Below are 60,948 nucleotides of genomic sequence, written 5' to 3'. Positions count from 1 at the left end.
ATAAACACTGTGGATTCCCAGTTTTATTCAGTATCTTTATAGCCTCAGCTTCTGAGTTAGTCCTAGCAATAGGCAAGACACTCAATACTTCTTTAACAATAATGAATTATCCAGTACACGGATGAGAACGATTTCAGAAAACAAATTTGACATGTATCAACAGTCAATGAACGAATTCCACGTATTTTCTACCGACTCATTGGCTGAATCAAATTACCATTCATTTTTGTTCAAACATGTAATGTATTATTCCTCTATGCCAACAGATTAGAAACATTTTCCATAAAGAAAATGTTTAGGGGGGGCCTACAAAATGACACCCAGGAAAATGAAACATTTAACTCGGGCTTCCAGGATTTGTCCTTTGAGCATGGCTCTCTCCTCTATCCTTCCACACTCTTATAACGAAGCTGAGACTCTAGCCTGCCTGGCATCTCCGTCCACGCCTGGAGCAGCCCACATTCCCCTCTGTCCTTCCACACTGTTACAAAAAGCCCCACACTCCGACAAGGGGAAACAGCGTGCAAGCTGGGCGTCTGCTGGTCTCCGCAGCAAGAGTCTGGTCCGGTGCAGAGCTCAGCGCACAGAGAACGCGCGAGGCTGTGCACGTTGCAGCCGTGCCGTATGTTCTGCGCACGCGCAGGCGGCCAAGCCTGCCCCCGGGCCTTCTGGGGGCTGCGCCTGCGCGGCTCGTTCCGGCCCGGGAGTGGTGAGAAGCAGCGGTTTAGGGTGCCGAGGTGCTGCCGCAGTGCGGTCGGTTTTCCTGGTTGGGTGCGGGATGCTGCTTCTGGCGTTGGGCGGCCCGTGGGCGGCCGGACTGCGGCTCGGCGGGAAGAGGACAGCGCCGTGGGCCTCCACCGCGCTCCGAGGCCCCAGGGCGGCCGTCTCGAGGGCGGCCTCCTGCAGAGGCTCCTCAGGGCGCGTCGGGGGCACGGGGCTGTCGGCTGCCGCGCCTGTTCTGCGTCGGGTGCGAGCCCAGGTCGGCGGTCAGAGGGCTTCCGGACCCGTGTGAGGGCGTGGGGTGGAAGTAGCATCCGGCCTGGGGAGCCCGGCTTCCCCGCAGCTTCTGCCCGGGGCCTCCTGTACGGAAAGCGCCCAGTGCGAGGCTGGCGGGAGTAGTATGTTTGGGCCTTGGGAACAGGCCAGTGCATCCCGGGGTTCACAGCACCCGCGGATCTAAGTGTATTTTGGAAGGCGATTATTTTCTGGGCGGTTCCAGTCATTTTACAGATGGTTGCAAATCCCGCGAGGACTCAGCTTATTGCCTTCTCTGTCCTTGAGCGCAAGCTTGTAAGAAGAGCTAATCTTCAAGGAAGTTAGATGCGCCATGTGGAGATGAAACTGAAAAAACTCGGAGAACCTCTTTGAGTTCTATTTTTTATTAGGTGGCCCTATTTTTAGGAGTTACTTTGCTCCCTGGGTAAAAAACGGGATAAAGACGTTAATCCTTCTTATTTTAATCTGAATAAATTGTCTCCTAATCCTACCCTGTAAAATATTAGGATTAGCAAACATGCTGAAACTTGGAAAGCCAGTGCGGGAATTGAAATCTAATTAAATTTCAGTCTAAAGGAATTAGGCATGCCTTTTACATCTTCAAGAGGGTGTGTAGTGAAAGTCATTTTCAGAGGTTCTGGAAACACTGTTCCTGTGAAATTTGATGTAAGAGTTCACGTGGAAAATTTTTCCTTATAGAGAACAAGGAATGAATAAAAAGTTTGGGGAAAGAATATATATATATATATATATATATATATATATATATATATATATATATATCTGTGCTATAAATATTTTAGAAGTATTAAAAACTACCTGGGCTTTATAAATACTGAATCTGCAGTGTTTTGCTTAAATAAAGTGATTTTTTTTAAGTGATTAAAAAAAAGCATGCATTTAAATCTTTGCAGTTGAGTGAGAGTCACATGCAATAGAAGAAACTACTCCACTAACTTTTTACTTGTTTAAGGTCACGCTTTATTTAACAAGCTTCTAGCTGGCATGCAAACCTAGGTCTTCAAACTCCCAATTCAGTGTCGACTTGTGAGTGGGATTAAGGAAAGCCTTTCTGTTAACAGTTTGAGTTCTTCAACTCTGTAGATTATTTGGAAGAATTCCTTAAATCACCCTATATGAGAAGTTCTCTTTATAATATTTTTCAAAATAAACTTAAAAAAATTTAAAAGTTGGTCTAAAATGCAATTTATTATGCACTCACATCATGGTCTCTCTTTGAATAGATACCTGTTTGTTGGGAAAGAGGTGTTCGATATTCACATACACAGCTTGACAAATCAGAAGATGGAAGGCTGATTTATACTGGGAATTTGGCCCGAACAGTATTTGGTGGGTAATCATGAATGAGGGTGCTTCCTTTTTTCCCCCTTTTGATTATAAAAAAGGTTCTTGGCATATGATACTTAACTATTTTTATTGTTGTTTAGTTGCTAAGTCCTATCTGACTCTGTTAAGACCCCATGGACTGTTGCCCTCCTGGCTCTGCTGCCCATGGGATTTCACAGGCAAGAATACTGGAGTGGGTTGCCAGTGGTTCAGGGGATCTTCTTGACTCAGGGATCAAACCCACGTCTCTTGCATCTCCTGCATTGGCAGGCAGATTCTTTACCCCTGAGCCACCACTTCATAATTGGAAGACAAAAGGAAAGATTATAAGATTTAATAAAGGACTTGGAGGTTGAGACCTTTGCATTTTTAGGAAATTTACATTTTTATTTATCTATTCATTTGTTTATTTGGCTGCCTCAGGATCTTTGTTTTGTCACGTGGGATCTTTTCTTGCATCTGGTCTCAGTAGTTGCAGCAGGCCCCCTACAATTGCATCTGCTATCCCCTTAGTTGCCCCCCTAGCATGTGGGATTGTAGTTCCCCACTGAGGATTGAACCTGAATCTCCTACATTGCAGGGTGGATTCTTAACCACTGGACCACCTAGAAAGTCCCTTTAGATTTTTAAAAGGTTTTTGAAGACTCTTATGACTTTGTGGTCTTACTACTGAGCACTAAAGATTCATCCTTTGGTCACCTCTCAGGATGTTTAGCAACAAAACGTGTATATTTATATAATGTTTGAATATTCAGAGAAGCAAATATGGATGAATACTTAGGAGTAATTATTTGGGGTAGGTAGATATTTATAGAGTAATTATGATTCAAAGATACATTAAGTCTACGTTTTTTAGGTCTTAGAATTTTCAGCAAATGTATTTACTTAGTGACTTTTGCACGCGGTAGGTAGGGAGTTATAATGGAGTAGGAAAAGACAGTGTATTAAATAACTACAAATTTAAAGTTGTTTTGTCTCCTTAGGTCATAATTCAGTATGTAGTATGGAATAATTTAGAAAAGAAAGAATGTAGGTATGTGGTTTGTTCAAGTTTCTGAGGTTGTATTTCATTTCAATAATCCTTATATAAAAAAGTATAACCTGAAATATTTGGAGGATTACCTTACAGCCCAACTGGCCACAAGATTTCAGTGCCCCATCGGCATGTGTGTTTTTGATCATGTTGATGTTACTTGATTGTCTGAAATTTAGTCTGAAAATCTGTAAACTCTCAAGCATGTGTGACATTAAAATAGAGTATATTTAAAATACAACTTTAGCTAATATAAAACTTTTTGGGAATAAGGACTGATTATAGTACTGTTGAGAGGAGTTCTAAAGTTCTTAGAATAAGCAGTGTTGGATGGTAGAAATTTCTTCAGAAGTCACAACATGAGTAGGTCGTTGAGCCTGTGTCACATCTCTCGATTGAACCTCGGATACCTGGATTGATGCCCTTGAGATGTGTCAGCTGTGACCCCCATGATATCCTTCTTTATGAACACAGACACCATTCCTTCAAATGAAGGGAAGGTTTATCCATTTATTTCATGTCCCCACTTGACTCAGTTCTGAACTGAAGAGATTATAAATAGGAATGAATTTTAGTGTGCGTGCTTGTGTGCTAAGTCGATTCAGGCATGTCCGACTCTTTGTGACCCTATGGACTGTAACCTGCCAGGCTTCTCTGTCCATGGAATTCTCCAGGTAAGAATACTAGAAGGGGCTGCCATGCCCTTCTTCAGGGTATCTTCCCGATCCAGGGATCAAACCCACATCTCTTAGGTCTCCTACATTGGCAGGCAGGATCTTTATTACAAGCACCACCTAGGAAGCCTCCTAATTTTATAGTATGGTTACAATATAATATTTGTGGAACAGCAAAATTTTGCATGGTATTCAAAGTTCTAGAATTGTAGCAGAATTTGATGTTTGAGTTCCTTCAATATTATAATAGAAAGTCATTCTATGTGTGTATCAGGAATTAATAATTTTTCTGTGTAAAAACTGAGTGAGAGGCATTAACATAGCGATACCTTTCCTGGAGATTCTTTAAACTACCAAATTGGATCCTAGTGTAAAGACATTTGAGGGGACTTTTATTTGGCAGTTCTTGTTAATTCAGCAACAGAAATTACTGATGTCACAGTATTCTCATTTTAAGACGAGTAGACTTTGAACATGAAGAGGTGTGAAAGGACATCCTAGGCGCGGAAGTTGTATGAGCAAAGGCATCAGGATGGGAAAATCCAGAATATGTTTAGAAAATAGCAATTACTTCAACCTGAGCGACTGATGCTTGGCTTCCCTGATGGCTTAGTAGGTAAAGAATTTGCCTGCAATGCAGAAGATGTGGGTTTGATCCCTGGATCAGGAAAACCCCCTGGAGAAGGAAGTGGCAACCTACTCCAGTATTCTTGCTTGGAGAATCTCATGGACAGAGAAGCCTGGTGGACTACAGTTCATGAGGTCGGAAGAGTTAGACACAACTTAGCAACTAAACCACAACCACCACCAGGCATGTTTGTGTGTGCTAGTTTCCTAGGGCTCTTAAAATTCATTTTCACACACTCGGTGGCTTAAAACGGCAAAAATTTACTCTCACAGTTTTGAAGGCTAGAAGTCTGAAATCACAGTGTCGGCATGTGCATGCTCTCTCTGAAGGCGCTAGGGAAGAACTCTTCTTTGTCTCTTCCAGCTTCTGATGGCTCGCAGCCATCCTTTGTGTTCCTTGGCTTGTAAGTGCATAACTTCAGTCTCTGCCTGCTACTTCACAAGGCCTTCTCTGTGTCTCTGCTTGTCTTGTTCTGTCCTTTTAAGGACACTCTCATTTGATGTAGGGTCCACCCTAATCCAGGATGGATTATCTCAACTTCTAATTATCTTCAAAGACCCTGTCTCCAAATAAGGTCACATTCTGAGGTTCTGGGTGGATGTGAATTTTGAGGGGACACAGTTCATACTACTATAGTGTGAAAAGAGTAATGAGAAAACAAGAGGTGGTTTTTCTGCAGTAGACAGCTTGGTCCCCATTAAATCCCATGTGTACCAATGTCATGACAACTACCTGTGAGAAGTTATTTTTAAACTGGTGCAAACAAGAAGCCTTCAACCAGCAGTGATGTATGAGAGTGACTGCTCTGTTACAGCCTCATCAACATGTATGGTGTCAGATTTTTTGGTTTTTGCCAGTTTGGGGGAAAAACTATCTCACTGTGGTTTTAATTGCATGTTTCTTATGATTGAAGTTTAGTATCATTTCGTCTATTGAAATCTTCCCTGGTGGCTTAGATGGGAAAGAATCTGCCTGCAGTGCAGGAGACCCAGATTCGATCCCTGGGTTGGGAAGATCCCCTAGAGAAGGGCATGGCAACCCACTCCAGTATTGCCTGGAGAATTCCATGGACAGAGGAGCCTGGTGGGCTACAGTCCGTTGGGTCGCAAAGAGTCAGACATGAATGAGCATCAACTAAAACACACACACACACAATCTGTTTAAAGGCCATGTGCATTCATGTGCATTTTTTGTTTCATTGAACTGTCGGCTTATATTTCTTACTCATTTCTTTATTGGGTTGTTGATCTTTTTCTTCTCATATACTGGCAACCTTTTATATCTTGGGTATGTTAATCCTTTGTGATATAAGTTCCCAGTATTTTTCTCATTCATCTCTTTATTTTGTTTATGGTATTTATGTCTGTGTACTAAAAATGATCAGATTTATCACCTTTCTCCTTGATTGCCTCTGTATTTTAAGTCATAATTAGAAAAGTTTTTCTGTTCTCAGATTATAAGGCCTTCACAAGGCTTCTTATAGCTTTCTTATTTTGTATACCAAGGTCTCTGGATTATTTGGAATTTTCCGAGTATATAATATGAGGGCTCAATTGAATTTTATCTTTTTCTGTGTGGCTATCCAGTTGCCCCAGCACCACTAGTTTTATTTATTTATTTTTTTTACCACTAGTTTTAAATTGTATCTTTACACTAAAGTTCCATACGCAGTGAGGTTTCTAGATTTTCTGCTTTTGTTCCATTGATCTGTTCATGCACTGAGCCTATACAACACTATTTTAATGTTTTAGTAGCTTAACTCTCCCTCTCTTTTTTGCTTCCTTTGTTTTTCCAAATTAACTTTATAATCAGCTCATCTATGATCTCAGCTTGTCCATTTTCCAAACAGATGGTGTTCAATCATGTTAAAATTATACATTCAAACTAAGAAAATTTACATTTTAAGTTATTTATTTACTGTGGTAAAGTAGACATAATGTAAAAGTTACCATTTTGACCATTTTTAAATATGTAGTTCAGAAGTCAGTGATTTTTAAAAAAATTTTTCTAAGTAAAAATATGTCACTATTTTAACTTGAGTGTTTTTCCTTGATAAGGAAGTTGATTACCTCTCCCACACGTTTCTTAACCACCAGTGGGGATTTTTTGTTTTTAAATTTGCTGTTTTAATGTTGGGCACTTAACCTGATAAAGTTAGGCCCGTATTTGAACATTTTGCTTTAGATCTGGGGAAGTACTTGTTACCAGGGCATTTTATTTGATTATCTGCTGACTGAGTTAAGTTTTATAGTATTCATAAAGATTTTTGAGTAATATTAAATCTTTTATTGGGTAGTGCATTGTAATGGCCAACAGCCTCCACCCTAGAGTCAGATTGCCTAGGTTGAAATCCCAACACCACTATTTGGTGGGGCTTCCCTAGTGGCTCAGACAGTAAAGAGTCTGCCTGCAGTACTGGGTCAGGAAGATCCCCTGGAAAAGGGAATGGCTATCCACTCCAGTGTTTTTCCCTGGAGAATTCCACAGAGAAGCCTGGTGGGCTATAGTCAGTCCATGGGGTCGCAAAGAGTTGGACATGACTGAAGTGACTTTACATTTTCACACAACTATTTGGTAGTTATGTGACATTGAGTAAGTGCTTGATATTTTCTCATCTTTTAAATGGGAGTGATGATGATGATAATTATACATCTATCTCATAGGACTTTTTTTGTAGATTTCATGAATAAAATATGCAGAGTGCTTAAAATAAAGCCTGGAGTATAATAAGCACTATATAGGTGTTTTGGTTTTGTTGTTTTGGTGATGATATGGTAGGAAGAAAGAATTAATTGGATGATATTAATCCTCTCCTATTTTCTTTTTCTTTTTTTTTCCCCTATTTTCTTTTTTTAGGTGTGAAGTGTTTTTCTTACTCTACAAGTCTGATCAGCCTTGCGTTTCTACCATACATTTTTGCACAAAATAATGTTATATTTGGAAGTCTGCCTTTGCAAATCTTATTTTATGGCACCATAGGAAGCTTTACAGTGATCACTCCAGCACTGCTTCACTTTCTTACAAAAGGCTATGTCATTCGCTTGTACCATGAGGCCAGAACAGACACTTACAAAGCCATTACTTACAGTGTTGTACTTTCGGAAAAAAGTACAGTATTTCACCAGAATGATGTGAAGATTCCAAACAGCACGCATGTGTTTACTACGTTTTATGCTAAAACAAAATCATTGTTAGTTAATCCAGCACTCTTTCCAAACCCTGAAGACTATGACCATTTAATGGGTTATGACAAACCATTCACTTTTGATCCGGAAGAAGCCAGTGAAAAGAAACAGCTTAAAGAAGAGAAATAAGTCTGCTTTTTGTCAAGCCACATGGCATGTGGGATTTTAGTTCTGCTACCAGGGATCGAACCGACGCCCCCTGCATTGGAAGGGTGAAGTCTTAACCACTGGACTGCTGGAAAAGTCCTGAATTTGTTATTTTTATGTTTGTGCTTAAATGTGATTTGTGTTCCAATGTATAATAATTGCCTTTATGTTTGATTTTGTTAGTGATTGTTAAATAGTTTAAGTTGTATCAGACAGAACTTTTAATTTTCAGAGACTTGTGTTCCTTTATAATAAAAAAAGTTATGTTTGAAAGCAAAACTTGTAACATTCTACCATTTTGTTTAAAAGGGTGTGAAAATACATGTATATGCTGATGTATGCATGATTAATTTTATATAATAAATGATTTCTTCTCACCTGGGGATTGGATATCAAAAGCATATGGGAGAGTTATTTTTCCTTTGTGTGTGAACTTTTCTAAAGATATAGATACTACCTTTTCCCACAATAGAAACTAAAAATTCACACGTTATAGAAAGCAAGTGTTAATCTGCTTCCTTTGGCTCTGAATATAGGTTTTTTCCTATCTTCTGTGACGTGGCTGCCCATATTAAAGATCATGTACAATAGAATGTGGTTAGCTTGAAGGCAGATGGTAACCTGAGGAGTTTGTCTTTAGTGGCTCTGCTTGTCTCTCCACGTGCACGCTCCTTTGGTACACTCTACCACACACAGGGAAAGTCCTATCCACTTTGGTACGATCATATCCATACAGATGGATAGTACCTTTCATAAAACAGCAGTCTTCATGTGATTTGACCACCTGATGCGAAGAACTGACTCATTTGAAAAGACCCTGATGCTGGGAAAGATTGAGGGCAGAAGGGGACGACAGAGGATGAGATGGTTGGATGGCATCACCAACTCAAGTATTGGCATTTTAAGATTTTTACCTCTAATTGTAGAAAGAAAGTTGGTTCTTGTGAAGGATTTTCAGCCTGGAACAAATGGCCTCAAATTGTTAATTAGATTGGTAGATGCTGATTATGTGCCTAGAATGCACTGGGTACTGGGCGAGTTGCCAGAGTCACAGTTAAGAACACCCAGTCTATAAAGCTGTGTAATAGCCATCTCCTGCCATGATGGTTAATCTAATCTTTATGGCTTGCCTGTGTATGAGAGGGAGGTGAACACCGAATCTACAGAGCTGCCCAAAGGCCTCCTATCACCTGCTACAATAGTAAGTCTAATTTTTATGACTTCTATGTGAGGGAAGTACATGGAGAAGCAGTAGGAGCATCACTAGTTCTTGGGAAGATCAAGTATCAAGGTGCTAGAAGGTTATAGGAGACTGCTTAAGGTAGATAAGTGTTCTTTCTGAGATTTAGAGCCTGCCCTCTGCCAGGATCAACCAGCCTGTGGTCCTAGTAGAGGGCAGGCTGTATTCTCAGAGATGAACAGGCTGCCTCCACCTCTGTCCTCAGCTTGGACTTCTCTGCCTGCCTGCTCTTCTGTCTTGTTACTTAGGTATACACGTGTTGCTGTCTTAAAAATTAATGTGGTTTATATCTTTCTATAAAAAGGTATTCCATAATCAAATACTCATTGTCAAACATTAGATACATAGAAGAAAACAGCACTGTTAACATTTTAAACGTTTCTTTCGAGGGTCACTTTTCTCATAATTTGTTTTGAGTACATCATACCTGTTTCTTTAAATGTCCTGTATACATGCCGTCATTTTGTCTCCTGTGTAGTGGAGTGAAAAAACCTATTTTTGTTAGTATCAGAATAATTCCTCAGAGGACAGTGTGGTTGCTTAAAAGACTGCATGAGAAAGATGTCTTCTCAAGGGCATGATCTGGAGTGAGGCCAAGATGAGAAAAAGATCAGCATGCATAGGATACCATGATGATTCATCAGTGAATTAAGTCTGCAGAAGCAACTCAGGCCAAGATAAGGGGAAAATACATGCGCATCCCTCCATGCCATTTCACTACCCTCTCCCCCGGCAGAGTAATCCTGGAAAGATTGAGACCCTAATGAATCTCCCACAATCTATGGGAAGGATATTGAGTAAGGTTTATTTGAGTCTCAGAAGACAGGGTGGTTCTGGGTTACATCAGATAGCATATCCTTGACAGTAAGATGTAATCCTTTCCCTCAGTTTATTAATAATTACATCACACTGAAAGACAATAGCAAAAGTAGCAAATTGGTCATTAGGTATGAATGACTCATTTGTTAAAATTGTATTAGAATTTTTTCAGAAAAAGGATGGTTATTCAGATTCAGCAATTACCAATTTGTGGTCAGTATTGTTTCCTCTAGACCTCCTGCCCTCTACTTTTATTTGAGAGCAAGTTGCAGACATCATAGTATTTCTTTCTTAAATATTTAATTTTGTAATTCTACAAGTGAGAGTGAAAGTGTTGGTCACTCAGTCATGTCCGACTCTTTGTGACCCCATGGGCTATAGCTCACCAGGCTCCTCTGTCCATGGGATTGCCCAGGCAAGAATAGTGGAGTGAGTTGCCATTTAATTCTCCAGGGCATCTTCCTGACCAGGAACTGAACCCGAGTCTCCTGCATTGTAGGCAGATTATTTACTGTCTGAGCCAGTAGGTAAGCCCCTTATCCACAAAATAAGGACTTAAATAGCAATACCATTATACCTAAGCTGTCCCTGATCCCAAAGTTATCAAATATCCAGTCTACCAATTTCCAATTGTTTCATAATTTCCCCCCTCTGTTTGGATTAAGATTTAAGTAAAGTTCTCACCTTATTTACACCTACTTTTGAAATGTCTTTTAAGACTCCTAATCTGTGGGCCCTTCTATTTCTTTCACTTTGTTTTTAGGCTGTGCCATGCAGCTTGCGGGATCTTAGCTCCTCAAAAAAGAGTCAAACCTGACCGCCAGCAATGGAAGTGAGGAATCCTGACCACTGGACCAGTAGGGAATTTCCTCTTTTTTTTCTTCCTCTTGCACATCATCTGTTGAAAAAACTGAGTTTTTTGTCCTATACATGTTTTCACAGTCTAGATTTTCTGATTATATTCTCAAGGTGTAGTTAATATTTCTCTGTCTACTGTATTTGCTATAAATTGGTAGTTGGACTTGAGTCTTCATCAGACTGAGGTTTGATTAGTTTGGACAAGACTGATTCATAGCTGATGTTTATATTAATTATCTATTGTTGTATAACAAATTGCCCCTAAAACGTAGTGGTTTAAAACAACAAACGTTTATAACTGCACAGTGTCTGTTGGTTGGGTGTTTGGGAATGACTCAGCTGAGTGGGTATGGCTCAGGTTCTCTCATGGGGTTGCAGTGAAGATATCAGCTAATGCTCCTGTCATCTGAAGGAACTGCTTCCAAGGTGGCTCACACATGTGACTGACACCTTTTTTTTTGTAGTTTGTTGCTTAGTCCTGTCCGGCTCTTTGCGACCCCGTGAAGATCAGCACGCCAGGTTTCCCTGTCCTTCACTGTCTCCTGGAGTTTGCTCAAACTCATGTACAGAGTCGATAATTCCATCCAGCCATCTCATCCTCTGTCGCCCTTCTTGTCCTACCCTCAGTCTTTCCTAGCATTAGGGTCTTTTCCAATGAGTCAGGTCTTTGCATCAGGCGGCCAAAGTATTGGAGCTTCAGCTTCCCCATCAGCCCTTCCGATGAATATTTAGGGTTGATTTCCTTTAGGATTGACTAGTTGGATCTCCTTGTTGTCCAAGGGACTCTCAAGAGTTTTCTCTAGCACTACAATTCAAAAGCATCAATTCTTTGGTGCTCAGCCTTCTTTATGGTTCAACTCTCACATCTATGTGTGGTGCTGGCCTTTTGGGAGGAGGCCTTCGTTTCCTACTGCATGGATCTGTCTTTAGAGCTACTGTTTGCCCCAGAGCAATTGATCCAGGAGAACAAGGTAGAGGCTTTTATGATCTATTCTGGAAGTTGCACTTTATCATTGTGCAATATTTTCTTAGTTACACAGTCACCCTTATTCATTGTTGGAGGGGACTACACAAGAATTTGCATACCAAGAAGTAAGGATAATTGCGAGCTGTCTTAGAGATAGGTTACCACCCTGTTCATCCATTGAGAGGTATATGATGTCTTCTTATCTCTCTTTGTGATGTTAACAACCTCTGATGTTGTGTTGCCTAAGTTCACTAATTCATTAGATATTGCAAAATGGTTCTATTCTATCATTCCTTTTTCATATACAGTTCTAATATTTCTAAAAGAGAAAACAGCATGAGAAGGCAAGGGAAAACGTGCCTCTCTGTACTATTTGGTTACCAGTAGTTCAGTCTCCATAGAAAGGTCAGGACAAATGATTGACTCTTTCCCTTTATCAGTTTTCAAAGTAGAATTAGTTTCCTAGTATCAATGGCTGATTAGACTTTAAACAAGTATTATGAGCTCATGGATTTGAATATCTTTGATGTATTTCAATACACTGAAGTTACTATCTTATTAATGATCATACAGTCTACAGGCAGGCTGAATGTTTAAGTCTGGGAGCTATAAATGTTACATTAAATGGCAAGAGGGATTTTATAGGTGGATCTTGTGTTGGGAAGATTATCCTGTATTGTCCAAATTGTTGCAATAAAATCACAGGGTCCTTATAAGAGGGAGGCAGGAGATCAGAGGAGAAGGTGATGTGATGATGGGAGCAGAGATGATGCAGTGCTGAATTTTGAAGATGAAGGAATGAAAGAATTGCAGCTCACAAGCTGAAAAAGGCAAGTTAATGAATTGTTCCCCTGGAGAGTCCAGAGGAACTAAGTATGTTGACTCCTTGCTTTTAGTTCATTGAAACTGATTTGGAGGGTAGCATTGGAACATGTATATTATCATATGTGAAACAGATCACTGGTCCAGGTTTGCTGCATGAGACAGGGTGCTCAGGGCTGGTGCACTGGGATGACCCTGGGGGATGGGATGGGGAGGGAGGGGGGAGAGGGGTTCTGAATGGGGAACACATGTGTGCCCATGGCTGATTCATGTCGATGTATGGAGAAAACCACTACAATATTGTAAAGTAATTAGCCTCCAATTAAAATAAATAAATTAAAAAAGAAAAAAAAAAGAAACTGATTTGGACTCCAACCTTCAGAATTATAATAGATTTTTTTTTTTCCTGGCTGTTCCAGGCAACTTTAGGATCTTAGTTCTCCAACTGGGGTTCAAACCTGGGCCCTCAGCAGTGAAGGTACAGAATCCTAACCACTGAACCACCAGTGAATCCTCCATTTGTATTTTTTTGGGGGGAAGAGTTTGTGCTGGGTTTTTGTTGCTGCCAGGGTTTCCTCTAGTTGCAGGGACATGGGGTTACTCTTGTTGCGGCTCCCCGGCTCTGGAGCACAGGCTCAGTAATTGTGGCACATGGGCTTAGCCACTCTGTGGTATGTGGGATCTTTCCAGATCAGGAATCAAACCCATGTCTTCTGCACTGGCAGGCAGATTCTTTACCACTGGTCCACCAGGGAAGCCCCCATTTGTATTGTTTTTAATGCATTAAATTTGTGGCTATTTGTTACAGCAGCAATAGGAAACCATTCTTTGGTCAATGGGACTGTCATCAGATTGGTTATCTGATACAGTAAGATGTTCTAGGCTCATCTTATACCTTTTCTGCCTCAGACCTGAAACAGCACTTTCTCTCGAGTCTTTGTTCCTTTTAGTGGAACTGAGATCATACCCGGTGTGTCCAAAAAAAAAAAAAAAAAATTGGTTAAGATGGTAAATTTTATACGTTTTTTCCATAATATAAAAATGTATTTTAAAAGTGGGGGGAAGAAAGAACACACCCATGCAGGCTTCTAGTAGTCTCAAAATACACTAAAAGGGACAAAGACTCTAGTGTTAACTATATTTGCCTTGTTGTGCAATAGATCTCTAGAACTTTTCGTCTTGCCAACCTGAAATAATATCAATTGAGCAACTCCCCATTTCACTAGCTCAACCCCTACCCCATGAATTTTTGCCTTAAAAAAACCAAACAATAAAGTAGGACCATTCTTCGGTATAAAAACCTTTTACAAATATGATTATTTTCCTCTAAACTTGTAAATTTGAAGGCTTAGACTCTATGCTATTTTTGGCTACTAATCCACAGGCCATTGTCCTTTAAAGGATTTCAGGTAGCAAAGCATCTAAAGGGTTAGCTGTTTTTCTAGAGCAGAGTGAGAGTGTTGGAATGAAATACATTCCACACCCCAAATGATGACTATTTCAAGGTATTCCCTGGACCTGTAGTTTGCTAAAGTGAGGGCATTCTCAAGCATGGTGGGACCCCTGCCCATAATGCAGAACTCTGACTAGTGTCCTGTATCTGAGGTCTCATCCAGCCAGTCTCTACCCTTTGGCTCAACCTGTCGCCAAGCAAAAACACTGTGCATGAGCACTGTTCAGTTCAGAGCTGAAGGTCCTGCTCTCTGGGCCGTAAGAATTGATGTATAAAGATCTTGTGGGAGGGAATTCCCTGGCTGTCTAGGACTTCATGCTTCCAAGCCAAGCATCTAGCCATAAATAAAGAATAGGAGGGTGTGCTTAGGGTTTAAAGAAAAAAAGAAAAAGAACTTGTGGGAGAGAATAGCAACACAAAGGGATAAAGAATGCTGGGCTTTTGAGCTTCTAAGGAAGAGGGGTTTTGTTACTATTGACCAGGAAGTACCTGTTTTGTTTTTAAAGCTCTGTGCTCTCATTTGTATCACTCCGTTGAAGAGTACATTCTAAATTATTTTCCTCTCCTCTTGCAGGAAGTGCTCAAATATTAAACACACACACACACACACACACACACACACGCACACGCACACACACATTCAAAAGAGGAAACAGTTGGATAGGAACTCAGAAATCATGTGACTGATGACTAAGTTACATTTTTTTCCCTTTACTAAAAATAAAGGGGAAGAGTCTGAAGATTAGTTACAGATTCTCCTTACATTTTTAAAGTTTTGGAGGGATTGAATCATGTTTCCATTTGTGCTTTTTTCCGCCCTGTTTTCTTCCATATTTACTGAACCTGAGGAGAAACGTTGGGTCTGCAACTCCTCTGACGCCACCGTTTGGTACGACTACTGTGGTAAGTACAAAGGCAAAAACAGGTCAACCATTCCAAGGGTGTTTTCACAGAAATCTTCCTCTGCTCTCACCAGGATGCAGGAAACGACCGTGTGTTCCAGCTCCTGGGGAGGCTGCTGGCAGCAAAAGGGATGTCTGGTTCCTGCCCTCTGTGGATTTTCTCCATCTGTCATAGACTTCATGAGTCTCTGAACTGTGTTTCTCTTGACTTCCAAGCATTCTGTCCTTTCCTGCAGTCAGCTGTCTTTACCTTGAACCCAGTTTCAGATTCTTTGCTGTTCTGGCAGAACCATCTGCTTCTGAGATTTTTGTCTCAAGCCCAAGGCTGACTAGGGGCTTCCCTGGTGGCTCGGATGGTAAACAATCTGCCTGCAATGCAGGATACCTGGGTTCCATCCCTGGGTTGGGAAGATCCCCTGGAGAAGGGAATGGCTACCCACTCCGCTATTCTTGCCTGGAGAATTCCATGGATGGAGGAGTCTGGCAAGCCATAGTCCATGAATTTGCAAAGAGTCAGACACGATTGAGTGACTAACATAAGACTGACTGGTTCTTCTTGAGAAGGTAGAACAGTCCTAGCTGCTTCTTGAAACTGGTTCTGTCTCCAGGCTGTGATTTTTTTTTCCTCCAGCACTGTGTTGGGTGTATAACAGGTGCTCTGTTTAAGTGTTTCAGGCTGTTGTTTTTAAAGGCTCTTGGTATTACCTCCCTAATGGAGTGTGAGGCTGGTTCTGATTACTATCTGTGTGATCTTCAGCAAAGTCTTAGCCTGTCTGTGCTCCAGCTTTTTAATCTGTAAAGTGAAAGTGATTTTCAAACCCATTTTGCAAGGATTATTTTGAGGTAGAATTTTCAGCCCAGAGACACACAGAAACAATAATATTAATTACGTAAAAAAAGAAATCTGCCGCAGTCGAATGCTATTTACTGGTTGGATCACTGTTGTTTTGTTCTATCTTGTTTTGCATCCCCGCTTTCTCTACAAATATCTGCTGGTCTAAAAGCACAGCTTTGGGGCTTGACTACTGTTTTGGTTTGGTGCTTTGCATTGTGTTGCTCACCATGGGTTGGTTGGCCTTTTCTACCCACTAGCAATATCAGGAAGTTTTAAAGGGATGTTCCTGAAAATGCTAGTTAGTTGAAATTCTCATGGGAAAAAAAGGATTTATAGTCTAATCATTTGGGGGAGATTTACAAATGTACTTTGAGTTCTGAGAAGTTCTGCAGTAAAGAAACCTATTTAATCTCCTAATTTTCAGTTTTTTATTTTCTCTAATTTTTTGAGTGTGCCAGATGCACTCTGCCAAATATTAATATAAAGTTACTCCTGGGGAATTAGAAGTAATCCCAGATGTGAGAACAAAGCCTAAGTGTGTGACCAGTCTCAGACTGATTATTTTTTTCCTGTGTGTGATTGCACTGAATTCCTGTTCAACTTATCCCTGAAAATTCCCCATCCCGGGAGGGCAGTTCACACTCCTGTGTCTCAGGACCTCCTCAGGGCACTCAGCCCTCTTCTCTCTGCTTTGGTGCTGAGAGAACCAAAGAGAGAACTTTCTCTCTGCTCCACACACTGATTTTGCCACCTTCTCTGTGCTTTTATACAGCCTTTATTTATGTAACACTTCATATTATCTATTTAGCTTTTTTAAAAAAATATTTTTTTGGTGTGGACCATTTTTAAAGCCTTTATTGAATTTCTTACAGTATTGCTTCTGTTTGTTAAGCATTTTTTGGCCTCAAGGCACGTGGGATCTTAGCTTCCTGACCAGGGATTGAACCCTCTCTCCTTGCGTTGGAAGGTGAAGTCTTAACCACTGGACAGCCAGGGAAGTCCCAATTTATTTAACTTTTAATCTTTTAGTAACACTAACTCAATTTGTCTTTTAATTTGATTTTTTTAAGAAAGGGTCTTCTTTTCTTAAAAAAAAAAAATTTTATTTATTTATTTGGCTGAGGTGGGTGTGGCACTCGGGGTCTTTGATCTTTGTTGCGGCATGTAGGTTCTTTTCAGTTGCAGCCTGTGGAATCTAGTTTCCTGACCAGGGATCAAACCCAGGTCCCCTGCATTGGCAGCTTGGTGTCTTAGCCACTGAACCATCGGGGAGGTCCCTTGAGGAGGGATCTTACCTGTTTCTCTCCAATGCTGAGAAATTTCGTGGTCTTTTTCTGCTGCCCCATGGATATAGGGATCATGGGGAGCAGGTTGGGGTACACAGCTACAGCAAGAGTCTCCTGGCTGCCAGGCCTCTCTGACCCCCCTCCCCCGACATCAGCCTTTCCCTGCGTTCGAGAATCCATCCTGACCAAGATGGATCATTTGTTGGAGGCATTGATCCCTCCGGTGTTATTGTCAGGGTGTTGGTGACCATAACTCAGTCCTTTCTGTGAGAGTGATTCCCACTTGGCCGCACTACTGGGCATACATGGTATACCTGTTTGCCAGGGCTGCTATAACCAAACAGCACAGACTGTGTGGTTTAAACAGCAGAAATCTATTTCTCACAGTTCTCGAGGCGGGAAATCCAAGTTCAAGGTTTCGTTTCCTTCTGAGGCCTCTCTCCTTGGCTTATAAATGGCCGTCTTCTTGCCATGTGTTCATATGACCTTTTCTCTGTATGTGCTCATTCCTGGGGGCTTCCTGTATGTCTAAATCTCCTCTTCTTCTAAGGTTACTGATGATACTAGATTAGAGCCTACTCTAATGGCCTCATTTTAATCACCTCTTAAAGGCCCTGTCTCCAAAGACAGTTGAAGAAGGAAATGGCAACCCACTCCAGTATTCTTGCCTGGGAAATTCCATGGTAGAGGAGCCTGGTGGGCTACAGTCCATGGAGTTGCAAAAGAGTCAGATTCAACTTAGTGATTAAACAACAACCAAAGACAGTCACATTCTGAGGTCCTAAGGATTAAAATGTCAATATATGAATTTAGGGAGAGCACAGTTCAGCCCGTAACATACAGAAATGGCAATAATTGGTTGTTTTATTCTCCAGCTCTGGAAAAGGCAGAAAACATGGTTGTTCGAGTCAGTCCACACAGTCCTGGCCAGGTACTGTCCTGTAGCCTAGAGTTGTCAGACTCAGTTGTAATGTGTTTTTGGTTGTAGGTCATCCTGAAATTTAAGGAATTCATGGATTATTTAATTTAGTCATTATTCACTGGGCACCTGGCATGTGCTTGTTCTAGACATTGAGGGTAATGTAGCGGTGAACAACAAAAGTCCCAGCCCTCCTGGAGTTTTGATCAGTGAAATATTCAGCATGTCAGATGGTGGTGACTGCTATGAGAGAAGAGTAAGGTGAGGGAGGGAATAGAGAGTGCAGAGATGGGAGTGGGGGTTGCATTTTAAATTAGGATGGCCAAAGAGGCTCTCACTGAGAAGGTGACATGTAGCCAGGACAGGAATAGTAAAGGGAGTGAGCCACGACCATATCCAGGGGAAGGGGTGGGGGAAAGAGCAAGCCCAGTGGCCTAGAGGTGGTGAGGAAGGAAAAGCAAGGAGGCCAGTGTGGCTGCCATGGAGTGAGTGCTGGGGAAGTAGTAGGAGGTGATATCATAGAAGGAAATGGGAAAGGAATGACAGCTTTGTAAGTCGGGATGACTTTCAGCTTTTACTGTGGGCAAAGCTTGGTCTGTCTCATGGATTGGTGATAATCTGTAAGATGGCAAAGGTGGGAGCAGACAACCTGTGGGGAGACTTGCAATAGTCCAAGTGAATGAGAGGTTGGTGACTCAGATCAGAATGGGAGCAATGGAGATGATGAGGTGGGGTTGGTGCTGGAAGTTCCCTACATTAGAACCTTCAAACCGCAAACTTTCAGAGATGCAAACATGTGTTCCATCAACGTTAGGCATGAGTGAAATTGCAGCTTGCCCTCCATCTCCTGTTGCTGACATTCCTTCAGCTCTATTGTCCCCCACCTCCTCTTCCTCCTCAGTAACTCTTCTTGCCTGTTCACTCAGTGCCAGCTCCTATATGCCAGCTGTTGTACTGTACTACTGTACTTTTCATACTATAAGATAAAAAATGTTTTATTATTTGTTTGCTTTTTATGTATTATTTGTGTGAAAAGTATTATAAACCTACTACAGTACAGTACTACACCGCCAATCATGTTAATTGGGTACCTAGGCTAACTTTGTTCGACTTAAGAGCAAATTGGACTTAAGAATGCACTCTTGGAACAGAACTTGTTCGTATGTAGGGGACTTACTGTATTCTGAAGATGGAGCCACTGGACTTACTGACTGATTGGATGTGTGGTTGCTGCATGGTCCTCCCAGCTAAGTGTGTGTATCTTGGCATCTGGTCTTCCCCCACTTCCCCCCAGCTCCTGACTCCAAGCAGGCCAGCCTCTTTATTGACCCTTATTTATATTTCTACTATTCTCTAACCTGAAGTATTCTTCTCTATCTTTCTGTTCTTTGGAAACCTTTGAGGTCCATTAAAAGTCCTACCTGCCTTTCAGAGACTGGTCACATAAGTTGAATTTAATTCAGTTTATTAATGTCTTTAATGGGCCTTATGTTTAGTTATTTTAGTTATTATGCTGAGGAATGCTGAGAGTGTGTGTTAAGTTATAGCCGGTATGGGACTTCTCTAGTGACCCAGTGACTAAGACTCAGGGGGCCTGGGTTCCATCGCTGGTCAGGGAAATAGATCCCATATGCCACAACTAAAGATCCCATATGCTGCTGCTAAGACTTGGTGCAGGCAAATAAATATTAAAAATATATATTTATATATATATAGCTGGCATCTTCAAGGAACCCCTGACTTTTGTCTTACTTATGGGTGTTAATGTAATAGAGGGCCTCCCCCAGTGGCTAATCAGTATAAAGAATCCGCCTGCATTGGAGTAGTCACAGAGGATTGTGGGTTGGGTCCCTGGGTTGGGAAGATTCCCTGGCGGAGGGCATGGTAACCTACTCCAGTATTCTTGCCTGGAGAATCCCATGGACAGAGGAGCCTGGTGGGCGACAGTCCATGGGGTCACAAAGAGTTGGACACGATTGAATTCACACATACACACACACACACACACACACCCTGTAATACACACACACCCCGTAACAAACACACACACACACACACACACACACACGTAATAGAGCACTGTTGTGTTGCAGCCCTTAGCCCGTGGCCGGTTGGCCTTTGTGGTTACTTGCCTCACCAGCCTCTGAGCGGACCGTTAGTGGTCCTGCTCAGCCATTGGTTGGTGCTGCAGTGGCCCCGCCTCCAAGTGACCAACTATCAACCAGTGACCATTAGTGGTCCATTCAGCCAACAGGCGGCAGAGTGGTGGTTGTTTGGCTGAGTTTGAGATAAGAGAGGGGTCCCAGCCTTTTCCCCTCTCCCTCGGGGGCCCGCTAGCCTACCCAGCCTTGGGCCAGCGGGAGAGCTGGGACTCAGGAACAGGCTGGTGGCTGTGTCCTGCTGGGCTCCAGAGTCCTCACCACGGCCATCCACTGGCCAGGCCTAGGCCTTGAAGCAGCGGCGAACCTCTCCTGCATCCCCATCTCTGTGACCTCATGGCAGCAGCCACCTGCCTGGGACGCAGTCTGGGGGACTTGCCCCCTGTGTCTGGGTGGCCTGAGGGCAGATTGGATTCTGGGCGTTTGACTCCCTCAGCGATGACAGCTGGGCAGCATCTGGGGAGCTGGCACTGAGGGAGCCTGCAGCTGAGATTTGCCTCCTCTCAGGACTGGACTTTGGCAGGGTAGAAGCTGTGTCTGGGGACCTGGTTTTTCTTGTCAGAGAATCACATTCATTTGGTGGAGGTTTATAGGAACTTGGTTACCTGACCTGAAGAGCAAAGGCTCTGACACTAAGATGTTTGCAACAACTACCCACGACCCTCCTTTTCTTTTCTTAGAAAAGGGCTTTCCTGAGAGCTTTCAGGAAATTGGGGTCTTTAAAGGCATGTGCCACCCGTCTCCTTGCAGTAAACTTTTCTCTGCCCCGAACTCCGTTTTTGTATTCAATTCAGTTCAGTCGCTCAGTTGTGTCCAACTCCTTGCGACCCCATGGACCGCAGCACGCCAGGCCTCCCTGTCCATCACCAACTCCCAGAGTTTACCCATACTCATGTCCATTGAGTCGGTGATGCCATCCAACCATCTCATCCTCTGTCATCCCCTTCTCCTGCCTTCAATCTTTCCCACCATCAGGGTCTTTTCAAATGAGTCAGCTCTTCACATCAGGAGGCCAAAGTATTGGAGTTTGAGCTTCAACGTCAGTCCTTCTAATGAACACTCAGGACTGTTTTTGTATTATTTAGCCTCATGTGTGCATTGGGTGCATGGATTTGCATTTCAGTAACAGTAGGAAGGTTAACTGTACATATCACCATGATTCATCTATTATTCTACAGACTCAGCATGGCCACTGGGAAGTCTAACAGCCATTTGGAACTAGGACTTTTCATTTACACTCCTTTCCACATCTGTTTCTTCTGAAATCTTCCTCATGACATTATCTACCTAATTCCTTAGCCCCCAAACCAGGGGTATCCCTAATTATCTCTTTCCCTTAACTTTCACATTGGATTTATCAATGATTCCATTTTCATTATCCCCAGAACATATTTGACTGTGCTGCTTGGCTTGTGGGATCTTAGTTCTCCAACCAGGGATTGAATCCTAGCCGCAGGAGTAAAAGTACTGAGTTCTAACCACTGGTGTGTGTATGTTTTCAGCTGCTAGACTGCCAGGGAATTCCCCAACTGCCCTTTTTATAAATTTAATTTTTACTGTATATTGGAATATAATTGATTTACAATGCTGTGCTAGGTATAGCAAAGTAGTTTGGTTATACATATTCAAATATTGATTCCTTTTCAATTTCTTTTCACATATAGGTTATCACAGAATATTAAGTAGAATCCCCTGCATACAGTAGGCCTTGCTGATTATCTGTTTTATTTATAGTATTGTATATATGTTAATTCCAAACTTCTAATTCATCCTTCCCCCCTACCTTTCCCCTTTGGTAATCATAAGTTTGTTTTGTAGTCTGTGAGTCTGTTTCTGTTTTTTTTCATCTGTATTGTTTTTTTTAGATTCCACATATAAGGGATATCATATGATATTTGCCTTTCTCTGTCTGACTTACTTCACTTAGTATTATAAATCTCTAAGTCCATCCATGTTGCTGCAAATGGCATCATTTCATTCTATCTTATGGCTGAGTAATACTCCATTGTATTTATGTACCACATCTTCTTTATCCATTCCTCTGTCAGTGATCATTTAGGTTGCTTCCATATCTTGCCTACTATAAATAGTTAAAGCCAATTATTTTTCACTGTCCACTGCTCACCACTTATGCCATCCTCATCTCTTTTCTCTCGCCTCTGCAACATCCTCTTAAACTGGCCTCTCTCCGCTTTAATTCCTTCCCCCATACAATCAGTTCTCACCATAGAGACTAGAGAGATTTTTTAAAAATGTAAATAAGTTGCATAAGACTCTTTTGATTGCTTAAAACCCCCCCGTGGCTTTTCACTACAGTTAAGTGAAATCCCAACTTTATACCAAGGCCTCTAAGACCCCTTCAAGATGGCCCTGCCTACCTGTCTGATTCCTATGATTCCCACCCCCTCATTATTTTCCATTTACATTGACCTATATTATTATTACTATTATTATTTGTATTACCAACATAAGCATAAAACTTACACTTTTAAAGTGTACAATTCAATGATATTAAATACATTCACATTGCTTTGCAACTATCACCAATTTTCAGAATTTTTCATCATCCCACACAGAAACTCTGTACCCATTAAAAAATAACTCCCTGTTTCTTTCTCCCCTTAGTTCCTGATAACCTCTACTCGACTTCCTGTCTGTGTGAATTTGCCTATTATATGTATCTCATGAAATATTATTTGTATATATATGCATGTATGTTTATTTTTGTGGCTTGAACATATCAAAGTCATTGTCACCCCTGAGTCTGCATTTCTGATCACAAAGTCCACAGAGTTCATTGCTTCCTGTCACTCACTCAGTGGATACTGTAGTTGAGGTATCTCTACCCACTGCCACTCCCCTAACTTCTCTGTCCCTACAACATACTCAGTCTTTCTCTCATGGCCCTGTTAGACTTCTTTACTGGAATGTGCATTTATCAATTGTTCATTGTTTCTGTAGTGCCTAGAGCAACATTTGGTGCTTAGAAGTGAATGAGCACACACTTATTATTTACAGTATGCCATGTGCCAGAGTCATGCAAAATGGATAGAGATGTGCTTCCTGCCCTCAAGGCTTGCACTATTTTTATGAACAAGAATGATGTGTGAGCAAATAACTGTAGTAAACATTTTGAATGACCGACCATTCAAGGATGATCAAGTACTGTGAATGATAGTGTGTTTGTGGCTGTTGGGCTGGGAAGGTATGGAGGAGTCAAGGAAGGCTTAACAGACTTGCTGATATTTGAGTACATATTGAAGGCATATGAAGGAGTTTATAGACTGGTGAGGACAAGGGCATTCCTGTCAGAAGGAACTGCATATTTAAGTAATGGAAATCCTCCTAAAGGAGTAAAATGGAGTGTTGTGGTGGTTCAAGTCCAACCAAAGCTCTCTCTCTTGATCTCCAGTAGTACATACTGATGACACCCAGAGTGGCACTGATTTCATTTCATGTGCTAACTGCAGTTGCCTGGAATGTTAAGTTGGATTCTAAGGCAGAGCTCTGGGGAAAAGTGCTACGACAGATTAGCAGTGCTGACATTTGCAGGGGAACCTGGAGGCTCTCATTCTATGCTGAACCTGGTCACTACTTTCTGTATTTATTAAACAAAATGTAGAATTTTACCATAAACATGGTGACTTTAAAGTAATAAAACTGTTTTCCATTAGTTCCCAAACCTTTGCAAATAAATGAAGAATCACTTATTATATACTGTTATGTGAGTTTTTGAGTCTTACATCTAATTTTTAAAAAATGTATGGTGGTCTTGTCTTTCTAGAAAAATCTTAGGCTTCCTGATGTAAAGATTAAGCTTACATTTATATACTCCACCATGCCTTGCTGTGGTGCTGGCTCAAAACTGAGCACCCATAGAGGTATTCTGACCATTTGTCTGCTTGGATTGACTTGATGGTTTCATCATAATCAGACCAACTTCAGACATTAGGAACCTTAACTGAAAGTGGAGAATTGCCCTTATGACAATTGGTCCTGGTGATTCACTGCTTTTAACTTGTTCCCAGCTTTACTCTTGATTGGCTTGCTCTGATGGTTTTCTACAAGCTTATCACTGAGAAAGAAGACACACATTGCACTGTGCTTGGCAATGCATATGAAAGTGCCCATGTTTCAATACCACGTCAACCTTTTCAGTGGTAAGAAAGTGAATAAGTTGGTGGGAATGCAAACTAGTACAGCCACTATGGAAAACAGTGTGGAGATTTCTTAAAAAACTGGAAATAGAACTACCATATGACCCAGCAATACCACTTCTGGGCATACACACTGAGGAATCCAGATCTGAAAGAGACACGTGCACCCCAATGTTCATCGCAGCACTGTTTATAATAGCTAGGACATGGAAGCAACCTAGATGCCCATCAGCAGATGAATGGATAAGGAAACTGTGGTACATTTACACCATGGAATATTACTCAGCCGTTAAAAAGAATTCATTTGAATCAGTTCTAATGAGATGGATGAAACTGGAGCCCATTATACAGAGTGAGGTGAGCCAGAAAGATAAAGAACATTACAGTATACTAACGCATATATGCGGAATTTAGAAAGATGGTAACGATGGCCCTATGTGCAGGGCAAAAGAAGAGACGCAGAAGTACGGAACAGACTTTTGAACTCTGTGGGAGAAGGGGAGGGTGGGATGTTTCGAAAGAACAGCATGTATATTATCTGTGGTGAAACAGACCACCAGCCCAGGTGGGAGGCATGAGTCAAGTGCTCGGGCCTGTTGGGCTGGGGGGATCCAGAGGAATCGGGTGGAGAGGGAGGTGGGATGGGAGACCGGGATGGGGAATTCGTGTAGCTCTATGGCTGATTCATATCAATGTATGACAAAACCCACTGAAAAATAAAAAAATAAATTAAAAAAAAAAAAAAAAAGAAAGTGAATAAGTACCCTAATTATGCAAACCTTCAAAAATCTAGGTGGAAAAGAAGACAATAAGGCACATAAGTCAATTAGTTAAGAGTTAACAACTATGAACAGTTTGTTATTTTGGTAAATATTCTTTTAGATATATAATAACATGTTAAAAACAGTAAAAAATGGAATCATATTGGGTTTACTGTTAGATAACCAGCAGCTTCAAAACTTGATAGTATGCCACAAACATTTATGTCATTAAATATCTTAAAAATTTATTTAAATGACTTTGAAAGTGAAAAGTGAAAGTGTTAGTCACTTAATCTTTTTTTTTAAATATAAATTTATTTATTTAGTCACTTAGTCTTGTCAGACTCTTTGTGACCCCATGGACTGTAGCTCACCAGGCTCTTCTGTCCATGGAATTCTCCAGTCAAGAATACTGGAGGGGGTGGCCATTCCTTCTTCAGGGGATCTTCCCAACCTCGGACTTGAACCCGGGTCTTCTGCATTGCAGGTGGATTTTTTTACCGTCTGAGTCACCAAGGGTTTAATGACTTTACATTAATTCAATAAATAGATGCACAATATTTATTCAGTTGGGTTTCTCTGGTAGCTCAACAGTAAAGAACCCAGCTGCCAAAGCAGGAGATGTGGGTCTGATCCCTGGATCAGCAAGATTCCCTGGAGAAGGAAATAGTAATCCACTCCAGTACTCTTGCCTGGGAAATCCCATGAACAGAAGAGCCTGGTGGGTTATAGTCCATGAAGTCACAAAAGAATCAGGCATGACTTAGTGATTGAGAATTAGTATTTATTCACTCACCTCTGAGCATTATTTAAAAACTTGAGATATAATTGATATATAATATTACTAGTTTCACATATACAGTGTGATTTGACATCTGTATATACTTGTGACATGAGCACCAGGATAAATCTAGTTAGCATCCATCACTTCACATAGTTGGGCTTCCCAGGTGGTGCTAGTGGTAAAGAACCCACCTGCCAATTCAGGAGACATAAGAGACACACATGCAATCCCTGGGTCAGGAAGATCCCCTGGAGGAGGCATGGAAGACCACTCCAGTATTCTTGTCTGGAGAATCCCATGGACAGAGGAGCCTCGTGGGCTACAGTCCATAGAATCACAAAGAATTGGACATGACTGAAGCAACTTCGCACACACACCTCACATAGGTTAGAAATCTTTTTTCTTATGCTGAAAACTTTTAAGATCTATTTTTTAAAAAAAATTCCCTGGCGGTCCAGTGTTCAGGACTCAGCACTTTTATTGTGGTGACCCAGGTTCCTCCCCTGGTTGGGGCACCAAGAGTCTGAAAGCCACAAGCATGTTCCCCCCACATGCCCCCCAAAGATCTATTTTCTTAGTAACCTTTAAATATGCAAAATAGTATTATTAACTATAATCACCATGCTGTATATTATATCCCCTTACTTACTTATCTTATAACTGAAGTTTGTACCTTTTGACCCCTTCCACTCATTTCTCCCACCTTCCACCCCCTGCTTCTGGCAACCGCCAGTCTGTTTTCTGAGTTTGTTTTTGTGTGTTTTCTGTGTTTGTTTGTTTTTCAGATTCCACATAAAAGTGAAGTCATATAGTGTTTGTCTTTCTTTCTCTGACTAATTTCACTTAGCATAATGCCCTCAAGTTTCATCTATGTTGTTGCAAATTTGGGGTGTTTTTCTTTGGTCGTAATTGTCCCAGGAATGAGCATCTTTCATCAAGTATTTGTCAACATCCATGATTTGGTGAAATGACTGTTAATATAGTTTATTCTGTGAGAATTTTATTGCAGGGAAACTCAATTCATTGAATGAGAGATGTTAACATTAATTTTTAAGGGTTGCATTAAGGGGCAAATTAAATAAAACTGGTTTAGTCTCTTTCTCCTCCTCCTCGGTGCTTTTATAAGCTCTTCTTAGGAAGATTTGTTTATTAACTCATTCATTCATTCGTGTATTCAGTCACTTAACATTTACTAGAACTCTACTTGATGTGTATTTTCTATTTTTAACCAATGGAACATACAAAAAGGTGAGGAGAGTAGAGTAAAGAAGAGCAATGTAGAAAAGAATGGGCTAAAAAGTATGAAAATGGGACAAGTAATTTTATGAAAATATGTTTTGAGGAGTTCACCCACTTCCACAGAGTTTAAAGTAATTCACTACCTTCAAACTACAACTTAACAATATAAGGGCACTAAAACACTAATCTATTTACATTATAGGGAGTTTTTTTTTTTGTATTTGTACAGAATTTTAAAGTTTAAATTTACTGTGATAGGAACACTGGCATGGGATCTACCCTCTTAAATTTTTGAGTGTACATTATTGTTGACTGTGGGCTTGAAGTTGTACACCAGATCTTTAGAGCTTAGTCACTTGCTTGACTGAAACTCTATGCCCAGTGATTAATTACTCCCCATTTCCCCTTCCCCTCGGCCCCTGGCAACTACTAGCCACTCTCTGATTCTATGAATTTGACTGTTTTAGTTACATGGAATTATGCAGTATTTGTCCTTATGTGACTGACTTATTTCCTTTAGAATAATGTCCTCAAGGTTCATTCATATTGTAGCATATTGCAAAATTTCCTCTTTTAAAAAAGATTAAATAGTATCCCATTGTATGTATATACCACATTTTCTTTATGCATACATCTGTCAATGGATATTTAGGTTGTTCCCACACCTTGGATATTGTGAACAGTGCTACAGTGAATGTAGGAATGCTAATGTCTCTTCAAGATCCTGATTTCAATTATTTTGGATAAGTACCCAGAAGTAGGTTTGCTGGATCATATGGTAGTAATATTTTTAATTTTTTTTTGAGGCATCTCCATACTGTTTTTTAAAGCAGTTGCATCATTTTGCATTCCTATAAGCAGTGTGCAAACATTCCAGTTTCTCCACATCCTTTTCAACTCTTGTCATCTTTCTTTTCTTTTATTGATAGTAGCCAATCTGACTACTGTCAAAACAAGAAAAGTGGTGGGAGGTGACATCTCATTGTGGTTTCATGATTTGCATTTTCCTGATGCTTAGTTGGGGTAGCTAGTCTCAGCCGCCCCTGACCTCCAACGTGGGCGATCAATGCAGAGATCTAGAGAAAAACAACAGAATGGGAAAGACTAGAGATCTCTTCAAGAAAATTCAAGATACCAAGGGAACATTTCATGCAAAGATGGGTTTGATAAAGGACAGAAATGGTATGGACCTAACAGAAGCAGAAGATGTTAAGACGAGGTGGCAAGAAACACAGTAGAACTGTACAAAAAAGATCTTCACGACCCAGATAATCACGATGGTGTCATCACTCACCTAGAGCCAGACATCCTGGAACGTGAAGTCAAGTGGGCCTTAGAAAGCATCACTACGAACAAAGCTAGTGGAGGTGATGGAATTCCAGTTGACCTATTTCAATTCCTGAAAGATGATGCTGTGAAAGTGCTACACTCAATGTGCCAGCAAATTTGGAAAACTCAGCAGTGGCCACAGGACTGGAAAAGGTCAGTTTTCATTTCAATCCCAAAGAAAGGCAATCCCAAAGAATGCTCAAACTACCGCACAATTGCACTCATCTCACTCGCTAGTAAAGTAATGCTCAAAATTCTCCAAGCCAGGCTTCGGCAATACATGAACTGTGAACTTCCAGATGTTCAAGCTGGTTTTAGAAAAGGCAGAGGAGCCAGAGATCAAATTGCCAACATCTGCTGGATCATCAAAAAAGCAAGAGAGTTCCAGAAAAACATCTATTTCTGCTTTATTGACTATGCCAAAGCCTTTGACTGTGTGGATCACAATAAATTGTGAAAAATTCTTCAAGAGATGGGAATACCAGACCATCTGTTCTGTCTCTTGAGAAACCTGTATGCAGGTCAAGAAGCAACAGTTAGAACTGGACATGGAACAACAGACTGGTTCCAAATAGGAGAAGGAGTAAGTCAAGGTTGTATATCGTTACCCTGCTTATTTAACTTCTATGCAGAGTACATCATGAGAAACGCTGGACTGGAAGAAGCACAAGCTGGAATCAAGATTGCCGGGAGAAATATCAATAACCTCAGATATGCAGATGACACCACCCTTATGGCAGAAAGTGAAGAGGAACTAAAAAGCCTCTTGATGAAAGTGAAAGAGGAGAGTGAACAAGTTGGCTTAAAGCTCAACATTCAGAAAACTAAGATCATGGCATCTGGTCCCATCACTTCATGGGAAATAGATGGTGAAACAGTGGAAACAGTGTCAGGCTTTATTTTGGGGGGCTCCAAAATCACTGCAGATGGTGATTGCAGCCATGAAATTAAAAGATGCTTACTCCTTGGAAGGAAAGTTATGACCAACCTAGACAGCATATTAAAAAGCAGAGACATTACTTTGCCAACAAAGATCCATCTAGTCAAGGCTATGGTTTTTCCAGTGGTCATGTATGGATGTGAGAGTTGGACTATAAAGAAAGCTGAGCGCCGAAGATTTGATGCTTTTGAACTGTTGTGTTGGAGAAGACTCTTGAGAATCCCTTGGACTGCATGGAGATCCAACCAGTCCATCCTAAAGGAGATCAGTCCTGGGTGTTCATTGGAAGGACTGATGCTGAAGCTGAAACTCCAATATTTTGGTCACCTCATGCAAAGAGTTGACTCATTGGAAAGGACCCTGATGCTGGGAGGGATTGAGGGCAGGAGGAGAAGGGGACGACAGAGGATGAGATGGCTGGATGGCATCACCGACTTGATGGACATGAGATTGAGTAAACTCTGGGAGTTGGTGATGGACAGGGAGGCCTGGCATGCTGCGATTCATGGGGTTGCAAAGAGTCGGACACAACTGAGCGACTGAACTGAACTGAACTGATGCTTAGTGACAAGCATTTTTTCATATACCTGTTGGTCATTTGCAAATTTTCTTTGAAGAAATGTACATTCAAGTCCTTAGCTCATTTTAAAATCAGATTGTTAGTTTCATTACAATTGAATTTTTGGAATTCCTTATATATTTTGGAGATCCACTCTTTATTGGATATATGGTTTACAAGTATTTTCTCCCACTCCATAGGCTGCCTTTTCAGTCTGTTGATTGTTTCCTTTTCTGTACAGAAGAATTTTGGTTTAATATAGTCCCACTTGTTTATTTATATTTTTGCTGCCTTTGTTTTGGTGTCATATCCATTAAATCATTGTAAAATCCAATGTCATGAAGTTTTTCCCCTGTGTTTTCTTCTAGGATTTTTATAGTTTTGAATCTTATGTCTAAGTCTTTAATCCCTTTTGAACTGGCTCTTGTTTGTGGTATAAGATAAAGGTGCAGTTTCATTCTTTTGCATGTTTTCCTAGCACCATTTGTTGAAGAGACTTTCCTTTAAACATTGTGCACTTTTGGCATCCTTGTCAAAGATTAGTTTGCAGAATACATGTGAATTTATTTCTGGGTTCTCTGTTCAGTTCCACTGGTCTATATGGCCATATTTTTGACACTACCATACTATTTTGATTACTATAGCTTTGCAATATAGTTTGAAATCAGGAAATGTGATGCTTCCAGATTTGTTCCTCTTTCTCAAATTTATCATCCTTATGGTTCCATATGAATTTTAGCATTGTTTTTTCTATTTCTGTAAAAAAATGTCATTGAGATTTTGATAGAAATGTATTGATTCTGTAGATTGCTTTGCATAAAATGGACATTTTAATATCATTACTTCTTCTAAGGAAGTGAAGTGAAAGTCGCTCAGTCATGTCCGATTCTTTGTCACCCCATGGATTGTAGCCTGTCAGGTCCTCTGCCATGGAATTCCCAGGTCAGAATACTGGAGTGGGTAGCCATTCCCTTCTCCAGGAGACCGTCCCAACCCAGGGATCAAACCCAGGTCTCCTGCATTGCAGGCAGATTCTTTACCAACTGAACCACAAGGAAAGATATTTTTTAATTTGTTTGTGCCTTGTTTAATTTCTTTCATCAATGTTTTGTAGTTTTCAACAAACAAGTCTTTTACCTTCTTAAGTAAGCTTAATCCTAGATATTTTATAATCTTGGTGATAGTGTAAATGGGATTGTTTTCCTAATTTCCTTTTTGTGTAGTTCATTATTAGTGTATAGAAATGCAACTGATTTTTTGTATTTTGATACTGTATCCTGTAACTTTACTGAATTTTTTTATTAGTCTGACAATTTTAAATGGAGTCTTCATGGTTGTCTATATATAAAATTTGCCATCTGCAAACAGAAAATTTTACTTTTTCCTTTCTGGTGTGGATGCCTTTTATTTATTTTTCTTATGTAATTTATCTGGCTAGGATTTTCAGTACTGTTGAGAGTGAGTATCCCTGTCTTGCTCCTGATCTTAGAGGGAAAACTGTCAATTTTTCATTGTTGGGTATGATATTAGTTATAAAGTTTTCATATATGACTTTCATTGTGTTGAGGCTATTTCCTCTAATTATAGTTCGTTGGGAGTTTTTATCATGAAAAGGTGTTTAATTTTGTTGTCTATTGAGTGGTCATGTGATTTTTATTCTTCAGTCTATTAATGTGGCATATTGGTTAATTGATTTTTGCATGTTGGACTATCCTTTGCATCCCAGGTAAAAATGCCTCTTAGTCATGGTATGTGATCCTCTTAATGTGCTATTGAATTAAATTTGCTAGTATTTTGTGAGGATTTTTGCATGTAAATTCATCAGGGATATTGGCTTATAATTTTCTTGTGGTGTCTTTGTCTGGCTTTACAATGCTAGCCTCATAAAATGAGTTTGGAAGTGTGCCCTCTCCTTCATTTTTTGGGGGAGAGTTTGAGAAGAATTGGTGTTAATTCTGACTTAAATGTTTGGTAGAATTCTCCTGTGAAGCCATCTGGCCCTGGACTTTTCTTTGGGAAATTTGCAGTTATTGATTCAGTCTCCTTACTAGTTGTAAGACTGTTCAGACTTTCTTTATTTAGTCCTCTGGGGAATCTCCTTGGAACATTTGGGGCTCTGAATGCATAATCCATCTCTTCCCTTCTGAGTGAAGTTGAGGGGTAGGGTATCTCTTCCTCATTATGCTAAGCCAGGAGCAGTATCTCTGGTGAGAGATGTTTTGAACCTCACTACTGACTTGGTGAGTCTGGTTTTACATTCCTCAGGATGCAGGAAACTGTAGTTGGTTTCCGATTTCTCACAAAGGGAAATTGTCTATAAATTGTTGCTGTATTGCTGTGTTTGTAGGGGGAAGGAGGACTTTATCTGCCATCTGGCTGACTTCACTCTTCTGGGGAGGACAATATTTTTAACTACTCTCAATTTTGCTCATTATAAAATTTTAATGGAAAAGGTAGTTTTGGCGGGGGGGGGGTGCCGCTGATATTCAGAATACTTATTATAAATAACTTAAAATTATTTTAATTTTATTGACATTTTCTTTATTACATTTAGATAACTTGAAATTTCCTGTTTCAATACGTTCTGAGCCCTGTATAACATTGAAGGGAAGCCGTGGAATGCTGTATATCTACTTCATTCCAAGTAAGTCCAAAATTTTGTTCTTGTAGATCAATTAAAAGGGCTCCAGAAATATCAGTGATAAATGATGGAGTTCTAAATATATGTGTACTAGTTTTCTATTGCTATGCAACAAATTACCATCATCTTAATGGCTTAAAACAATAAGATTCTTTATCTTACAGTCTTTGTGTGTCAGTAGTCTGGCCATGGCTTAGCTGTGTCAGCTTCAGAAGGTCTCCCCCAAGGCTGCAGTCAAGATGTTGGCCAGGGTTTCTTCTGAAGGCTCAACTAGGAAAGAACCCACTTCTAAGCTCAGGTGGTTGTTTACAGTGTTCAGTTTCTGTCTGGTTCTTGGCCAACTTTCAGTTCCTTGCTCTCTGGGCCTTTGCAACATAGCTTCTTGTTTCCTTGAAATTAACAAGGGGGACAGTTAGCTAACAAAATAGAAGTCACAGTCTTATATAGCCTAATGATGAAAGTGCCACCCTATTATCTTTGCTATTTTCTATATTTTAGAATCAAGTCACTAGGCTTACTCACACTCATGAGGAGGGATTATATAATGGCATGGTAAAAATGGAAACAATTTGAAACGTCTAACCATCTACTACCTATATCCTTTGTTAGCTATTCAGCTGATAAGTAAAGTTGGGTTTTCATGAGTCAAAGATTTATATATGAGCAATCCAGGACTTCTTTTTTTCCCTAAAGGTGAACTTTCTAAAAAAAAAAAAAAAAAAAAAAAAAATATATATATATATATATATATATATATATAGTGATGATGATATGAAAAGAAGCATTGCTTTTTGTTTTGTTTTATTTCTTTTCTTTTCTCTCTCCAATTTTATTTGCTATCATTTTAGTAAAAGTTAATTGGATGATGGTGATAGCATTGGACTGGATCTGAGGCTCTGTGAAAACACACAAAACTTTCTTCCTGGGACTTCTCTGCTGGTCCAGAGGTTAAGAATCTGCCTGCCAATGCAGGAGACACAGACGCAATCTCTGGTTTGTCAGACAAGATCCCACAAGCCGCTGTACAGCTAAGCCTGTGCACCACAACTACTGAATCTGTGCTCTAGAGCTTGTGAACCGGTATGCCCCTAGGGCCATACTCTGCAACAAGAGAAGCCGCTGCAATGAGAAGCCCCTGCTTGCCACAACTAGAGGAAGACCATGTGCAGCAGTGAAGACCCAGCAGAGCCAAAAACATCCCGCAAAACCAACTTTCATCCTTTCCTACCAGTCAATTGTGGCCGGTAGAGATCCCAGGAAACTTCAGTCGTAATCATCATCATTGTCATTATTGTTTTTTCATCATCATCATTATCATTTACATCCTAGCTTGTATTTGGAGTTTATACTTTTAAAAAGTGCTTTTATATAAATAAGCTTAAGAAATATTTATTCCTGAGTTTAATTCTCTAGCTTATAGGAAAAAGGGTAGTTGAGAATCCAGAAATGATAGATAATAAACATGTTTTAATTTTCCTGAATCTAATCATTTAACCTGTATCCTGATACTTTGTTTCTGCATTAATTTACTCATTTAAAAATACTTAGTAAATGTGTAGTTTATTTCAAATATTATGGTATGTACTTTGAATTCATTGAAAAATAAGACATTCTCTTGACCTTCAAGAATCTCTCAGTGCAATGGGAGAGACAGAGCTGTAGATAATAAAGTACGATAAAGTGAAATGATATCAATAAGGCTTAGTGGTAGCACAGAGGAAAGGATAATGAACTGTTTGCTCCAATTTCTTAGCCAAGGGTGAAAGCATTAATCTAAGCTATTTTAACTGAAGTGTATAGTTGATTTACAATATTATAGTAATTTCAGGTGTACAACATAGTGTTTCAGTACTTTTATAGATTACAATTCATTTAAAGTTATCACAAAGTAATAGTTATATTTCCCTGTGCTGTATGATATATCCTTGTTGCTTATTTTACACACAGTAGCATGTATCCCTTAATCCCCTAAAATAATCTAAATTTTTGCCCAACGAAAGCTCTACAATTTCTTCCTCTTTTTCTCAGGTTTTGTTTTCTGGTCTGTGTGGTGTGCTTTACCCCACACACCACAAATACGTTTGTGGTATTGGTGTGTGTTTGCAGAAGTGATTATTTACATAATGAATGACCTCATTTTCAAGTAAGCCCTTTGCCCTTACACACAGGAAGCAGACCTTCCAGATCCAAGTAATAATAATACAGCACAGTTTTACTTAGGGTTCTCTGAAACGCAGATACCAAGAAAGAATTAGACATACAAGGGATTTTTTGCAGGGTGTGGGGGTGGGGAAGGGAAATTCTTATGAACAGTAAAGGAAAGAGGAAGCCAGAGCAGGCAAGAAGATTCAGATTGAGGTATTGGGTTGGCTTGACAGTTTTGAAATGAGAGAGAAGAAAGGAGAATTTGGTAGGATGATCATCGGATTAAAGTGAATCCCTGAGACACCCTCAGCAAGTTAAGTGGGGAGCCTGCATGTCACATGTGTCCCATGACAGGCAGGAGTGGACTGGTTCTGGTGTCACCGTCATTACAGGAGCAGACCGTGAGGGTCTGGTCTCTGAAAGTGCAGTAGCTGGAGGCTCCCTGCCTACTGCCCTTCTCCTCACGGATTCTTTGGAAGGGAGTTTTGAGCAGTACACCTCCAAGGCCACCACAAATACCTTAATCATTTAGTAGATATGACATCCATGTAACATTATATTAATTCAGTAATTAAAATATCATTTGGTCATATTTTTTATAATGCTTTCCTTTTATGACCTGGGTTTCCCTAGATTATACTAGAACATCTGTGTGAAATCGTGGGCCATATTAATAGAAATCAACCATATTTTTGTGGCCCTATCGCTACTTAAATTCAGTAAGAGTATAACCGTAATCTTGAACCAAAAATAGGTTAGGAACGGAAATCATTTATTTTAAGACTTCATAGCCTTGCTTATAAAATTGTATGTCACTATTAGCAATTAACTAATTGTTAATTAAAACAATTAATTGACAAATACAGCTGGATCATACACCTTCCTCAAAGTTATTTCCAGAAGTTCCCAAAATTGTCATAGGTGAGCTCAAAAACAGTCCTCTTCACCAAAGCCCCCAGAGCCACCATGTCCCAGTCTGTCACTCCAATACCAATATCCCTGAGCTGCTGAGGCACGTGAGTCATACTTCACTTTGACCATTGTTCACAGTGACCACAGCGAACTCTAACATGACCACAGTGATGTCTAAGGGCAAGAAGCTTTCTCAAGATGTAAAGTATCGAGATGTCAAAGCAACACTTTCTTTCTTGGAATCACTGAAGCCTAGAGTCAGTGTGTCCCACGCAGAAATGGAAGAAGCTCCTTTGTTCTGCGTCATCGTTGGATGCCATGCTACCATGAGCCTTTATCTCCAGACATCCCCCATGAGAGCAGGTCTTCATCTTCCATACACATTCCTGCTTTGAGAGAGGTTCAGGTCCAAGGCCATGGAGTGTACCATGGCGGCCACTGTTTGAAACAGACTGTATGATGTTCTCCTTCTCTACACTTAACTCTGAAAGTAGAGAAATGGAGACAAATAAGGGAGTTTGCTGGTACTTTAGGCTCAGAGTAATGAGGACCTGCATTAAGATAGTGGTAATGGGGATGAAAGGAGGCCAGTAGAATTTACCAGGATTAGGAATTCTAGTGCTGATTTGGTAATGAAGGTGAAGAAATCAATTTGGGATCTATTGGGGGTGGTAATAAGTGACATTTGAGTTGAGATATTGAATGAGCGCAGAGGACAGGCACTCAAAAGAAAAGTTGAGACCAAACATGATGATTTGGAAGTTACTACCCTTTGTGGTATTTAAAGCTGGGGAGAGTGTGCAGTGTGAAATTAAGAAGCACTGAAGTTAGAACCCTAAGAAAGATGAGTCAACGAGCTAGACTAGTCAGAATGGTTTAAGGATGACAAGAAAAGAGTGGCAGCACCAACACCAAAGGATGAGCAATGTTTTGAGAAAGGAGGTGACAGTTCTGTTAAGCACAGTCAAGTTCAAGGTAAAGATAGAAAAAAATTTTTTTTTACTATGGCTGCAATGAGCCTTGGTGACTTTATTAGGAAAATATTTTCCACAAAGTAGTGGTTATAGTACTTGTTTTCATTATATAAAAGATTGTACATCTTGTCCAGTTGGGCCAACTGAATAACTTAGAAGAAATGAGCCAAATGCATTTCTTCCTGGAATTTTCCATGTTCATTGGTAATAAGGAGATCATAAGGAAATAATAAAAAGTTGATCTATTTAAATTGTAATCAATGGGTTCAATTTTGTCCTCCAAGAAATCTTTCATCAAAACTAGTAAAACGTGGGCATGAGTTGATTATGATTATTGTCACTTCCTCTCCCTTCCCTTTCTTTTGAATCTGTAGAACAGTGGAACTGTGACAACAATCAGAAATTTTGTATTCCCAGTTTGATAGTTTTCTCAAAAATATAGATTCTTCTATTTTTTGGCATAGCACAGATAATTCTCACTGTGGAACATTCTATTTGATTACAATCGACTAGTGGGCCTCTCAGAACTACAGTTTTCTCATCTACAAAACAGGATAATGGTATTCATATTACAGGTAGTTATGACGATTAAATGAAATAATGTAGGAAAAGCACAAGGCATATTTTAAGTATACAGTCAATGTTGGTTATTAAACATTTATTAAAAAAATAATCTTATTTGAAGGGCTAATGGAATTTTTTTCTCTTTAAGGAAGAGATATAAAAAGCTTATATTTCAATATCTATCTATCTACTAAGTCCATGAATTTCCCATTGCGCAAAGAAGTTATTTGCCGAGGATATGATGATGATTTTTCCTTTTGCAGAGCTCTGAAGGGAGGTAAGCATTCAATTCATATTACTCTCAGAATAGAATATAATGTCTTATGAGAGTGCTGTGAAAATTAAATACTTTAAAAATGTGAAGTTCCTTTTCTAATAATAATTCTTCATTTCCACCCAATGTTTTCCTTTTAGCAGTTTAAACAACATTTTACAATTATGTTATTGGATTATTATTAAGATGACACTTATTTGGGTGTGTTTGAAGAGATATTAAAATTTTTACCTTGTTTAGATTAACATTGTATATTTACCCTTCATTATGGTTCTTGTTTTCTAAAGATTGCATTTATTATTTTTCATAAAAACACAGTAGCTTTTTCTGTGCAGTTACATTGGGTCCTTCAATGTCTTTTCTCCCTGTTTTTCCACCTGGAGTTATTCACAGAATCATAAAATTTCAAAGTTTAGGACCTTAAAGATAATTATTGCAAACCCATGAATTTTTCCATTATAATTTTTAAGGTAGTATTTTAAATATTTTAAAAATTCTATATATTATATTTTCACATTATTAAAAATTGGAAAGCATAAACAATTAGAAAAGTCTACCCCAGGTTAGGGAACTAAGATCCCACAAGACAGCAGCTTGCCCCCTTCTCTGAACAAAATGTTTTTAAGTGAATCAATTTCTTGCTACACAAATGAAGCTTCAAGATGTATCTCCCAACCAACCATCTCTCCTCATCTCTAACTTGTCTGCCACTCCCAAGCCACACACATGTTGTGGAGCTGGCATTGTTATGAGTCTGAGTTCAGAGTTATAAAGACCTGAGTCAGTGTCCCAGCTTTTCCACCGACCGGCAACGTGGCCTTGGGTGTTATTTAACCTCTATCAACCTCACTTTCCTCCTCTGAGAAATGGGGACAAGGAAACCTATTTTATGTGGCTTTAAGGATAAAATTAGAGAATCTGTGTTTAAAAAAAATTGTGTTTAAAAAAGATTTTAGTAGAGTGCTCAGTGTGAGAATCAAGAATTATGGTGATTAAGTATGCATTTTTGTTCCTGACTTTATAGTCCTGTCATTTTTATAAGGGAGGAAACTGATGTCTGCAGTGGTTCAGCAATGTGCCCTTGGTCTTTTGGAGATCTGGTAATGGAGTAGCCTCTAATAACTGCTCTTCCACTGGACCATACTTTCTTTCTCTTTGAAAGAAATCCCTGGGAATTCTCTGGTGGTTCAGTGGTCAGCGCTCTGCACTTCCATTGCAGGTAGCGGGCATTTGATCCCTGGTCGGGGAACTAAGTTTCTGCAAGCTGCATGACATGGCCAAAACCCACTCCCCCCTCCCCAAAAAAAAAACCACCAAAAAAACAACAGTGACCAAAAAAAAGTGAAAGATATTCTCTTGACAGATTACTGTTTAAAAAGTGTCCCTTTCTCTCATACAACAGTTTTACAATTACTTAATCTCTGTGGGATTATGTTGACATTTATATGAATTTTCGAAGTCTCACTTTTTTATGATTGAAGATGTATCAGACTCAACCCAGACTGCCTGCTTCTTCCCACTTCCCCATCCTTCCTTCCACAAACATCTGTTGAACCTAATCTGAGCAAATCATGATTTTGGCTGTGGTGATTCAAAGTCCATCTATAGGTTCTCTTTCTTCAGGTCACCTTGTTCTGGGAAAGATAGTCATGGCAACAAATGTTACAATGAAAGGTCATAAATGCTAATAGATTATATGCTCTTAGTTTTAATTGTATAGTTATCAACTTACTATGACAGGAGAACTCAAGAGGCTTCAGAGACTATTTTATTAGTCTTAAATCTGAGAACCCTAGAGAGTGGGGAAAAAGGACATTCCCTGAGATATATTCCCTGAGATAAGAATATAGTTTATTTGGAGAATAGCTTTTTTCAAAAAAGTTTTTATTTAATTATTTGGCTGCACTGGGTCTTAGTTGTGGCATGTGGGATCAAGTTCCCTGACCAGGGATCAAACCCAGGGCCCCTGCATTGGGATCATGGAGTCTTAGCCACTGGACTACCAGGGAAGTCCTTGGAGAGTAGCTTTTTTTTTTTTTGTAGTCAAGCAGAATATGTTTGTGGGAAATTGGAGATGAACCTAGAAAAGGGGCTAGGGTAGTGTAAGTCATGGATTAAATATTGGCTTGGATCTTGTTGTTAGTGGGTAGGGGTGACCCAACAAGATTTCCATTTTTGCAGATAACTAGTGTCTCTGTGGGGAGAAGGCAATGGCACCCCACTCCAGTACTCTTGCCTGGAAAACCCCATGGACGGAGGAGCCTGGTAGGTTGCAGTCCATGGGGTCACTGGGAGTCGGACACGACTTCACTTTCACCTTCGCTTTCCACTTTCATGCATTGGAGAAGGAAATGGCAACCCACTCCAGTGTTCTTGCCTGGAGAATCCCAGGGACGGGGGAGCCTGGTGGGCTGCCATCTATGGGGTCGCACAGAGTCGGACACGACTGAAGCGACTTAGCAGCAACAGCAGCAGCAGTGTCCCTGTGGAAGTGTTACCCACGATAAGAGGCTAGGCAGGAAATTCAGGCAAGTCTCCATTGGGGCCCCCGCTGCAGCCAGGGGAAGTAAATAAGTAACAGATTTCTTTGCTCATTCTCTGAGGAGGGGCCAGCTGGTTCCTTATATGGAGTGAAAATAGGACCATCCCCTAGAGAAAGGAAAGGTTACCCACTCCAGTATTCTTGCTTGGAGAATTCCATGGTCAGAGGAGTCTGGTTGGCTACAGTCCATGGGGTAGCAAAGAGTTGGACGTGACTGAGCGCCTAAACACCAGGATGGGATGGACGAGTTACTTAGGTAGTTTGCCTACTCCTTTGGTGGTGTTGAGTGCAGGGGACAAAAGCACACTACCCTACTTTTGCTCCCAACATCCTGTTTTTGCTCCTGGCTCTTCAGAAGTGGCAGTTGGGTTTTTTTTTTTTTTTGGCCTTTTTGTATCCTGTTGTCCACAATTTGCCCCAACTGCTAATGCTTGCAGTTATTTTTAGTCCCTTAGAGTTTCTTTCTGTTTTGTTGCTAGAGGAGACATTTGTCCAGGTGTAGGTACTATAGCAAAGGTTCCCAGGTCCCAACCTGTCTCAGAAGGAGGTGGGTTTTGGCTGAGGTAAGAAACTTGGATGGAAGGAAATGCAGCTGGGAGGCTGTGTAAGGGACCGCGAGGGAGGCCCTGAGAGTAAAGAGAAGGAGACAAAAGAGAGTATTCTGGGAGACAGGAGTGGTGGGACTGCTGACTGATTTGATGTGGCAGGTAAACATCAAATAAATCAAGAACTGCTCCAGGGTGTTGATTGGATGGATAGAAGTGCCATGATTGGAAATGATGTGTGTAAAAGGAAGGGACAGATTTTTAAAGAGAAAGATAGTGGGTTCTGGTTTGGCATGTTGGGCTTAAGGTAATTTGGGAACATTCAGATAAAGAAACTCACTTGGCAGTTAAGTACACGGGCCTAGAGATTGGTACATTCTGATTTAAGAAACACTGATGCTATCAACAGACCTTTGAAAATTTGTGAGTCAAATGAGTAAGGAACATACTCAACGACTTGTTGTTACAAAGGTCATACACTTTTAGGATATGATGCTTAGAGAATATGGACAATTGAAGATAAAAATTACACATACTCTTTCCACTTCTTACACACAAATACACACACACATCTTCATTTCTTTCAAAAAGACATTTATGAATAAATAAATGGATATTTCAAAGGCATTTTAAATTTAATGTCTGTTAGCCCTGTTTTCAGGATTTCGCTAGGGTTTCTGTAACAAAGTACCAAGAATTGGGTGGCTTAGAACGACAGACTGTGGTCTAACAGCTCTGGAAGCTAGAAGACAGAGACCCTGTTGGCAGGGCTGTGCTCCCCCTAAAGGCTCTTGGTTAGGAAGGATCAGCTCCAGGCCTCCCTCCTAGCTCAGGCAGCCTGAGGAGACTCTTGCCTTGTAGATGACCAACTTTCTCCTGTGTCTCCTTGTGTGGTCTTCCCTCTATGCATGTTGATCTGCATGTCCAAATCACCCCTTTTTATAAGAACACAGTCATATTCAATTAGGACCCACCTTAATTACCTCATCTTAACTTGACCATCTGCAAAGATCCTACTTCCAAATAAGTCTGTGTTCAAGATACTGGGGGACTGGACTCGAATATCGGTTGGGGGGACACTTTGCAACCCATAACACCATCTGAGGCTTGGGTCCTATGTGTTGCATAGTTGCAGGGAAACCTGGACGGGATCACTAGTGAGCTACGTGGATACCTTTTGGGAAGAACAGAGAAGGGTCTAAGCTGAGGTTCTGTCTTCCTTTTCTCTAACTCTGCCTTGTTTCTCTTTTGGCTTCTTCAAGAGGCTTCACGCTAACTCCCTATAAGAGGAGAATGGGAGATATGTCTTTCTTGGAAAGAAAAACAGTTGAAAAAGAGGGCTCTCCTACAGAAGAGGTTAGAGCTCCTTCTTCCCACTTGACCTGGTAGACATTCAGGCAGATATCCCAAATAGAAATTTGGGAGTTACTTTTCTTTTTGGCTGCACCATGCAGCATGCAGATTCTTAGTTCCCCTGACCAGGGATCAAACCCGTGCCCCCTGAGGTAGAAGCGTCGGGTCTTAACCATCAGAAAAGTCCCTTGGGAGCTGCTCTTGATTTCTTCCTCAGACTCTAGTCCCATCCTTCACTCTCTGTCACGAAGTTGGCAGTGTTCACTTCACAACCAGGGCCGCATACTCAGGAGGTCTTCACATTTGGGCTTTACTATTCTGGGATCGCAGCCTTGAGATTCTTAGTCATTTTATCTTTGAGCGTGTGTTTTGTATACAAAGTGTGATGGGACAGTGGTGTATGTGCCCACCTAGCCTGGACAGGTTCTTGGCTTCCTGCTGTTCGCTGTCCTGTTAGCACCCTGGTCCCTTCCTGGCATCCCCTATCTTGTCCCGTCTGGGGACACCTGTTACCCTCTACCCCTGGTGGAGGCCTGGAGCTGGGAGGGTCAGGGTCAGGCACGATGTCCTGTAGTGTCTGGGGTGGGGTATGGCAGTGACCACCCCACTGCACTGGCCGCACCACGGCAGTGTTTAGTGGGTGACTAGATGAGGACCAGACGGCCTCCCCTACAGCAGGTAATTTATGGAGGTATTTTATGGAGGTTGCAAAACCTTTGAGGGTCATGTGTGGGTCTGCAGGCCTGTGGTGGAGAATGGTGCCTGGTTTGGCTTCCCTGCCCTCCTCTGGGGTATGAGACGTCTGGCAGCAGCAGGGGGATCCTGTCAACCAGCTGTCAGGCCCACAGTTTGCACCTCAACGCCATCTCCCATCATTACGGAGCAGCCCCTGGGTGCCTGCGAACTTCTACACTTACCTTGCGACTGGTGCAGGGAACATTGCCTCAGATTCTTCTATGCCTGGAGGACCTTCTCAAACTCCTTCTGAATTTTCTGAGTCTGGCTTGTAACAGTTTCTTCTGAACTGCTTTAGGCACCTTCTGAGGATGAGCCATGAAATACAAATTGTGAAACTTCAGGGGTTCTGCCTTGTAGTTAAATGCTCTGATATTTGTGTTTACAATTGACATTATACAATATAAAGAGGAATGGTAAAATTCATGCTAATAATTTAAAATTTTGTTTTATTTTGAATAGATTAAATAGCAAATTAAAACTATGGCAGTAACTGTAGTTAGCACTGCTGTGTGGTTTATTTGTAAGTTGCTAAGAAACTAGATCCTGAAAGATCTTATCACAAGGGAAAAAAAACTTTTTGGTTTTATGAGGTGATGAATTACTGTGGTAATTATTTAGCGCCATGTGTAAGTCAAGTTATTATGCTCTACACCATATACTTCTGTGCTGTGTCGATTACATCTCAGTAAAACTGAAAGAAAAAAAGATTAAAAAACTATCATGGCAAATCTGGAGAGAGAAAGAGACTGTGAAAGAAAGGAAAAACTTTGTATTTTGGTATCTTTAATGAATGTTTCCCCAGATTTCTGAATAAGTTCCCCCTCCCATTTTCTTTCTTTTTTAAAAATATGTTTAATTGCTTATTTGGCAGTGCTGGGTCTGTTGTGGCCTGTGGAATCTAGTTCCCTGACCAGGGATCAAACCTGGGCCCCTACACTGGGAATGGTCTTAGCCCCTAGACCATCAGGGAAGTCCCTGGGTCCCTATTTTCATTTTGTGCTTAGCCTTGCAAATTATGTAGCTGGTCTTAGAATCAGGTATGCAGGGGGCCAGGTAGTACCAAGAGCTGGAAATTCAGAAGTGACCAAAGCACAGCCCCTGTCTTTATGGAGTTTGTAGAGCAGTGGAGGAAACAAGATGGCCACTAAGTCATGAAAGAAGATAAAGATGAAAATGAAATAAGGTTCATTTTACAGTAAGCGCTCTCAAGGAAAGCAGCAGGATGACTAGGTAGAGCGTGATGAGGGAGGTTACCTGAGGTGGAGGTCATGAGGGGTGTTTACCCTCCTGTCTCTTCATCGATATCACTGCCTCCTGGGCTCTGACTGGTCTCCCTGACTTTTAGTGTCCCCTTAAGTCCAGCTACTGTACAGTCATGTGACTCAACTCTCTAAACAAATTCTGACTAATTCACACCCTTGGTTGTTTTCCTATCACCACCATTCTCTTCCTGTGGAGTCTGAGTCAATTCATGCTAACTTCTTCAATTTTACTTCTTCACATTCTTGCTGCCTCTTTGCTTTTATAACACTGAGCCCCTTTCAAGCATACCTGTAAACTATCAGTATATTGATTTTCACCTTCCTGCCTTTGCTCCTCTTTTTCCAACCACCTGGAATATACTCCCTACCTACCTTCCCGTCTTTTATGTGAGTTCACTTGTCATAATAACATTAACATCAATGAGAATATTAATTAACATCATTGATAATATTAATAACAGCATCATTATTATTCACAAGATGCTATGGGGGTTGTAGAAAGGAGTAACGTTTAATGTTATAATAGATAACATTTGAATGTTAATAACATTTAATGAGACATTGTTCTGAGTACTTACATGTATTAACTTCTATAGCTCGTGTTTACAAAGTATGTCACCTGCCATATCAGTAAACAGAGGATGTTGTGGCCATTAAGCCATCAGCCACTGCAGCTGCTCCCAACCCTTCCCTCTAAAGTAGACTGTGAGGGGATTCAGGATGGAGAAAACAAGATACTGGCCCATGATACTGGCCCTCAGATCTAGGGCATGTCTGAGGTACATATCAAAGGAAAGATTCAATGAGCATCTTCCCGTACATAGAGAAGTGCTAAATTCATGAACCTGAGATGTCTAGATTTTATTTAATATAAATCTTTTGATGTTCCAACTACCTCAGTTTTTTTTTTTGTTTGTTTTGTTTTTTTGCAAGAATTCCTATGTATTCTGGCTCCTCCCTTATCTCTTTGGAGCAGTCCCTCTGAGCTATCTGAGAAGCCGTCTTCTGGGCTTAAGTCCACAGTATGTCCACCATATAAAATACAGTTCTCAACTATAGGTTGTGCATTTTTTTCAGTTGATACCCTCATAGTAATCCTATGAAATAGATGTTATTATCCATCATCATTTCACTGAGGCACAGACAAGTTAAGTGACTTGCCCAAGGTCACATACTGAGTAAGCAGAGGAGTTGGGATTCAAATTCAAGCAGGTCAGGCCCCAGAAGCATCACTCTTCATAAAAATACTATCCTGCCTTCATCCTTACTGCATCTTTTCATCACACAGTGAATTTGTATTGGTTTATTTGCATGTCTGTATTCCAGGAGACTTTAACTCTTTGAGGGGAAGGATGGTATGGTACTAACCTTGTCTCCTGAGTCCCTGGTGCATAGTAGGCTTTCAATAAATATTTGTTGAGCTATTAAATTTGAATTCAATTTAATCTTGAATGAAAGATCCTCAGATCATTAAGATATGGTCACTTTACTGAATTCAAGAGCCAATTTTCTCAATGTATGAGCACCCCTAAGAAGAATACTCCCAGAAGCAAATAAATAAATCCTTATTTGGGAAAAAGAAGGTATAGATGCAGACATTATCCAATCATTTGCTATTAAGGATTGTCTTTAGCTAACTCAGAGAACAGTAATCATTATAGTTTGCATTTGGCTATTTTTATTACTTTAGAAAAGATTTTGGGGGTTTTCCTGATGGCTCAGTGGTAAAGAATCTGCCTGCCAAGGTGGGAGACACAGGTTCAGTCGCTGGTCCCAGAAGATCCCATGTGCTTCAGAGCAACTAAACCTGTGTACTACAACTATTGGGCCTATGTTCTAGAAGCCATGTGCCACAGCTACTAAGCCTGTGTGTGTGAAATACTGAAGCTTGCATGCTCTTGGGCCCATACTCTATAATAAGAGAAGCCACTGAAATAAGAAGCCCATGCACCTCAATTGGAGAGTAGCCCCCACTTGCTGCAACTAGAGAGAAGCCTGTGCAGTAACGAAGACCCAGCACAGCCAAAGATAAAAATAAATAAATAAATAATTAAAAAAAAAGATTTTTGGTCACTATTGCTTTTGTTAGAGATTCAAAGCATTTTTTCTTTCTATCCCTGCCCTTTAAGTTCACTCGTTTGTTGTTTCTGACTGGGTCAATGGAGTGTGGGTTTTCCCTGAATTTCTAACTGTTTCCCACAGCTTCTGTGGGGCCAGGCCCATGGCTGTGCATTTCAACAGTGACTACGTAACTAGGCTTCTCAGTGGTGGGGTTGAAAGGAGCTTTGATATCCTGGCTGCCTCCCAAAACTCTCCTCCACCTTTAGGAAGGTTTTTCTTTATCATTTCCTGCTGAGATGCAGCAACAATAAACATGCACACATGTAACGTGGGATGAAGCATATTAGCACTAGCTTGTTCATCATTCATTCATTATTGAGACCAGTGGATCTTACAAGTTTGTGTCCACTAAGAGATGAGATACAGGCTGATACCAAGAGGGGCTCAGGTTGGCAGAGGAAGCCACAGGGGAATCATAGGCAGGGGATAAGATTTGTTATTTTTCTACAATTTTGCTTTTATTACTTTTGCCAGTAGTAGAATTATAAAAGGTACATGTCATACCTTTTATATAAAAGGTACATGTGTGTGTGTGCTAAGTAGTTTCAGTCGTGTCCAACTCTTTGCAACCTTATGAACTGTGGCCCACCAAGCTTCTCTGTCCGTGAGATTCTCCAGGAAAGAATATTGGAGTGGGTTGCCATGCCTTCCTCCAAGGGACCTTCCTGACCCAAGGATTGAACTCGTGTCTCTTACCTCTCCTGCATGCATGTCATGCTACAAAAAAACAAAATTACCTTATCTTGGCCAATAATTTTTTGTATTTTGGTTGCAGAGACTGTGAACACAACAATACAATTCTCCTTCAAGGGAATACGATTTTCTAAGGTATTGTTCAAGTCGTTTTGTACTTCTTTAATCTTTTGTAGTAACAGATATGTTAAGAATTTGAAAAAAGCAATCCACAACTTCTAAAAAATACTGATTCAAGATTAAGATGTTCGAGGTTTTTTTTTTTTTAACTTTTTCTGATTTTGTTTATTTTGCTATTTGTTCTTTCTGTAGAATATGGAAAAATAGAAAACTTACACCAAAGGAAACCCTTTTTATTTGTTTTTTAGTAATGTTGTTTGTTTAATTTTGGCTACGCTGGGTCTTCGTTGCTGTGCAGGCTTTTCTCTGGTTGCAACGAGCGGGGCTACTGTCTAGTCCTGGTGTGTAGGCTTCTCATTTCGGTGGCTTCTCTCATTGTGGAGTGTGGGCCCTAAAGTGGGTTTCAGTTGACACCTGTGGGCTCAGGAGTTGTGGCACATGGGCTTAATTGTTCCATGGCATGTGGGATCTTCCTGGACCAGGGATCAAACCCATGTCTCCTGCATTGGCAGGTGGGTTCTTCACCACTGTGCCACAAGGAAAGTCCAAGAAAACTCTTTTAAAATTTCAACATATGTTGCTAAAAGTAATGCAAATGCTCATTGTTAATATGATGAATGATCTTTGGGTGAAAGCATCATTGTGACCATTGTGTGTAACTCAGTACCTGCCTCCATGAGTAATAATGATGGGCAATTTTAGATATTTGCATTTAGAAGTGCAATGAAACTTTGCAAATTTTGCTTCTGGTTAACTATTTTAAAATAAACATGAGGGACTTCCTTGGTGGCCCAGTGGTTAAGAATCTGCCTGCCAAGGCAGGGGACACAGGTTCGATCCCTGGTCCGGGAAGATCCCACATGCTGTGGAGCAACTAAGCCTGTTCGCCACAGCTACTGAGCCCGAGTGCCCCAGAACCCGTGCTCCACAGCCAGAGAAGTCACCACACCCTGAGACTGCAGAGTGGGCCCCGCTTGCCTAACTCAAGAAAGCCCGTGCATAGCAAGCAAGACCCAGTGCAGTCAGGAGTAAATAAACAAATAAATTAAAAATAAAATAAAATAAACATTAATAATACATATTCTTTACCTATTTTGTTTTAGATGATCAATATTTCTAATGTTTGAAAATTTAGTAGGCTAGTCTAGAAAACTGAGAAAGTATTAAGTAGCTTTCTGCTAGTAAGACAAAATTCTTATAAAAGTCTTACAAGATAGAAGCATCTAACATATTACTTGTATTTCATTTTAGGGACAATACAACTGTATTACAGAAGCCATCGAGGGGAACACTGAAGAAAAGCTCTTTTGCTTGAACTTTACTGTCATACATTACCCTGATTTCAATTAGAATAAATCAAGTATTTGCTTTTATCTTTCAAAAGTTTTATTCTTCACTTAAAATATTTTTTATACTGTGTATTTGTTTGCTAGGTCTGCCATAACAAATGCCACAGATTAGGTGGCCTCAACAATATTTATTTTGTTCTGGAGGCTAGAAATCTGAGATCCAGTTGTCAGCAGATTGGGTTCCTTTTGAGACCTCTCTCCTTGGCTTGTAGATGGCCTTTTTCCCCCTATGTCCTCACGTCATCTTCCCTCTGGGCATGTAACCCTAATCTCTTATAAGGACACCAGTCATTGGTTTAGGGCCTACCCGAGTGACATCATTTTACCTTTATTGTCTTCAAATCTAGTCACCTTCAAAGGTACTGGGGTTAGGGTTTCAGCTTGTGAATTATGAGAATTCACAGTTCAGCCTGTAGCACACAGGTAATAAATATAATCTTTCCAGTCGCTCGACTTCTCTCCATTTTCTGCATCTGCTTTGGAACAAGTCGCCAGCATTGGTTGCCTGGACTCCTCTGCTGCCTCCTGACTGACCAGCCTACACCTGGCCAGGTACCTCAGGTAAGTTATCCTTCACAGAGGCAGTTTCAATAATACTTTCAAAATACAGCTCATGGTGCACATGGAAGAAAACAAAAACAAGCCCCACCTATGGCTTTTGGTCCCTTTTGGGATAAAGTTGGAATCTTTTAGAGGGTCTGCTAGTCCCTACCCACCTTTTCCCTCCCCAGCCCCTTTTCCCACCACCCTTCCCTTGCTCTCTGTGTCCCAGAATGTGCCATACTCCCTCCTACTCCAGAGCCTTCACCCACACGGTTCCCTCTGCTTCAGTTACATGCATCCACTCTACCTGACCCTTATCCCTTTATCAGTAATAGGTGTGGATCTTCTTTGGCTGAGATGCTATTTTCTCAGGGAATTCTTATCAGGTAGCACACGGCACACCTATTACACTTTTGATACTGGGCAGGGGCAGTCCTGAGTAAAACTGTACAGAAACTGTGTCACATGGAGCCAGGCTTTCAATCTCCTGTGGCTCTGTTGGTCCCCCAGATCCCTCTCCTCCACCCACCTTTACCTCATCCAGGCAGGGGCCGGCTTACTCTGTGATATGCTTTTGTCGACCTAGGTTACTTCCTTCTAGTTCTTAACACTCTTTTTGTCATAATAGCAGTCATCCATCACCAGACTAAGCTCCATGAGCCCAGGCAGGGTAGTCAGCTTAGTTTTGCTTCCCACTCTTGACTAGCATCTAGCATAGTACTTAAGCTTGAATTTGCTCTGAATCCATATTTGTTGAATGGTTAAACAAACATTTTCTTCTTATACAATATTCAAATAATACATTATCTATAGAACAGTATTCATGCAGTCATTTAACGAAAATTTATTGAGCACCAGCTATATGTCAGACTGGATGCTGGGGAAACAGCATTTAACAACCCAGATGAGAAATATTCCAGTTCGTACTGAGTTTATATTTTTGTGGAAAGAGACTGGCAACTAAATTACTTTAGAAGCAGACATGCTGTGTTAAGTGCCATGAACAACATTAAAGCAGGGAAAAGGGTAGGGATGGAGGTGATATGGTTTTACTTTCGGATAGGGTGGTCAGGAAAGGCCCCACCAAGAAGATGATGTTTGAAAGAGATGAGGTAGCAGCCCATGTGGCTTTCTAGAAGTAAATGCTTTGTAGTTGAGAGAACAGCTGATTTCAAGGGCCCAGGGTCAGAGTGTGTTCTTCCTTGAGGAGGAACAGGGAGCTGTTCAAATGAAGGGAGTGTGGGGAGATGCCATCAGAGAAGTGTGTGTGTTGGGGGTGGGTAGGCATGTGCTGTGGAGTTTGATGGACCATTCTTAGGACTTTGACTGTTGCTCTGAATGAGATGGAAAGTTCCTGAAGTTTGTTTGAGAGAGATTGACATTGGTTCACATTTTAAAAAGGCAGCTGTCTACTTAGACCTGAGAAAAAACAGAGAGGTTTTTGCAACCATCTAAGTAGGGAAGGAAGGAGGAGGAAGTTGAGAGGATTTTGAGTAATCCATGTGAAAGGTGATGGAGGAGGTGGTGATAAATGATCTAAGCTAGATATATTCTGAAAGTTGAGACAACTCCAAAAATACTTCTGCTGATGAGTTGGATGGTAGAATATGAAACAAAGAGAGGAGTCAGGGATGATTCCAGATGGAAAGATATAGTTTCCATTACTTGAGAGGGGGAAGTCAGGGAGGAGCATGTTTTAGGGGAGAAAAATCAAGAACTTTTTTTTGGACATGTTGAGATCCCATCCATGACAAGGTCATGAGGAAAATACCTGACACGCAAGGCCGTCTAGGATAAGGGACCCTCCAGGTTGGCCTCGGCCTCTACCCCACCTGTATCCTCCCCCCTTTTCTGCTGTTGTTCTTGTTTGCCCTGTTGCAGATTCTTGTGTTGCCTGCCGAGAGTTCTCCTGCTCCTCTTTCATTGAATGAGGACCAACTTAAAACCCTAATTAATAAATGTCCTAGACGCTGGTACCCTATGAAAGGGCCAGAGATGAAGGAAATGCTTCAATTCAAACCCTTTTGCTGGCATTCTGGCTTGTTTGATAAATGTGTGCTCTCATTGCAAAAAATGCTCATGATTGTTCTAAACATCCTAAGCACAGTACGCTAACAAAAGAAACTATTAAGCATAGGCCCCTTCGCGGGGTGAGAAAAGCTCCACAAATATTATAGCTACAAATGTGCCTAATAGAAAATAGTTTAGGTAGAGATTAGCTGGTGACTTCTTGTAGGTAGTTAACTTTTAGACTAGAGCCTGTTTTGTGCCTTATCTGCTGTTTTTGCAATCCTTTGCATTTTTGTTCTGTAAAAATGTAATCCTATCTAGTTCCCATGGAGATGACACCTAATAGAAAGAAAATAGATTAACCACAAAAAAGACAGGGTCGGCCACTGAAGTTGCTTAAAGTTGCACCAGGTGCAAGTCATAAATTGTCAACAGGCCTGATAGCCAAAAGATATTATACATAGAGATTAACCTTAAAAAATGCCCTAATAGGCACAGAGCTCTTTGGGGGGTGAGGAAGCCCTATTAGAGAATACAAAAAATATTGTTTTATAAGTGGTTATTAGATCAACATTTGATTGATGTTAATGTACTGAGGTTGTGCAGTGGAAACTATTGTTAATATAGTTGGAGATATAGAAAAATAAGAGTTTAGCCCTAGTGTAAAAACAATAAGATAATTGTTCATTTTAACCAAGAGTGCTAAACAGGGGCTGCCTCACCAGAGCCGCAGAGTCTTTGTGTGTTAAACTTTTTAGATAAATTTAGCTGAGAATTTCTACAAAAAGACTGACTTTTATGTTAACAGGATTGTATTTCTATTATGTTGCGACTTGCTGTACCATGAGACTGCCACTTTTCTATTTTCTGCTAACCTCAAGGCCAGAAGATAATGTACAAAAAATCTATGGGAAAAGACTCTCATAAACAAAAAAATATACAGAGCACACCTGGTTTTGTGAAGGACAAGCTGATATAATGTTAAACTAAGTCTGTATGCTTATCTGCCCCTTAGAAATGTACCAACTTAGGGTATAAAGGCGATGGTGAAAAATAAAGCAACAGCCAGACTCTGCTGCACATTCCTGGTCTGGTTTCTCTCTCTCTCTCTCTCTCTCCCTCGCAGACTTGGCCCCATCAAGGCTGGTCCTACGTGTCTCTCTCGCCGACGTCGTTCATCCTAAGGGTTCCCCTGGATCCTGCTGGGGCTGGACCCTGGCAACATCTGGTCCCATCACCTCATGGCAAATAGATGGGGAAACAATGGAAACAGTGACAGACTTTGTTTTTTTGGGCTCCAAAATCACTGCAGATGGTGACAGCAGCCATGAAATTAAAAGATGCTTGCTCCTTGGAAGAAAAGCTATGATCAATCTAGACAGCATTATTAAAAAGCAGAGGCATTATTTTGCTGACAAAGGTCCATCTAGTCAAAGCTATGGTTTTTCCAGTAGTCATGTATGGATATGAGAGTTGGACTATAAAGAAAGCTGAGCCCTAAAGAATTGATTATTTTGAACTGTGGTATTGGAGAAGACTCCTGAGAGTCCCTTGGACTGCAAGGAAATCCAATGAGTCCATCCTAAAGGAGATCAGTCCTGAATATTCATTGGAAGGACTGATGCTGAAGCTGAAACTCCAATACTTTGGCCACCTGATGCAAAGAACTGACTCAATGGAAAAGACCCGGATGCTGGGAAGGATTGAAGGCAGGAGGAGAAGGGGATGACAGAGGATGAGATGGTTGGATGGGGTTGGTTGGTCGGACTCATGGACTCTCCGAATCGATGAACATGAGTTTGAGCAAGCTCCGGGAGTCGGTGATGGACAGGGAAGCCTGGTGTGCTGCAGTCCATGGGGTCGCAAAGAGTTGGACATGACTGAGGGACTGGACTGAACTGATTATGCTCTCTGTGGTGCCCTGTGTAATCCCCACTCACCGAGGTTTGAGGCAGGAAGGCAGGTCTTTGCCCACCTCTATTTTTTATCCCTTAAGGGGAGGGGTTTGGGGATGAGGGTCACAGCACAGCTTCCTCTAAAAACACTTCCACAAATCTTCCCCTTTAAGATCCTCCCTTGCCAGAAAGATCCCTTGACCTTTTTAATACTTGAGGTAAATTCTTTATATCCTTGATGTAAATATTTTTTATGTACTTCATGTGTGATAGCTCTTTCTGTAACTCTTCAACTCTTGAGATGTTTCCAGAGCTGCGGAATGGGTTATCAGATATTCCCTACTCCCTGATGCTGCCTGGTGTATGCTGTAGTCCTGGCTCCATGGATCCTGATTTGCTAGATCAGCTAGGGTGGGGTGATCTCCAGGGAATTATTGGTCCATTTGGGCACATGACTGAAGTTGGCTCAGTCAGACTACAGGGAAGAACTAAAATTCCTCGGCTGTCTCACTGGATATAAACCAGGAGGATGTTGCCTCCATTTGTGCTGACAGTCATCTGATGACCATAAGGGGAACCTGACTTCGGATGAAGCCAGTACTTTGGACAGAAGAACAGAGAATTAGAAAGGACCTGAAACTCTGCAGACACTTGAGTCATTGGATTAACTTAGCCAGACCCAGCCATACCTCTGAACAGTCCTGTTATTGGTTTAGTGAGTTGGAATCAGAACTCTATTACTTGCTGCTGAAAGCATTCTAGTTGATTTATAGCTACATGGTCTGACTCATCCTGGAAGTCAGCCTAATTTCAGATTCTGTCCCTCCCTTTGTTCCCTTCTGGCTTTCTCCATTGCTTTACTTTTTAATTTTTATTTTTAGAGTTGATTTTTAAAGATTGAGGTGGCATTGACTTATAACATTATATATTTCATGTGTTCAACATTCTATGTCTACTTCTGTATACCCTACAGTCTGCTCATCACCAAAGATTTAGTTTCCATCTGTGTGAAAATGGGTGACCCCCTTTACCATTTCACCCTCCCCACCCTTCCCCTTCTGGTAACCACTACTCTGTTCTGTATATCTACAGTTTGTTTTTGTTTTTCTCATGGCTTTAATCCTTCCATTGCTGACACTGTGTGGCAACTTACCTATTATGCATAGTGGGCACATGGCCTTCAAAAATGTTTTAAAATTTTAATTTCCCTTAAAATAAAAATTTTAAAAATGGATATAATAACAATGAATATATAATAATGAATATAGTCCAGGTTATATTCATCTTTATGCCAAGGCAGTTTTAAAATATTCTTTTTATATATGTATTTTTTATGCAGAATGGGGGCCAATGAAGACAAAAGCGCTAGGATCCAAGAAAGTCATAATGTGGCTCTGGTGCATGGTTACTACATTCTCTGCTTTGGGGTCTTTTGCTAATATTAGAAGGTTGCTAAGGTGAATAGACTTCTTCAGTATTTATTTAATGCCTCCTGTTTTCCAGGCACTGTGCTTGGCTTTAAAGATATAGGTGGAAACAAAACAAATAAGAGTAGTTCTTTTCTTCGCGGTTTTTGATCTAGTAGGAAAATCTTACAACAGAACAAGTGACTATTGTAAAATATGATGGGAGGGGGGTCATTGGTGGAGGGGAAGTATAGGGTAATAGGGCAAGAAACAAGAGGAGAACTGAATCTAGTCTAGGGGATAGGAAAAGATCTCCTGGAGGCAATGACTTGGAGGCTGAGAGCTGGAAGTTGAGTTTGAAATTCAAGTGCTATATTCCAGGCATAGGGAAGAGAAGTGACAGGTTTAGAAGTGAGGGAGATTCAGCATATTCAAGATGTTCAGAATGTTTAATGATATGACCAGATAATAGTTCCTGATGCTTATCATGCCAGATGGTGGCCACTTTTCTAGGCATTTTACAAGTAAAAAAGCATTAATCCTCACAGCAATCTAAGAGATAGATACTAGTATTATCCCCATTTTATACATGGGAAAGATAGAGAAGCCACACAGAAATTAATGTAACTTATGCAAGGTTTTATACCTAGTAAGTGGCAGAACTGGGTTTGGGTCCTGACAGTCTGGCTCCAGGTTTAGGCTTCTCATCTTCTTGTCAGGTGCAGCTGGGAGGTAGAAGGTAAAAAAGAGGGTTGTTGGAAGTGAGGCAGGAGATAGCAGTGCACTGCTGGGCTGTCGTACTCCGACCCCCAGCCCTGAGCAGGAGCCCTGCTCCTTCGTGACACCCATGTTTATCTCATCACATCCATCACATCTTCTCTCCTGGACCACTGCAATCACCCTCTTAATTAACATCTACTATTCTACTCTTGTCTCTCATTCCCCAAACCCTCCTTTGGACCATCTAGTCATCCTTTGAATGAAACCCTTCCATATGGCCCATAAGACCTGACATCTTGTCCCCAAGTCCACCCTTCTGACTTCATGGCCTACTTCTCTCGGCATCTTTCATTTGATTCTGGCCACATGATCTCCTTCCTTTTCCTCCAAAATGTTTAACACATTTTAATCTCAGATCTTTCAATCATCCTTCCCTGAGCATGGAATGTCTACCAGATAGTCACATAATTTATTCATTTTTTCATTCAATTTTCTGCTCAAATTTAACTTCTTCAGAGATGCTTTCCCTGATTAGTCTATACAATATTGAACCCACTTTCTGCTACCTTCTCTAGATTACACAGCATATAATATCTATTTATTTACTAGTTTATCATCTGATTCTGCCACTAAAACATACTGAGGGTGGGAATTTTGATTATTGTTCTATGCTCTGGGCTTGTAGAACCTAATAATGCAGGAGCAATTCTATCTTGCTTCAGTCTCTCTTTCCTAGGCTAAGACAGACACAGAAGGTGTCAGATAGGAAGCAGCATCTTTCAAGATCTATGAAAGTCACATGCTAATAACTGTGCAGCTGACAGCTAGGAGCCTGAGTTTCTGATACTGTTATGGAGTTGGATGTCATAGCAGCTCTAGACTGCCCACTCCTGACTTCTGGTTTTGAAGACCTTAGTTGGGTTACTGTTACACGTAGCCAGGCTTCCCTGGTGGCTCAGCTGGTAAAGAAACTGCCTGCAATGCAGGAAACCTGGGTTGGGAAGATCCCCTGGAGAAGGGAATGGCGACTTCGCTCCAGTATTCTAGCCTAGAGAATTCCAGGGACTGTATAGTCCATGGGGACACAAAGAGTGGGACACAACTGAATGACTTTCACTTTCACTTACATGTAGCCAAACGCAATCACAGTCTTAACATATGCAGCAACTGCTTATTATAAGGGCATAAGGAGAAGGATTCAAAGACCACTGAGTTTTCAAGCTCATGTGATGAGGGAGAATCACGGTGCCCCAAATATAAACAGGACAATTTAAGAGAGAAGCTAATTTTAATGGACTAGTATGGGATTTTATATATATATAAATATATAATATATAAATAAATATATAAATATATATATATTTTATATATATATAAAATCCCATACTAGTCCATTGCATATATATATATATATATATATATATATATATATATATATCATTAACTGTCTTTCAGTTTGAGTTATGGATGCTGGGGAGTCACCTTGATTTTACAGACAGCTCATTTACACACCTCTCTTGCAGCACGGATGATAACTTTGGAGAGAAACGTCCAGCTAACTGGATTGTAATGTCTTGGTAAGAACACCAAGTTCTGGGAGCATGATTCTTTGTTTTACAGGTGAAATAACCCTTCAATTTCTTCAGTAAATCATACTTCATCAATATTAGTTGGGATCCAAGTTTGGCTCCTGGGGCAAAGACCCTATGTAACAATGACTCTAATCAGATAGAATCTTATTTCTCTCTCATCTAGGACTTATGTGGCACCTTGACGACCCAGGAACCATCCAGCTGGCCCCGGGTGGTCTGAATGGTCCAAACAGCTCTTCACTCTATCTGTTAACCAGATGGCACCTTTCCATTAGCAATGCCATTTAAAAGACAATTTTATAAGGTTATCAGACATTGCTTTTTTTGCTTATTACTGCTGTTTCATTGCTCATAAAAAGTAAATGACTTGTAAGAACATTGCTTAGATATTGACTTTTATTCTTTCTCTTGGAGTCATTTTAGGATTTTCAGTATAATTGCTTTGAATTGCTTCACTGTGTTTTATACTACCCTAACTGGCTTAGTTGGGCTTCCCAGGTGGCTTAGTGGTAAGGAATCCACCTGCCAGTGAAGGAGATGCAGATTTGATTCCTGGGTTGGGAAGATCCACAGGAGAAGGAAATGGCTACCTACTCAAATATTTTTGCCTGGGAAATCCCATGGACAGAGGAGGCTGGTAGGCTACAGTCCATGGGGTCACAAAAGAGTCGGATATGACTTAGCTACTAAACAACGACAAACTGGCTTAGTTGGTCTCAGATTTCAATTTGTCCCATGATTAATAAAAGTTTATGAAGCTGAACTTTTCCCTGCACTTGAACTATTTTATGAGCTCATATTTCTCCTACTAATCTTCTCCCTTGCCCCCTTCATCTGATTGGTTTCACCTTCCAATGAATTCCTCAATTGAGTTTTATAAGAATTGCTCCTGGGGATTTCCATGTTGCCTGTGAAAGAGTAAATTTCATTTGTGAAGTTATAAACTAATCTGCAGCTATTACATTGTGCTAGCTCTCTGAAGTTATTTTAAAAGATGCTCTTGGTTCTTCTTAATTTTCATCTCTTCTCCAGTGCATAAATGTAATTGTTTTTAGAAGCTTCTTCTTGATCTACAAACATAATTCAAGGAAATACTGAAAATGACTATTCTTTTATTTTGATTAATTTATGACAGCATGGTAACTTTTATGGTGTTGTCTTAAAAAATAATCACAACCTAAAGTTTGAGAGATATATTTTATTCGGTGGGAATTTTTAGGACTTTAAGCGTGGGGGACTTAAAATCCTAAAAGCTTCTCAAGTAACCTGAGTGAAGTGCTCAGAGGAGGTGAGGGGAAGAGCCAGGTTATATGGAAGTTTTGCAATAAAGGGCAAGTAGTCTGAACATTGAAAGATTATTGTTAATTAAAGAAAACCATCCAGGGATTCCCTGGTGGCTCAGATGGTAAAGAATCTGCCTGCAATGCGGGAGATCAGGGTTCTATCCCTGGGTCAGGAAGATCCCCTAAAGAAGGAAATGGCAACCCACTGCAGTATTCTTGCCTGGAAAATCCCATGGACAGGGGAGCCTGCTAAGCTACAGTTCATGAGGTTGCAAAGAGTTGGACACGACTGAGAGACTTCACTTTCATTTCATTTTGTTTCATTTCATATATCCCAGTTTAAAGAATTTAGTGCTTTTCTAAATATGGGAAGAGGCAAGCTTCTGGGCTTACCGAAACCACTTCTTTCGTGTGCGTTTCAGCTGTCCTGAGGCCAGTATTCTGTGCTCTCTTGGGCACTCCCTTGGGTTCGCTCTTGCGAGTGGCTGCAATCTGATGGTTGTTAGACTGCAGGTATTCTCCTTCCTGAGTGCTCTCAGGCTTATATTGGAGGGTTGAAATCGCTGATGACTCTGGCATTCTTATTTACTGATATAGCAGGAAATATTTCATTTCTCAAAGGAAAGTCCCACAGTTTGTGGAAGTAACCTTTCCCTCACTGTTGATTTCCTTTAGCGTTAAGAAAAGACCATGATCATAATGGTTCATTTGTATGGCCTTGGGCGCCTGAGGTTAGTAGATTTACATGGATTGCTCTGCCTCATTTCAAGTGAGCCAGAAGGCCCAGGTTAACAAAAGCCAGGAGAGGCTTAGATGGTGGTTACTCTATGCAAGGTTGATCTCTTGAGGTAGGTCAGAAGATTCACGTCAGCCTCACAAGTCCTCCTGCAGAGCTGCATTAATGTAAACCTCTCCTGATATTACTTTGAGATGAGCCTAGTTAGAAGGTTTTAGGTGACCTATTTGCTATATTTAAATTGTTCTTCATAAGGAATTGTCAAATTTCAAAAAACAACAGGTGGAATGTTCTGTGAAGCAATTATATAATTGAAAGATATTAATTCTTTTTACAGTTAGAATTTCTCTTTAGAGTAAAAAAAACAAACAAAAAATGTAAACTTCTTTATTGCAAATTAGTGTATTTCACTGTAACAGGTTCACAGTTCATAAATGCAAAAAGCAAGTGAAATTTCCCTTTTCATTTCTTTCTCTACACTGCTTCCCTCAAACCATTTTTACAGTTTAGTGGGTAACAATTTAGACTTCAGTTTTATATGTATATTACACTATGCAACTATTTTTATATTGTTCAGTTGCTAAGTCGTGTCCTACTCTTTTTTTTTTTTTTTTTTAACGTGTCCTATTCTTTGTGACCCTATGGACTGCAGCATGCCAGGCTTCCCTGTCCTTAATTTTTCTCATGGAGTTGGCTCAAATTCATGTCCATTGCATCAGTGATGCTATCTAACCATCTCATTCTCTGTCATCCTTGTCTCCTCCTGCCCTCAATCTTTCTCAGCATCAGGGTCTTTTCCAGTGAGTCGGCTCTTCACATCAGGTGACCAAAGTTTTGGAGCTTCAATTTCAGCATCAGTCCTTCCAATGAATATTCAGGCTTATGTACATTTTTATATATATGTATACAAACATGCAGGCTTCCCTTGTGGCTCAGCTGGTAAAGAATCTGCCTGCAATACAGGAGATCTGGGTTTGATCCTTAGGTTGGGAAGATCTCCTGGAGAAGGGAAAGGCGACCCACTCCAGTATTGTGACCTATAGAATTCCATGGACTGTATAGTCCATGGGTTCACAAAGAGTAGGACACGACTGAGCTACTTTCACTATATAAACATGCACTTTTAAAAACATTAAATTACTTACATATGTTTTTTAATTTGAATCTGGGAAATATTTCCAAGTCATATACATAGAGAGCTACCTCATTATTTTTAATGGTTGCATAAATTTCTATTGTTTGGATGTACCATAATTTAGTTACCCATTTCCCTAGAGATTCAATAGTATAGAATATAGCATAGATGTAGAACATAGTGGTAAACCCTATACAAATTACTATCTCGTTTAATTCTCACAAAATCCCAAGAGGTAGATTGTCTTCATTTTATTGGTGAGGAAACTGTGTATAGAGAAGTTAAGTAACTTGCCTACAGTTACACAGTAAATGGAAGATCTAGGATTTAACCTCTGTATTGTAAATCTCCAAAATCTGTGTTGTGTTGCCTATCATTTTGGTAGGTTTATGAATATTTTAGATTTTTTTGTTTTTGTATTTTTCTACACATAGTTTTCTGTAATAAGTATGTAATGTTACCATAAGTAAATTTAGATAGTCAGTGGAAATTTACTGTATGATGCAGGTGATCTCAGCGAGGCAACAGTGAGTAGGGGAATAAAACAAGTTCTTAATTCCCTGCTCAGAATTGGACCTGGGTAGCCTGGATGAGAACCAGATATCCTAACCACCAGACCAGCAAGGGCTAGAGACTAGAAGTTATTTTTCCCTGGATCTCTGACCCTGGTGAAAAGTGCATTTTTCACGGAACTAGAAACTGTAAATGCAGGTGCAAAGTTTATTATTAGAGAGGTAGCACAACAACAAGTGGGAAACCATACAGAGAAATGGTTTGTTTAGCTAAGATAAAAGCAAGGCAGAAAGGCATACCCAGGGAGAAAGAGTGTGGGCGTCTCCCCGAGTGAGGAGGAGTGTAGTGAAGAAGCGGCTAAAGGTCATTTATGTAAGGTCAGTTCTTCTGGGTCTTTGCCTTCCTTCAGGCCAATTATCTGGTTTCTTTTTCCACCTACCCCGGGACCCTCCCCTGGTTGCACATGCACCTTTCAGCCAAGATGGATCTCCAAGTAAAGACTTCTGGGAGGAGCAAGGCTCATTATGGCCTGGTGTTATCCCTTGATGTTTTGACCCACAAGGAACCTTTCTGTGCATGTGTCTCCCTTGTCCCAAAAGAGGTGGGAGTGGAGATCTCTTAATCCTTTACGCAAACAGCATTTTGCCCCTCTGTCCTTGCCACGACTATTACATTAAGGTGTTTACAAGATACAAACACTGGCTATTTACCCTGTTTCTGTTGTTACTTCCATTTCAGAGGGCAAACAGGAGGCTGATTGTAAATGCCTTAACTGGAGCCCACCTATCTCTTGTCTCAAGAAACACTAAAGAATTTTAAGTATCCAGGGGGAAGCCCATTTCT

The 60,948-nt window shown here is 40.6% G+C and overlaps 2 protein-coding genes across 2 annotated transcripts; both read left to right on the top strand.

Moving 5' to 3' along the window:
- Nucleotides 1–670: 670 nt before the first annotated feature.
- TMEM70 (transmembrane protein 70) lies at nucleotides 671–8,400 on the top strand. Its single transcript, XM_065902702.1, has 3 exons — nucleotides 671–979; nucleotides 2,241–2,346; nucleotides 7,535–8,400. Exons 1-3 carry the CDS (start codon nucleotides 779–781, stop codon nucleotides 7,990–7,992), a joined length of 765 nt encoding a protein of 254 aa, XP_065758774.1. The 5' UTR covers nucleotides 671–778; the 3' UTR covers nucleotides 7,993–8,400.
- Nucleotides 8,401–14,857: 6,457 nt separating this feature from the next.
- On the top strand, nucleotides 14,858–48,306 carry LY96 (lymphocyte antigen 96). The gene is made up of 5 exons (XM_065903087.1): nucleotides 14,858–15,072; nucleotides 32,594–32,683; nucleotides 37,424–37,552; nucleotides 46,886–46,938; nucleotides 48,175–48,306. Exons 1-5 carry the CDS (start codon nucleotides 14,961–14,963, stop codon nucleotides 48,271–48,273), a joined length of 483 nt encoding a protein of 160 aa, XP_065759159.1. The 5' UTR covers nucleotides 14,858–14,960; the 3' UTR covers nucleotides 48,274–48,306.
- The last annotated feature ends 12,642 nt before the right edge of the window (nucleotides 48,307–60,948 follow it).

Source organism: Muntiacus reevesi, chromosome 12, assembly GCF_963930625.1.
Source record: "Muntiacus reevesi chromosome 12, mMunRee1.1, whole genome shotgun sequence".
In the NCBI taxonomy this organism is placed as follows: Eukaryota; Metazoa; Chordata; class Mammalia; order Artiodactyla; family Cervidae; genus Muntiacus; species Muntiacus reevesi.
This window is presented reverse-complemented; position numbering and strand designations above follow the sequence as displayed.

Coding starts and splice junctions, on each gene's coding strand:
- LY96 (XM_065903087.1), top strand. CDS start 14,961: ATGTTTCCATTTGTGCTTTTTTCCGCCCTGTTTTCTTCCATATTTACT. Junction 15,073..32,593: donor CGTTTGGTACGACTACTGTG/GTAAGTACAAAG, acceptor TATTACATTTAG/ATAACTTGAAATTTCCTGTT. Junction 32,684..37,423: donor GTATATCTACTTCATTCCAA/GTAAGTCCAAAA, acceptor TTTCTCTTTAAG/GAAGAGATATAAAAAGCTTA.
- TMEM70 (XM_065902702.1), top strand. CDS start 779: ATGCTGCTTCTGGCGTTGGGCGGCCCGTGGGCGGCCGGACTGCGGCTC. Junction 980..2,240: donor TGCGTCGGGTGCGAGCCCAG/GTCGGCGGTCAG, acceptor CTCTTTGAATAG/ATACCTGTTTGTTGGGAAAG. Junction 2,347..7,534: donor TTTGGCCCGAACAGTATTTG/GTGGGTAATCAT, acceptor TTCTTTTTTTAG/GTGTGAAGTGTTTTTCTTAC.